General features: G+C 44.1%; 2 protein-coding genes, 1 non-coding gene and 1 pseudogene across 15 annotated transcripts in view; 1 reads left to right on the top strand and 3 right to left on the bottom strand.

The window, feature by feature from the left end:
• Positions 1-25,004: 25,004 nt before the first annotated feature.
• On the bottom strand, positions 25,005-25,642 carry LOC105101945 (nascent polypeptide-associated complex subunit alpha-like; annotated as a pseudogene).
• Positions 25,643-29,968: 4,326 nt separating this feature from the next.
• LOC116151082 (small nucleolar RNA SNORA70) lies at positions 29,969-30,103 on the top strand. Its single transcript, XR_004134866.1, has one exon. It is a non-coding gene; the product is annotated as a small nucleolar RNA SNORA70 (small nucleolar RNA).
• A 15,026-nt stretch (positions 30,104-45,129) lies between these two features.
• Positions 45,130-59,786, bottom strand: USP11 (ubiquitin specific peptidase 11). 5 transcript variants are annotated; one of them, XM_064483232.1, is made up of 21 exons: positions 59,579-59,786; positions 53,166-53,275; positions 52,859-52,989; positions 52,414-52,531; positions 52,136-52,281; positions 51,946-52,004; positions 51,720-51,819; positions 51,199-51,372; positions 50,944-51,102; positions 50,360-50,584; positions 50,136-50,219; positions 49,931-50,025; positions 49,040-49,246; positions 48,219-48,271; positions 47,791-48,033; positions 47,629-47,699; positions 47,306-47,418; positions 46,221-46,370; positions 46,000-46,115; positions 45,732-45,820; positions 45,130-45,651 (listed from the first exon to the last, which is right to left on the bottom strand). In XM_064483232.1, the coding sequence occupies exons 1-21, from the start codon at positions 59,734-59,736 to the stop codon at positions 45,514-45,516; spliced, it is 2,739 nt and encodes a 912-aa protein (XP_064339302.1). In that variant the 5' UTR covers positions 59,737-59,786; the 3' UTR covers positions 45,130-45,513. The 5 variants fall into 5 exon arrangements, with proteins under 5 accessions (XP_064339302.1, XP_064339301.1, XP_064339304.1 ...); XM_064483231.1 differs by having other exon boundaries at positions 47,776-48,033; positions 59,579-59,774; XM_064483234.1 differs by lacking the exon at positions 59,579-59,786 and adding an exon at positions 58,915-59,285.
• A 2,855-nt stretch (positions 59,787-62,641) lies between these two features.
• Positions 62,642-71,278, bottom strand: part of CDK16 (cyclin dependent kinase 16) — an 11,289-nt gene continuing 2,652 nt past the window's right edge. For 2 of the 9 annotated variants that reach the window (XM_064483237.1, XM_064483240.1), the window contains exons 2-16: positions 68,729-68,933; positions 67,983-68,116; positions 67,756-67,881; positions 67,614-67,670; positions 67,401-67,515; positions 66,713-66,807; positions 66,555-66,617; positions 66,178-66,301; positions 65,903-66,023; positions 65,696-65,793; positions 65,505-65,610; positions 65,378-65,420; positions 65,137-65,227; positions 64,005-64,082; positions 62,642-63,618 (exon numbers count right to left, since the gene is read on the bottom strand). In XM_064483237.1, coding sequence (XP_064339307.1) covers positions 63,578-63,618; positions 64,005-64,082; positions 65,137-65,227; positions 65,378-65,420; positions 65,505-65,610; positions 65,696-65,793; positions 65,903-66,023; positions 66,178-66,301; positions 66,555-66,617; positions 66,713-66,807; positions 67,401-67,515; positions 67,614-67,670; positions 67,756-67,881; positions 67,983-68,116; positions 68,729-68,933 — 1,497 coding nt within the window. In that variant the 3' untranslated portion in view covers positions 62,642-63,577. Of the gene's footprint in view, positions 63,914-64,004; positions 64,083-65,136; positions 65,228-65,377; positions 65,442-65,504; positions 65,611-65,695; positions 65,794-65,902; positions 66,024-66,177; positions 66,302-66,554; positions 66,618-66,712; positions 66,808-67,400; positions 67,516-67,613; positions 67,671-67,755; positions 67,882-67,982; positions 68,117-68,728; positions 68,934-69,178; positions 69,410-70,117 lie in introns of those variants that run through there. The other 7 variants (XM_031445352.2, XM_031445349.2, XM_064483238.1 and 4 more) reach the window with 6 other exon arrangements.

The following is a 71,278-nucleotide window of genomic DNA, read 5'->3' on the forward strand; positions in this document are numbered from 1 at the left end:
CATATAAGATTGTGTCCCTAATGGTATATTACGTCAATTTAAACTTACTAAGTTAAAGTAGTGTTATTGCTTCTTCATATAATTTTTATAACTCCATTGCATGTGCAAGGTGTTATCTGGGGGGGGGTTCTTTGTTTGGCGGGGAGGTAATTAGGTTTATTTATTTCAATGAGGTACTGGGGATTGAACCCAAGACATCCTGCATGCTAGGCATGCACTCTACCACTGAGTTATACCCTCCCCCTAAAAGGAATTATTTTTTAAAATGTTTTGGAAGGCTATATTAATAGCCTCTTACAACCAAAAGAAAAATGTCTATGATGAATGCACATCAAGCGTGATATTATCTCTTGAAACGTCACCAGCACTTGACAAGAATTTTTATAAGAAACTCTTATTAGTTGGGGAGAAAAATTTCCATGAAGAAGTATGATTTCCTTCCTGAATCTTGTAATTTTTTTCAAGGTAATTTCAATTATTGGAAATTACAAAGTTAGTTGTCTTAACACTTTTCAGAAGTAGTAAGTTCTAAAAAATTGGCATATTCCTCTCCAAAATGTAAAGAAATGAAACATCTTTCTTCTTCATTTTTTTCACTTACCTTTTTTTCTTCTTTTATCCTTCCCATTTACTCCCTTACCTTTTACCTTTCCTCTGCTTTCTGATACATCCTTATAAGAAAATTTCACATCATGAAAATATTACCAGCAATACAAAGTTTTTTTTTAATTCAGTTTAATTCAAAACCTAAGGAGACAAGTCTGAATTTACCCAGCATAGAAGAAGAATATAGAAGAAATAAACAGGTAATCATATGTTAAAAGAAATTTAGATGTTTGGATAGTCATACTGATTTAAATAGAAGTCTGTAGCAACAGGAAATTGTTTTATTTATACCACTTGAGGATTTGTGAAAAGCGACAATGAATATGCAGGAACTGAACAAAGGATAAATGTCAGAATACATGGAAGCTTAAAGTTTAAATGTATAGGATTATTCTACCCAAAATCATAAAGGCTTTGCCTTACACTTATCTTCTGATCATAATACTGACGCTAAATGTGGAGCCCTTATTTAGCTTTTAATTCTTTTTTTTGGAGGCGGGGATCAGGTATTTATTTTTTTTTTTTAATGGAGGTACTGGGGATTGACCCCAGGACTTTGCACATGCTAATCACCTGCTCTACTACTGAGCTCTACCCTCCCCTCTTAGCTTCTAATTCTGATTTTACATATTTGCTTTTACATTTTTACTGGGAGTATTCCAAAGTTGTAATAATGGCACATGAGTGATACAAAAAGATTTATTGTCATGTGCTAATAGTTTGAACAAAATCTTTTCTATTTGAACCATATGAACTAACATTTAATGAGACAACCTTACAGCTAATAGTACCACTGAAAATTCTCTATTCATCTTTCATGCCTAGACTGTCATTTTGTATAAAATGCAAGTAAGTTTCTAAGCTGCAAGGCCTGAGTGTTCATGTATAAATTGCAGGCAAATGGCTCCAACACGGCGTCCTGGCCACCTTGCTTTTCTCCACATGCGTCACGTAGTCAAGGCTTAACTGCAGTCAGCAGAGCACTGGCAGAACGCCCTGTGATCCTCCCCTGGAACAGGGCAGCCTTGTGAGGAGCTGTCACAGGATGTTTCTCAATCTGCCTTTCTACCTCCCAGCAGTCTTTCTATCTTGCTAGAGGCTCCCACAAAGCCATTTCTCATCCATCATCACCGAATCGGATAAGACATGGGACTTTCTGCTCTAATGCCTCCCCTTAGGGTACAGCTGCAGGCTTCTCTGTAAGTCCTACAACTGCTTGGCTGTAGTTGAGAGGGGGGCTCTCAATGACCGAGTGACCCGCCACACGTGCTTTCTGTCTTCTGGCCCCTCTGGTTCAGTGTCATTCTGTGGGACTAGGCACATGGGCAGTGACACAATACTGACCTGGCTTTTACTGTCTATGTTAATAGTATATCCTTATGGTTCATTGTCTCCTTACCAGCTGAATGTATGGAAATACGACAAGCCAACTTAACCACACTGCTGCTTAGGGACTGCGTAACCACTTGACAAATTGTCACCCAACATGGGGCGGGTAAAGCCATGATGCCTTTTTGGAGAAAAGACACAGGGGCAGTGGAGGTCAAGTTAGGGGTTATAAGGAACCCCTTTGGGATCTGGCAGTGCATGTTCTTTCTTTTTTCAGGGCACTGCCACAGGTAAAAAGCATTCATGGGGCAGACTCCCCTCCCACACACAATTTGTCAGCTGCGGGTGAGTCAAAATTTAGTGCAAGTTCCCCTACCATCTGATGTCCAAAGCTTTCACTATATAGATGATGTCCTGTTGTTCGGCAAAGTCAAAAGCCGTAGTCTCAGCAGCCCTGACCGTGGTGTCATCGCATCTTTACCAGCAGGAATAACTGATCAACCCCAACAACATCCAGAGTCCTGCTTGCCAAGTAAAGTTTCTTGGATCTATGTGGATTGTTTACAACACTCAGTCCCTCTGGAAGCCAAGTTTAAAAACCTACTGTCTTGGGTGGAGGGTATATAGCTCAGTGGTAGAGTGCAGTGCTTAGCATGCACGAGGTCCTGGATTCAACCCCTGGTACCTCCATTTGAAAAAATAATGATAAATAAATAAACCTAATTACCTCCCCACCAAAATTTTTTTTTAAAAAGGCAGGGAGGGTATAGCTCAGTGGTAGAGTGCATGCTTGGCATAAAAAAAGGTCCTGGGTTCAATCCCCAGTACCTCTATTAAAATAAATAAATATACCTAATTTCCTTCCCCCTGAAAATTTAAAAAAAAACCCTACTGTCTGCCAGACTTGTAACTTCTGCAAAGTGTTGTGGTTAAAGAGCCTCCATTACGCTGGGCATTGGCCCCACCTGTTCCTAATAGATGGCTGTCAGACTTGTGACACGCAGGTTATCAGTGGTGCCTCACTAAAGTTGACATTTTTTCAAACTGTGTCATGTTTTACTTGATGGACATACACCCAAGTGGTTGTTATGGATGCTGCTGGAAGTGCCGGAATAACAGATGTTTTAAGTATGCGTAATACTTCTTCTGGTTGTATGTATGAAATATTTCCAGTGGAGAAATGCCACAGTTAAAACAGTAGCAGCGGGATAAGACACAACCAGGAGCCTACCTGGCTTCCCCAGCCCAGCCATATGGTGTCAGTGAAATAACACACGATGGGGGTGGGGAGGCTGATCATCGTATTAAACAAAAAGACTAATAGAGGCGGGAGTGCTTTAAATAAAAATTCAACAGATTGCCATCCCACTCAGGCCAGTCAGGCCCCAATGAGCCTTTTGAACTACAAGTGTCAGTGACTGATAATTACGCAGACTGGAGCCTGTAGGTAAAAGGAGTTGCCACTAGTCCACAGTCCCTGCTGTTGCTTTGCACACGGAACTTGCCTTTGCACATCAAGATTCCTGAGAATAAATGGATTTGATTCACGGACAGATCAGCTAAATCAGAGTCGGATAGGGCACCCTGGGACACTTGCAGCAGGGCAACTACCAAAACAAAACAAAACTGTTGGAAGCTTTGCCTGAAGCATGCAGACCCAGGAAAGGGCTCCGCACCCCTGAGGGGAGCATCAGCACAGAGGGAGCAGGAAGCACTGGGAAACAAGGAAAAGTGCTCTCATCTCCCAATCCCCACATCTTCCACCCCAAATCCACAGGCACCAGACAGGACCAGAAAATTAACATCCACCCCTGGTACCAGCAACCATTGATAGAGTGCTCCAGTGGCACCAGGCAAGCAAAGCAGACCAGAATGACATTGCAAGGTCTCTGAAAACTAAATTGTTATTGGAACCATAGCCCCAAAGGTCAGGACCTGTATGCTAAACCTAAACAGAGTGACTGACTGCTAAAACAGAAGATTTAAATAGGATCCTGAGTCCCCTAACATAATAGACAAAATGTCCAGGATACAATAAAAATCAGAGGTCATTCCAAAAACCAGAAAAACCACAATGTGACTGAAAAGACAATCAATAGAAGCCAATAGCAAGATTAATCGGATGTTGGAATGGTCTGACGAGGATTTTAAAGTAGTCATTATAAAAATGATTTAACAAGGAATTACAAATAAATTTGAAACGAAGAAATAGAAATCCTCATCAAATATAAGATATAAAATAAGGACCAAATGGAAAGATAGAACTGAAAAATATAAGCAAAATTTAAAACTCATGCAAAAGGATCAATGGGAGAATGAATTTGACAGAGGAAAAGTGATCCTGAAGATAAACAATAGTGATCTTGACGTTAAACAATAGAAATTACCCAGTCTGAACAACAGACAGAAAATGTACTGAAAAAAAGGTGAACAGAAGCTCAGGGATCTATAGGGCAACAATGAAGATCTGAGATTCATATCGTTGGACAACCAGAAGTAGAGGAGAAAGAGAATGAGAGGGAAATAAAGACGTTCTTAGATGAAGGAAAACAAAAACAATTTGTTGCTAGTAGATCCACCCTTCAAGCATGGCTAAAGGAGGTTCTCCAAACAAAACTAAAATGACAAAGGCTTGGAACTTCCAGAAAGCAAAACAAACAAACAAACAAACAACAACAACAACAACAACAACAACAAAAAACCAACCCCACGGAATGGGTTAAAATGGAGCAAGTGTCCTTCTGCTCATGAGCTTTTTAAACCATATCTGATAGTTGATGCAAAAATAATAACATCAGATATGGAGCTCAGTGTATGTAGAGGAAATACTTAAGACAATTATGTTTTAAAAGGCAGAAAGTTAAAAGGAACTAAAGAGAAGTAAGTTTTCTCCACTTCAATCAAAGTGGTAAAACATTGCTATCTGTAGGCTGTGATAAGTTACACCTGCAAATTGTAATTCCTAGAGCAACCACCAGAAAAACATAAAAGATAACACTAAAAAAATTATTTAAGTAAAAATGGAATTCTAAAAAATGCTTATGTAGCCAAAGGAAGGCAAGAGGAGAGAAACAGAAGAGTGAGAATTAGAGGGGACAAATAGAAAGCAAATAATAAAATGGCAGACATAAGCCCAAACACATGTCTCTAATTACTACCCCCCCCTTTTAAACATTTTTTATTGATTTATAATCATTTTACAATGTTCTGTTGTCACTAATTACTTTAAATGGTCAAAATATACCAATTAAAAGACAGAGATTGGCAGAGTAAATAGAAAACACAAACTATATGCTATCTACAAGAAATTCACTTCAAGTATAATGACCAATAGGTAGATTGAAAGGAAAAGAAAGGAAAAAGAAAATCAACGCAAACATACAGTTTTTAAAGTAAACTTCAGAGCAGATAAACTTATAAGGACAAAGAGGAACGTTGCATAATGATAAAAGAATCACTCCATCAAGAAGACATAGCAATCCTAAATATGTATGCACTAAACAAAATCACTTCAAGATACATGAAGCAAAAACTGATTGGGCTGAAAGGAGAAACAGATAAATCCACAATTATAATTGAGGACATCAGTGCTTCACATCAGCAATTAACAGAACTGCTGGAGAGAAATTCAGCAATGATAAAGAAAAACTGAACACCACCACTGATCAACAGGATCTAAGTGGTATTTATAGAACATTCAACCCAACAATTACAGAATATACATTCTTTTCACATGTCCATGGAACATTCACCAAGATGGACAATTACCTGAGCCATGAAGCAAATCTCAACAAAATTAGAAGAATTTAAATCATATATGATCTGACTGTGTGGAATCAAACCAGAAATCAGTAACAGAAAGACAAGATGTAAACCTTCAAAACGCTTATTTAAAAACATGCTTCTCAACAACCCATGGGTCAAAATGGAAGTCAAGAGGAAATTTTACAAATGTATAAAACTGAAAGAGAAGAAAAATACAATGTATCAAAATCTGTGCAAGACGCTAAAGCAGTGCTGAGAGGGATATTTGCAGCACAAGATGCTTACATTAGAAAAGAGGAAAGTTCTCAAATCAATAATCAAAGTTCCTACCTCAATAAACTAGAAAAAGAAGAGCAAAATAGACCCAAAGCAAGCAGAAGGAAGGAAATAAAAGAATAAGAGCAAAAATCAGTAAGATTGAGAACAGAAAAATGGTAAAATCAATGAAACATATATTCATTTTCATATAGTTTTCCACCATAAGTTACTACAACATATGATACAATATTATAAACTGACTATATTTCAATTAAAAAATATACATTCAAAAAAGATGAAAAGAACAAAAATCAATGAAACAAAAAGCTAAATCTTGTTTTTTATTGAAGTTGATTTACAATGTTAGTTTCAGGTGCACAGCAAAGTTATACATATATATACATTTTTTTTCAGATTCTTTTCCATTATATGTTATTACAAGAAATTGACTATAGTTCCCTGAGCTATACAGTAAGATCTTGTTGTTTGTTTATTTTATATATTCATGGTGTGTACCTGTTAATCCCAAACTCGTAATTTATGTCCCCTGTTCTTTCCCTTTTGGTAACCAGAGTTTGTTTTCTATGTCCATGAGTCTGTTTTTGGTTTGTAAATAGAATTTGTATCATTTTTTTTTAGATTCCACATATAAGTGATATCACATGATATTTGTCTCCCTCTGTCTGACTTCACTTAATATGATAAGCTCTAGGTCCATCCATGTTGCTGCAAATGGCCTTATTTCGTTCTTTTTAATGGCTAAGTAATATTCCATTATATACATATACATATAATGGAATATGAATATATATATGTATATATATATCACATATATACCACATCTTATTTATCCATTCATAGACATTTAGGTTGCTTCCATGTCTTGGCCATTGTAAACAGTGCTGCTATGAATATTGGGGTGCATATGCCTTTTAGAATTATAATTTTCTCCAGATATAGGCCCAGGAATGGAATTGCTGGATCACATAGTAAGTCTATTTTTAGTTTCTTAAGGAGCCTCCATACTGGCTACACCAATTTACATTCCCTCCATCAGTGTAGGAGGGTTCCTTTTTGTCCACACCCTCTCCAGCATTTATTATTTGTAGACGTTTTAATACTGGCCATTCTAACTGGTGTGAGGTGATAACTCATTAGAGTTTGGATTTGCCTTTCTCTAATAATTAGCAATATTGAGCATGATTTTATGTGCCTGTCGGCAATCTGGACATCTTCCTTGGAGAAATGTCTATTTAGATCTTCTGCCCATTTTTTGATTGGGTTGTTTTTTTTATATTAAGCTGCATGAGCTCTTTGTATATTTTGGAAATTAGTCCCTTGTTGATCATGCCATTTGCAAATATTTTCTCCCATTCTGTAGGTTGTCTTTTCATTTTGTTTATGGTTTCCTTTGCTGTGCAAAAGCTTTTAAATTTGATTAGGTCCCATTTGTATATTTTTGCTTTTATTTCCGTTACTCTAGGAGTTGGTTCAAAAAAATATTGCTGCAATTTATGTCAAAGAGTGTACTCATGTTCTGCCTATGTTTTCCCCTAGGAGTTTTATAGTACCTGGTCTTACATTTAGGTCTTTAATCCATTTTGAGTTTATTTTTGTATATGGTGTTCGAGAGTGCTCTGATTTCATTCTTTTACGTGTAACTGTCCACAGTTTTCCCAGCACCACTCAAGAGACTATCTTTTCTCCGTTGTATATTCTTACTGCCTTTGTCATAGATAAATTGACCATAAGTATGGGGGGTTATTTTTGGCCTTTCTATCCTGTTCCATTGATCTATGTATCTGTTTTTGTGCTGGTACCATACTCTTTTGATTACTATAGTTTTGTATATAGTGTAAAGTCAGGGAGTGTGATTCCTCCAGCTTCGTTCTTCTTTCTCAAGGTTGTTTTGGCTATTTGGGGTCTTTTGTGTACTCATACAAGTTAAAATTTTTTAGTTTCAATTATGTGAAAAATGTTATTTGTAATTTGATAAGGATTGCACTGAATCTGTATATTGCCTTGGGTAGTATAGACATTTTAACACTATTGATTCTTCCAATCCAAGAACACTGTATGTCTTTCCAAATCTGTTTGTGTCATCTTCAATTTCTTTCATCAGCTTCTTATAGTTTTCAGAGTACAGGTCCTTTGCCTCCTTAAGTAGGTTTATTCCTGGATATTTTATCCTTTTTGATGTGATGGTAAATGGGATTGTTTCCTTAATTTCTTTTTCTGATATTTTGTTGTTAGTGTATAGAAACGAAACTGATTTCTGTGTATTAATTTTGTATCCTGCAACTTTAGCAAATCCATTGATGAGCTCTAGTAGTTTTCTGGTAGCCTCTTTAGGGTTTTCTATATATAGTATCATGTCATCTGCAAACAGTGACAGTTTTACTTCTTCTTTTCCAATTTGGATTCCTTTTATTTCTTTTTCTTCTCTGATTGCTGTGGCTAGGACTTTGAAAACTATGTTGAATAAAAGTGGCAAGAGTGGGCATCCTTGTCTTCTTCCTGGTCTTAAGGGAAATGCTTTCAGCTTTTCACCACTGAGTATGATGTTAGCTATGGGTCCGTCTTTATTATGTTGAGGTATGTTCCCTCTGTGCCCACTTTCTGGAGAGTTTTTTTTATTTTAAATCGATGTTAAATTTTATCAAAAGCTTTTTCTGCATCTACTGAAATGATTATATGGTTTTTATTCTTCAGTTTGTTAATGTGGTGTATGATATTGATTGATTTATGGATATTGGAAAATCCTTGCATCCCTGCAATGAATCCTACTTGATCATAGTGTGTGATCCTTTTAATGTATTGTTGACATCGATTTGCTAGTATTTTGTTGAGGATTTTGCACCTATATTCATAAGTGATATTGGCCTATAACTTTCTTTTTTGTGACATCTTTTGTCTGGTTTTGGTATCAGGGTGATGGTGGCTTCATAGAATGAGTTTTGAAGTGTTTCTTCCTCTGCAATTTTTTGGAATGGTTTCAGAAGGGTAAGTGTTAACTTTTCTCTAAATGTTTAGTAGAATTCCCCTGTGAAGCCATCTGGTCCTGGACTTTGTTGGGAGCTTTTAAATTACTAATTCAATTTCAGTGTCAGTAATTGGTCTGTTCACATTGTCTATTTCTTCCTGATTCAGTCTTGGGAGATTGTACCTTTCTGGGAGATTGTCCATTTCTTCTAGGTTGTCCATTTTGTTGGCATATAGTTGCTCAAGTAGCCTCTTATGATCCTTTGTATTTCTATGGTGTTGATTGTAAAAACATCTTTGAAAAGATTAATAAAACTAAAAAACCTCTAGAAAGACTGAGAAAGATTTTAAAAAGATACAAATCACCATTATCAGGAATAAAGCAGGAGATATCTCTACAGATCCTGCAGCTATTAAAAGGATTACAAGTTAATACTATGAACAACTTTAGGGTCATAACTTCAACAACTTATAAGAAATGGACTGAATACTTCAAAACCGCAAACTACCAAACTAATCTAAATAGTCCTATAACCATCAAAGAGAGTGCATTTGTTATTTAGCCCTCAAAAAAAGAAATCTTCAGGCCCACATGTTTTCAGTGAAGAATTCTACCAAACATTTAAAGAGAAATTAACATCAATTTTTATAGACTCTCTTCCAGATAAGAGAACACCTCCCAACTCTTTTTTATTTTATTTTATTTTAATCTTATTTTATTTTATTTGGCTTAAACAACACCAACTCATTTTATGAGGCCAGTTTTATCTTGATACTGAAACCAGAGAAAAAGCACAAAAAGAAAAGAAAACTACAGACTGTTATCTCTCTTGAACTTATCCACAGAGAATCAATAAAATGGGAGCAAATCATACCCAGCTATGTTTAAAAAGCATTACACACCACAAACAAGTGAGATTTATTCCAGATGTAAAAGGCTGGTTTAATATTCAGAAATCAATAAATATCATCCACCATATCAAGAAAAATCATATGAAAATATCAGTTGATGCAAAAAAAAAAAAAAACCCAGAAAACAAACAAACAAAAAATAGCAGTTGACAAATTCTAATAGCCAGACTTCTGGTTCCTGGAGGTGATGAAGTAGACACACTTCTCCCTGTTTATACCACTAAGTACAGCCAAAACCCCTGGATGTTACATGTAAATAAGACTCTGGAAGACTCTGGAGGATGGAGAAAAGACAGCAGACTGGCTAGGGTCTAAAGACTCAAAGAATGACATGCCATTGAGTTCCCTGAATTTTCTTTCTGCATAACACATACAAGATGAGGTTTGGGAGAAACCAATAACCCCAAAGCACTAAGCAGTGCAGACCAAAGAAAAGACCCAGGAAAACTTTTTTTCCCTAGCCAGAGGGGCAGGCGAGAGGCGTCTCGTAAGAGGGAAAGAAGGTGAATGTCAGGACTGATACACATGAAGATACACATGGAAAAGGCTTGGCCACAAACTTTTTACATGTAGCCGTGTTAAGGAAAATCTCAGTTCTCCTATGCTTCTCCTTTACTTTCACACAGGACACTTCATTTCTGATAACTGTGGTGACCAGATGTGTAGAGGTTTTTCTCCCACCAAGCAATTCTCTGTGAAACCAGCTGGGTAGCTTATGATTTAACTCAATTCTGACATACACACATCTACCTGACACACACACATCTACACACATCAGATCCCACAGGTTAAGGGTTCAGTGCCACGAGACTGCCCCCCCCCCACAACCTCAGGTTCTAATCTAAAGGAGTAGGTCTACAACCTCTGTCTGACTCAGCTATAGATTGGAGATTACCAGGACCTCTTCCTTCTTGGATTCACTAGACAGGCTCACAGAACTCAGGGAAACAATTATGTTTATGAGTTTATTAAAGGATCTGATAAAGGATGCAATGAACAGACAGATGAAGAGATACATGGGGTGAGATCAGGGAGGGTCCTGAACACAGGAGCTTTGTGCCCATGGAGTTCAGGTGCATGACCCTCCTGGTATGTGGATGGTTCACCCACCTGGAAGCCCCCCAAACCCCATGCTACTGGGATTTTTATGGGGGCTCCCTCATATAGGTATGACTCCAGCCCCTCTCTGGAGAATGGGGGTGGGGCTGAGAATGCAAAGCTTCTAATCGTGGCTTGGTCTTTCTGGTGATCAGCCTCCATCCAGGAGACCATCTAGAGTCACCTCATTAGAACAAAAGACACTGCTGTCACACAGGAAATTCCAAAGGATTTAGGAGCTCTGTGTCAGGAACTAGGGTGAAAGATCAAATGTGAGAACAAAAGATTCTCCTGTGTTCTTATCGCTTAGGAAATTACAAGGCTTTGGGGAGCTCTGTGCCACAAACTAGGGGTGAAGACCAAATATATATTTCTTATTATAAATCAAAACATCAGAGTAACAAAGACAGAAAAGCTACTTATATTTCTGGCCATGCATGGTCTGTCTAAATATTTCATCCAGGGGAAAAAAATCAAAGAGATTATTTTCATTTGATTAGGAGATATATAAAAGGGGTTCAAAATTTATATGGCTTAGCCATGGAGATATGCATTTGCCTGTGTGCCTGTGACCTAAAAATAACCATAAAATTACTAATGGGAATTATACATTAGAAAGTTTTTAAAATGGAAAATAAATTGATTATCTTTTTCATTGATTTAGTGATAGTAGGAATCTGCCTTTGAGAAGAAACTGAATATATATGCTTTAAGTTATTTTTGTGTTCTCTTAGAGTAGGGACTGGTAAACTATGGCCCGTGACCAAATACTATCTCTTTTTGTAAATAAAGTTTATTGGAACACACACACACACACACACACACACACACACACACACACACACATGCAGGGCATTTCTATATACTAATTATATTAATTAAAAGTAAAAACAATACCATATACAATCACTCCAAAGGAAATTAAATACTTAGGTATATAGTTAACAAAATATGTACGGGGTCTGCAGGCTGAAAATTACAAAATATTGATGAAGGAAATCAGAGGAGCTCTAAATAACTAGAGAGATTATGTTATGAGTTGGAAGACTCAACATGGTAAAAAAAAAAAAAAATGTCAATTCTCCCCAAATGGATCTGTAGGGTTCATGGAATTACTATGAAAATGCCAGCCAAGTTTTTCATAAACATAGACAAGATTTTCCTAAAATGTATATGGAAAAGCAAAGAGTAAAATAGCTAAAACGATTCTGGAAAAAGGAAAAAAAGGAGGAACCCCTCCACCTGATGTTAAGGCTTATTACAGAGATACAGGGATCAAGAGAGTGTGGCACTAGCAGAGGCATAATCGCATAGATCAACGGAGCAGAATGGAGAACCTGGACATAGATCCACACAAATATGCTCAGTTGATTTTGTCAAGGGAGTGAAAGCAAGTCAGTGGAAGAAGAACAGCCCACTCAACAATGGTGCTGGAGCAAGTAGACGTCAATGGGGAAAGAACCAGGAACCTCACACCTCACACAAAATTAACTCAAAATGGATCACGGACTTAAACGTAAAATGTAAAACTTTTAGAACTTTTGAAAGAAACATAGGAGAAAATGTTCAGGACCTCAGGCTAGATAGAGAATTCTTATACACGACACCAAAGAACACAATCCATAAAAGGGGAAATGTGGCTAATTGGGCTTCATCCAAATTCAAATGTTTTGCCCTGGGAGAAACTCTGTTCAGAGAATGAAAAGACAAGCTATAGACTGGGGAAAAATGCTTGCAAAAAATGTATTCAACAAAAGACTTGTATCTAAGATAAAGAACTCTCAAAATGTAGCAGTGAAAAAAAAAAATCCAATTAGAAAATGGGCAGAAGATATGAAGAGACATTTTTACCAAACAGGATATACAGATGGCAAATAATGATGTTAGACGTCAGTAACCATCAGGGAAATACAAATGAAAATCACAGTGAGATATCCCTCCGCAGCTATCGAAATGGCTAAAATTCAAAAAGAGTGACAACACTAAATCCTGCAGAGGATGCAGAGATCACCTACACGTTGCTAGCGGGAATTTAAAATGGTACAGCTACCCTGGACAACAATTTGAATTTGTCAGTTTCTTATAAAACTAAACATGCAACTACCATATGACCCAACGTTGCATTTCTGGGCTTTTATTCCAGAGACATGAGAACTTATATTCACACAAAAACCCATATACAAAGTGGTCTTGACAGTTTTATTCATAATACCTAAAACTGGAATTCGCTGAGATATCCTTCAGTGAAGGAATGGTTAAAGCAACCATGGTAACATCCATATGATGGAGTGTCCTCAGCGATAAAAAGGAATCAACTGGCGATACAGGAAACAATTTAGTTGGATCTCAAAGGAATTATGCTGAGTGAAAAAAAAAACAGTCTCGAAAAGTTTTGTATTGTATGGTTCTATTTATGTAGCATTCTTGAAATAACACAATTATAGAGATGGAGAACAGAATAGTGGTTGCCAAGGGGACAGGGAGTGGGGGTGGGGGACTATAAAGGCACAGCACAGGGCTCTCCTTGTCCTGATGGAACTGTTCTGTGTCTTTTTTTTTTTCATTGAATTATAGTCAATTTACCATGTTGTGTTAATTCCTGGGGTACAGCATAGTGATTCAGTTACACACACACACACACACACACACACACACACACACACACATTCCTTTTCATATTCTTTTCCATTATAGGTTATTACAAGCTACTGAATATAGTTCCCTGGGCTCTACAGTAGGTCCTTGTTGTTTATTTTTACACAGTAGTGTTTATCTACAAATCCCAAACTCCCCATTTATCCCTCCCCACCTCCTATCCCCACTGGTAACCGTAAGATTGTTTCTTATGTCTGTGAGTCTGTCTTCTGTTTTGTAAATAAGATCATTTGTGTCCTTTTTTATTTTATTTTTTCAGTTCTGTGTCTTGACTGCAGTGTTCATTATAGGAATCAACACGTGATAGAACTGCACAGCACTGCACACATGCACACACGACATATAAAGCTGGTGAAATCTGAATAAAGTTGGTGGATTGTACCAATGTCAGTTTCCTCACTTTGATATTATACTATAGTTATGGGATACCTGGGTTAAAGATATATGGAATCTCTTTTTTTTAAATTGAAGTTTAGTTGATTTACAGTGTTGTGTTTGCTTCTGGTGTACAGCATAGTGATTCAGTTATATATATTCTTTACCAATATAGGTTATTACAAGATACCAAATGTAGTTCCCTGTGCTATACATAAGGACCTTGTTGTTTATCTACTTTACATATAGTAGCCTGTATCTGCCAATCCCAAACTCCCAATTTATCCCTCCCCCCTCTTTCCCCTTTGGTAACCGTAAGTTTGTTTTCCATGTCTGTGAGTTTATGTTCTGTAAATAAGTTCATTTGTAAAATTTTTTTTAGATTCCTCATATAAGTGATATCATATGATGTTTGTCTTTCTCTTTCCGACTTAGTTCACTCACTATGATAATCTCTAGGTCCATCCATGTTGCTGCAAATGGCATTATTTCGTTTTTATGGCTGCGTAATACTCCATTGTGTGTGTATAAAGCATCTTTATCCATTTATCTGTTGATGGATATTAGGTTGCTTCCATGTCTTGGCTATTGTAAATACTGCTGCTATTAACATAGGGGTGCATATATCTTTTTGAATTCATGGTTTCTCTGGATATATGCCCAGGAGTGGGATTGCTGGATCATATGGTAGCTCTATTTTTAGTTTTTTAAGGAAACTCCATACTGTTCTCCATAGTAGCTGCACCATTTACATTCCACGAACAGCGTAGGAGGGTTCCCTTTTCTCCACACCCTCTCCAGCATTTATTATTTGTAGATTTTTAATGATAGCCATTCTTTCTTTTTCTTTTTTTTAGTTTTTTCTGGCGGGTGGCAATAATTAGGTTTATTTTAATTTAATTATTGCTATTTATTTAATGGAGGTACTGGGGATTGAACCCAGGACCTCATTCATGCTAAGCGTGTGCTCTGCCCTCCCCACCGTGACCATTCTGACTGGTGTGAGGTGATACCTCATTGTAGTTTGGATTTGCATTTCTCTGATAATTAGTGATATTGAGCATTTTTTCATGTGCCTGTTGATCATTTGTATGTCTTCATTGGAGAAATGTCCATTTAGGTCTTCTGCCCATTTTTGGATTGGGTTGTTTTTTTGTTATTGAGTTGTATGAACTGTTTGTATATTGACATGGAACTCCTTTGTACTGTTTTTCTGTCAAGTTCATGTGAATTATTATTTCCAGATTAAAAGTTTTTTTTTTAAAAAAACTGCATGGATGGGGAGGGTATAACTCAGTGGTAGAGTGCATGCCTGGCATGCACAAGATCCTGGGTTCAATCACCAGTACCTCCATTAAAGATGAATAAATAAAAACCTAACTACCTCTCCCCCAAAAAATTTTTTAAAAAACTGCATGGAGAAGGGAACTGTGCTCAGTGGGCAGAGCTAGAGGCTGTGGAGTTTGCCCTGGACCCGTGGACAGTAGTCTGGCATCAAGACCACTGGTTGATCAGCCTCCATAGGGACAAACATGCGGCAGATCGCCTAAGACCCACAGCCTTATTTGTGACCCATGGGGTGGCGGTTGCCCATAGAATGGGACCCTTTCGGAATCTGCATCAAAGGGTCAACGGGCTGGTTAGCCCCGCGCTGCCCAGGTGAGGATCATGGTGCCTGGGCCCAGTGCTGCACAGGGTACAGTAACCCAGCCACAGTTCTGGACTCGGTCCCAGAACAGGGCCTAGTGATTCCAGCACACAAAGCCAGAGAAGCCTAGTGAATGTTCTGAGACTGTCAGTTACACACACAGTCGGGTGGCAAACAGAGCTTCAGGGCACTGGACCTGGCACATCCTGACGATAGACCCTCTAGGCCCCTTCCCTCCCGCCACTTGAGGTTGGCCGGGCACTGACTGCAGTAGGCGCCTATTTATGGCAGGGCACTGCCACCCCTGTCTGTACAACAGGTTGGGGACATGCCTTCCAAGGACTCCTAGATGGACTGTGCTGCATTTTGGATTCCTCCGGCACATCCAGTCACCACCAAATTGTGCCACCTTTTAGTGAAAATCACCAATGAGAGGCCATACACTGAACATTTCATGGCCTGTATCACCTCCAGGTGCAAATGCCATTAAAAAATAACATGGGCTCTCGAAACAAAAAACTAAAGGAAAAAAAAAAGATAAGTGAGCCAGCAGGGCTCAATTCCGGGTGGAGCACACACTGAAAACAGTCAGGATAGGCTCTCAATGTGACGTACTCCACGAGAGAACCTCCCATTGGGAGAAAATGTTTTCATTATGAAACGGGGGGGGGGGAAGGGGAAGAGGCCCAGAGTGGCTGTAAGAGACCCAAGCCACCCAAATAGTCCTTTTCTCTCTGCTTTTTTCCCCTTCCATGCTGACCTGCCAGGAGCCAGGACTTGGCAAGTGGCCGAGAAGAGATGGGGAAGGTCGGAGCTCCCAACCTGGTGTCTTTCTTCCCACTGGGTTAGGCAGCCAGTCTCAGGGGTTATAGAGACAGATGATGGTGGTCATAGGTATGAGGTGATGACTTCCAAGTTGTGTGGTGCACACGTCCAGGGTGGGAGATGGTCTAGGAGGGCACAAGGTATACAAAGAAGAAACCACAGGGCCATCTTGTGATAAGCCTAGACCCACGATGTGGGGAAGACAGTGGGGCAATTAGAAGAGTGGGTGTACCCATCACATGGCCGTAAAAGGAAAGTGACAACCTGGGCTGGTGAGGAAGGAACACCTTAGACCCGGGGGGTTGGCATGGATTGGGGGCACCATCGGGCTCTCTTGGTTCTTGCCTGCAGGTCTCCTGACCTGTCCTGTCATCTCAGAATGCTGTGGTAACCTTGTCCAAGACCCCAAAGCAACAGAATACTGCTGTTAGGGTTGCTACACATCTGTTAGTGGAATCGAGTTCCAGGTGACCAGGCTGTGGCATGGGGCTGAGCTGGCTGGGCGAGCCTCACCATTCTCTTCAGAAGCCCTTCAGCCTGCTTTGCAGGAGCCCTTTAATTTGACTGCATTTGTCCACCGCAAGGGACACAAAATTGGTTTATTCTTTTTTCTTTTTCTTTTTTGCTATTATCTCTTTATTTTTTTATTTTATTATTTTTTAACGAAGGTACTGGGAATTGAACCCAGGATCTGGTGCATGCTTATCACATGCTCTACCACTGAACTATACCCCACCACCCCACCCCACCCTACCCCTGGTTTATGCTTGTTGTATGAAATGATACTTACCCTTCTGCTCCAGTTTATGGACCCCGTAGGGTACTACTTCCGACATGCACATAAGACCTATTCTTGCCTGCCATACACAAACCAGTCTAAACTCTCTAGCATGACTGGCGATGGACAATCCCATTGCCCTGGGCTTCCTGATGGCCACCAAGACAGGGGGTGTGCCATTGCCAAACCTCTTGCTGCACCTGGATTTGATGTGTATTTCATTGGCTTGGCTCTGGATCAAGAACCTGGCTGTGGTCTGTCCTCTAGGTGGGGGTGATCACTCTATTTGGAACAGTAGTCATGGTCACTCTAGTCTGATTTCACTCAAGACAAATAGTACACCAGAAATGAACACATTATAACTTGACTACACTTCAATTTTTAAACAAATCAATAAATTTAAGGAAATTAGAACCACAGAAGAAAAAAGACAAATAGAAAGGATTTTGTCCAAGCCCCTATCAGTACAATTACTGACGGGGCATCTGATGGGATGGCTTGTGCTTCTAAAAAGAATTCTTTCCCAAAGACAACCTACAGAATGGAAGAAAATATTTGCAAATGACATGACGGGCAAGGGACTAACTTCCAAAATACACAAACAGCTCATACAGCTTAATATCAAGAAATAAACAACCCAATCAAAAAATGAGCAGAAGACCTAAATAGACAGTTCTCCAAAGAAGACATCCAGATGGCCAACAGGCATATGAAGAGATGCTCAATATCACTGATTATTAGAGAAATGCAAATCAAAACTACAATGAGGTATCACCTCACACAGGTCAGAATGGCCATCATTAAAAAATCTACAGTTAATAAATGCCGGAGAGGGTGTGGACAAAAAGGAACCCTCCTACGCTGCTGGTGGGAGTGTAAATTGGTGCAGCCACTGTGGAGGACAGTATGGAGGCTCCTTAAAAAATTAAAAATAGACTTGCCATATGATCCAGCAATCCCACTCCTGGGTATATATCCAAAGAAAATGAAATACTAATTTGAAAAGATACACGTACCCCAATGTTCACAGCAGCACTATTTACAACAGCCAAGACATGGAAACAACCTAAATGTCCATCAACAGATGACTAGATAAAGAAGTTGTGATATAGTTATACAATGGAATATTACTCAGCCATAAAAAAGAATGAAATAAGACCATTTGCAGCAACATGAATGGACCTAGAGATCATCACATTGAATGAAGTAAGTCAGACAGAGAAGGACAAATATATCACTTACATGTGGAATCTTTAAAAAAATACAATTTCTATTTACAAACCAAAAACAGAGTCATAGACATAGAAAACAAACTCTGGTTACCAAAGGGGAAAGAACAGGGGAGGAATAAATTAGAGGTTGGGGATTAACAGACATGCATTACTATATATAAAACAGATAAATAACAAGGACATACTATATAGCACAGGAAACTATATTGAATTTATTGTAATAACATATAATGGAAAAGAATCTGAAAAGAAAAAATACATATGTAGGTATATGTATAACTGAATCATTTTGCTGTACACCTGAAACTAACATTGTAAATTAACTATACTTCAATAAAAAAAAAATTTTTTTTAAAGAATTCTTCACTAGATACATGAAAGTTCGGGCAGTGCAGTTGTAGAAGGGCTGCGCCATGGCAGTGACTTTGCACATCTCCACAGAGGTCACAGAGGTCACACAGGCCAAGGCTTGGATGAAGTCTGACATGAATCGTGGCAGAATGTCCTGTGATTTTTCCCAGGGACGTGCATGAAAAAGACGAGCAGCCCAGTGAGGAGCCACTGGGAGGCAGTTTTCTATCTACCTCCTTGGCTCTGGTATGGCTGGGACTCCCACCTCAGTCACACTTAGGGTACAGCTGCTGGCTTCTGTGTAAAATCTAGAAAACTGCTTGGCTGTGGTTTAGAGCTGGCTCTTCAATGACAGACCCTGTGCTGCCTGTCATCTGGCCCCTCTGGTTCAGCATCCATCTGTGGGACTGGGGACACCACACTGGTCTTACTTTTGCTGTCTCTGTCAGTACTATGGTGTCTGAGTGCATTTTGGTTCACTCTCTCTTTTCTGGCTGAATCCGTGGACATGTGACCAGCCAGCCCCGCAGCTGCCACTTCACGCTGCTTCAGAGCTGTTGCCTGAGTGACATAAATGGGCTGAAATGCGAGGGAGAATAGGCTCTCTCTCACTTGGGCATTTTGATGAAATTTCTTCTCAGTGTCATCTTATCTCCCAATTTCCCACACCAGCTCTCGGAGTCACATTGCCCCAGTGTGCCACCACCTGCGAGGAGTGTAGAACTCTGCGGGACATTAATCATTGTGAACCCCCTGGGAGCTTGGATGTGGAGTATTACTTAAGAGATTCCAAAAGGGAAGACAGGAAACCAGGACCATTTTCCTAGGGAAAAATCCCAGTGAAAGGAAATTAGTTTATCTGTGTAATCGAAGAACATGGATAACAGACGTTTTTACAGTGAAAAGAGTTAATTAGAAATTAATTAGGCTAACAGCAACCAAGTCAAATGGGGATGTATTATTGTACCTGTCGTACAGGTCAGGAAATGGAGACACCCAGCTGTAAGGTGTGCACTGAAAAAATGCACAACCTAAAAGTTGAGAATGATGTTTTATTTGGCAGACTTTCTGAAGACTTCAAGCCCAGGAGACAGCCTCTCAGATAGCTCTAAGGGACTGCTTTGCAGAGGTAAGGGAGGAGCCGGGATATACAGGAGTTTTTACAACAAAGACCAGGCGATCGGAACATCAAAAGATTACTGTTAATTAAAGAAAACCAGACATCTCAAGTTAAGGAATTTAGTGCTTTTATATGTATGGGAAGATGCAAAATTCTGGTTCAAGGTGGCTGCAATGTGATGGCTTGATGGCTGCAACATCCTTTGTTTACTGACAGGGCAGGCAATATTTTTCATTCACAAAAGTGACTTGCCCAAAGTCTCAGGCATAGAGTTGGGACCTAAATGGGAAGAAATGTCACCCTCTTCCCCTGAAAGTTGGGCCCCTTTCACAAGCTATAGTTGCTGGAGCAAACCCCAACAACTACAACAAAAACGTGTTCTTACTCTGAGTCTGCGATAAAGCCAAGAGTTATGTTAAACACAGTCTGAAAGGGGGCAAATGGTGAAGTTTTTCACTCTTATGAAAAATGTATGCCCTACAAAGACGACTGGATGGAGTGCTCTGCAATGTCACCAACACCCATCGATCGCCCTGGCAGTCGCTGTCATGCAATGACTGTATGGACCACCGGCTCCTCCCAGCGCGCATGCGTGAAGGGTCCCATTCGCCTGCAGACTGGTGCCCCCAGCGTTTGGAATGGCTTCTCCTTTGTGCCCTGCTGCCCTCTTGTTCCCAGTCGCTTCTCTGAGTCTGTCACCCCACCCCTGCCTATTAAATTTTCAGATGTATATTTGGTTTTGTGGAGAGGGAGTAGCAAGAGAACCAAAAGCTTACTGTATTTGCAGTATTTTTTTTTAAATTGAGGTATAGTCAGTTACAGTGTGTCAATTTCTGGTGTACAGCATGTTTCAGTCATACACATACATACATATATTCGTTTTCATATTTTTCGTTATTTGTAGTTTTTGATCATACACATTTATCAAACTTAGAATTGCACTATAGTTACATAGAGAAATATAATTAGTTATGGAACACAGTCTCAATATTTGAGTTTGAAGCAAAATACCGGAAAGACCTGGCTTCTTTACCTGGTGTTCCTGTTTGTTTTCTAAGTTCCAGGACGGCTATTTGAAAATCTCCCTACAATAATTTTGAATTTCTTAGTTTAAAGTAGTAATAACATGCTAAATTCTAACGTGTTCCCTTGTGCCCTTTTAAATAAATTTAACTTTATTTAACAATTTGTGTTCTTAAAGGAGAATGTTTATGTGATCACAAAACTTTTTTCTACGTTATTGCTTTCTTCCCCTGTATATACCGGGGTCAGTACAACGAAAACAAAATAGTGTTACTGAATTGTAACTAAATTCTACTGTTTGGTGGAGGCTCTGGGCCTGAGACTTGCCCTTCTGTTGTCAAAAGATGGACTTCTGTTGTCAAAAGTTCCACACTGAGACCAGGGTCTGAAAGAGCCAGGGAAGGGGCCATCTTGCTCACTTGTGACTTTCTGTTATTTAGTGCTGTGTCCGTCATTATCACCAGTGATACGTGCACCCTACACTTAGAACTGAGCATCATTTTACTTACACTTTGAAATGTGCATCAATTTAAAGAAACATACTAGGTAAATAACATTCATTTGGTATGTGGATATGGCAAAAGTCATGATGGTTATACATGAATTACTGAAGCCAGCACTGTCTTATGAATCATATGAATATGTTTTCTATGTATGTATGTCACATATTATATGTGTCATATGTAGCAGATTTAATATGAAATCCAGGGGTGGTATATAGCTCAGTGGTAGAGCATGTGCTTAGCATGCATGAGGTCCTGGTTCAATCCCCAGTACTTCCATTAAAAATAAACAAATAAACATAATTACTGCCAAAAAGTGAAATCTGAACATGTACATATATTTCTATATATATGCTTTGAAATCTCTGGAAATTAGGGAGAAAAGTATCTCAGTCTCTGGATTTTTTTCTTCCAGAGGCTCCAGCTAAAATCTTTATGATGCAGTGAATTGAGGAGAAATCAATAGGAGAATTAGGCTGTCAATGAACACATCACACACCAACTTCAGAGAACGGACTTTGGTAGCCCTTCACCCACTACTCTGTTTGATCACCTCCTGGTTAGTAAGCTGGGACTCAAACGAGTTCTCCTGATTCCAGTGCTTGAGTGGTGTACACTATGCTATGTGCATAGTAACTGGAAAAACCATACGTGATAAGAAAAACATGGTGATGGCAACAGAAATCGATTTATTCTACAGTGTTTACACAACAGAAAAATGTAAAAGGAAGGACTTATTCTGAACACTTTTCCATTGTTACATAATTATACACTGTTAGGGGTGAGTAAAAAGAAGGGCCATTATGGGATATTTCCATTTCTAATATCTCCCTGTAGTGTCAAAAATGGGGCGAGGATGGTGATGGTGGTAGATATTTACTCCACAGAGATGTTTTTTCTTAATTGAACTATAGCCAGTTTACAACGTTGTGTCAATTTCTGGTGTACAGCATAATGTTTCAGTCATACATATACGTACATATATTCATTTTCATATTCTTTTTTATCACAGGTTACTACAAGGTATTGAATATAGTTCCCTGTGCTATACAGAAGAAAGTTGTTGTTTATCTATTTTATATATAGTAGTTAATATCGACAAATCTCAAATTCCCAATTTATCCCCTTCCACCCTCTTTCCTCTTTGGTAACCATAAGTTTATTTTCTATATTCGTGAGTCTGTTCCTGTTTTGTAAATAAGTTCATTTGTGTCATTTTTTTTTTAGATTCCACATATAAGTGATATCATATGGTATTTTTTTCTCTTCTGACTTACTTCACTTAGTATGATGATCTCCAGGTCCATCCATGTTACTGCAGATGGCATTATTTCATTCTTTTTTATGACTGAGTAGTATTCCATTGTACATATATATGCCACAAGTTCTTTATCCAGTCATCTGTTTAGGTTGTTTCCATGTCTTGGCTATTGTAAATAGTGCTGCTATGAACACTGGGGTGCATGTAACTTTTTAAATTAGAGTTCCCTCTGGATATATGCCCAGGAGTGGGATTGCTAGATTACATGGTAAATCTATTTTTAGTCTTTTAAGGAACCTCCATACTGTTTTCCACAATGGCCGCACCAATTTACATTCCCACCAACAGTGTAGGAGGGTTCCCTTTTCTCCACACCCTCTCCAGCATCTATCATTTGTGGACTTTTTAAAGATGGCCGATCTGACTAGTGTGATCTGATACCTCATTATACTTTTGATTTGCATTTCTCTGATAATTAGTGATACTGAGCATCTTTTCATGTGCCTGTTGGCCATCTGTATGTCTTCCACATAGAGATTTAAATACATCAATCCTGTAAATCAAACTATTTTTACATATTCTGTGAAATTCAGATGTTCAAAAGGCCAACCTTAAAATTTATAAAAAATGTTGCAACTGTACTTTAACACTCATTACGTAAATCACATTCACTGAATATTTGCTCCAAGCCCGGCAAACAAGTGCTGTAACCCCCTAGATGGGCCCCTACCTCCTCTCTCACAACACCTCTCAGAGCAGTCGAGTCACTCAATCTCTCTGTGAGGCAGAATAGTCATCAAGAAACAAAAACTATGCTTACAAATTCCTCCAGCTCATCTTTTAGCTTTTTACTTGAAGACAGCAGAAATGCTGCAATTCACATATGTAGACAACTTTGTCAGTATCGCTCAGAGGAAAGGCCTCTCTTGGTCTGGCAGAATTCTACAGAAAGCTCTTGGGGGAGGGTATAGCTCAAATGGTAGAGCGCTTGCTTAGCATGCATGGGGTCCTGGGTTTAATCTCCAGTAGCTCCTCTAAAAATAAATAAACCTAGTTACCTCCCCTCACCAAAATAAAATAATTAAATAATACAAGAATAAACAAAACATAAAAAAATTTCTTTAAGAAACTGAAAAAAAAAAGCTCTTGTAGCCAGTAATGTGGGGAATACAATGAATAAGTAATGAATCAAATGAATAAAACGGTACCCTTCACATCACACTTGGATTATTAATTTTTCAGAGAACTTACATGAAAACTGAATATGATTAAACCTTCATTTCACAATTAAGATAGTACCTCACAGGGCAGGGGGGAGAGTATAATTCGGTGGTAGAGCACATGCTTAGCAGGCACAAGGTCCTGGGTTCAATCCCCAGTACCTTCATTAAAAATAAAGAAAGAAAGAATCCTAATTACCTCCTCCCCGGCAAAAAAAAAATTTTTTTTAAAGAGAAAGTATCTCACAGTTCTGTTGAGCTGCAGATGTCCAGGTTCTATCACTTTGCCAAGAAACAAAGATATCCTTCCTGGATCACATACTGTTCCCTGGCCACTTCGCAATCTTTGTTGGATGCATTAGGACTGTGGGGGTGATAAAAAGACAGTTTTGGCTTTTTAAAATCACGATAGCCTTTAAAAGAGTAGCAAGTCATTGTGCTACACTTGCAAAAAAAAAACTATCTGGGAATAACTATAGAGCAGAAGAAAAGCTGAAAGTTATTTTTAAGGACTAAGGAAAGGAATGCATGGTACGTGCTCCATGTTATCTGTTAAACTAGCCAACCACGGGGAAATATCTTTGGGGAGGAGTAGAGATTTTTATAAATGCAGAAAAAAATGTTACTTCTCTGGGTCTAAGCACAGTAACACGGTCAAGGAAAAAATATATCAGAACGAGCAGAAAAACCGGGTTCTAGACCTTGAGAATCCAAACCTCTTAGTGATTCTAAGAGAATTACTGTGACAAAGAAGGTGAATTTGATAGTGGCATGAAAAGCAGAAAGGGAATGAGAAAAGCAGAAAGCAAACTCGCATAGTCACAGGAGTGGCTTTGACCGTGAGCATGGTGTCAGAATTTCAGGAGTGACAGAAAAAGCAGGTAGACAGATGGCAGAGGTATTTGCTGGACCCATAAGGAAGAGGGCCTTGAATATGTTATAATTGCTTTTTTTTTTTTCATCTAACAAGAAGCCATAACAATAAATGATAGAAACAGTACAAATTTCAAATCAAGCTGCAGTTACTCTTTTGAAACACTCAAAAAAGTCCTCTTTCGGGTGGTTACATTGTTAATTCCATAGTAGCATTTACAATATCATTGCTGTTGTCAGGGCTTGGACTGCCTTTGCTCTCGACAACATTTGCTTGTGACATGACCAATTCTATGTCCTTAACTTCCACACCTATTTCATCAACCTCTTCCTCTTCACTGTCCTCTTGTACAGTTGGGGGTCTGTGTGTTTTCTTGAATGTTTGAGACAGCTTCGCCTTGAACTTAGAATTTCTCAGCAGCTGTTAGCTGTGCTTGCTGAGATAAATCCTCGATCTTGGCTTCCCGCAAAATTATGTAGGTATCTGAAGCTGGGCTCTTGTAGACATCTGGTTTTATGATGATGAAAGAGGATATTCTCAGATTTCCAGATAGTGACTCTAGTAACCCCTGTAACCTGTCAAAGACCCAGTTTGGACATAGCCTTCCATGCCTTCTTTTCCCTCCGGCTCCGTTTTGCTCTACTGACTGGTTCTTCATTGATTTCAGCTGCTGCTGCCGCCAGCTGGGCTTGTCATGGGGTTGTCTGTGTGGAATCCTGTTCCTCAAGCTCCGGTACTGATTCATCACTATCTGATTCTGTCTCAGCCTGGGGCTGTGGCAACTCCGGCTCTGTAGCAGGGACGGTTTCTGTGGCTTCACCCGGCATCTTGTGCGGGGAACATGGAACCAAGACGGTGGCAGAAAGAGAGCAAGCGAGAGCATGACCCACGCCCGTCCATCGCAGGAGGAAGCCTGGCGGAGGGGCGTGTTATAATTGCTTTTGAACATTTCAGTGGCCGTAGCTCTCTGTGAGGAGAGGCTCTGTTAGCCTTTGAGACTGAAGAACTAGTTCTCTTGCTCTGGGAAGCATGGGAGGTTTTAAATGGAAAAGCCTAGGTTTTCTTGATGAAAAGAAATCTGTGATGGGGCATTCAAATGCACAGCATCATTTTTTTTAACTGAAGCATAGTTGGTTTACAATATCGTGTCAGTTTCAGGTTTATGGAAACGTGATTCAGTTATATACATATTGTTCAGATTCTTTTCCATTACGGGTTATTATAAGATACTGAATATAGTTCCCTGTGCTATACAGTAAGTCATTGTTGTTTATCTATTTTGTACACATTAGATTGCATCTGCCAATCCCAAACTCCTAATTTATCCCTATCCCTACTTCCCCCCGGTAACCATAAATTTGTTTTCTATGTTTGTGAGTCTGTTTCTGTTTTGTAAACAAGTTCATTTGTATCATATTTTAGATTCCACGTAGAAGTGATATCATGTAATATTTGTCTTTCTCTGTCTGACTTAGTTCACTTACTATGAGAATCTCTAGGTTTATCCAAGTTGCTGCAAATGGCATTATTTCATTTTTTTATGGGTAAGTAGTCCATTGTATATATATATACCACATTTTCTTAAACCAATCGTCTGTTCATGGGCACTTGGATTGTTTCCATGTCTTGGCAAAGCATCTTTTTTTTTTTTTGAAAATATTTTTGGAGAGCAGCTAATTAGCAGTTTCTTCATAGTTGTTCAGGTGTTACTGGAAAAGAACCTCTAAGAAACCATCACCTTCTATGACAACAGTTCAGGCCACTCAACTATCAGCTCAACCCCTGGTCCTCAGCAACACAAAAGCAAAATAAAACCATGCTTCCTGGGACCAACATGGATCACAGAGAGACTCCTGCCTTCTGTGGATCCTTTTTATAATATGCCTTTTCACAGCAAAGCCGGCAAACTCATCAGCTAGTATTGGGACATTTTTAACACCGTGATGAAAACTAGGAGGCCATGGAGAGAAGTGATTTATCAACTGCAGGTGCCTTGAAGATGTCACAGCCTGAACATATAACTGTTATGACCCTGAGAAACCTTAGGTTCCCGATGTTACATTTTGTTCAGCCATCTGGTTTAATAAGTCTAATGAAGATGTTCTGTAGCAGTCCTTAAATTCTCACGATGAGACGTTAAGCAAATGAGGACCTCAAAGAGTTGTCCCCAACAAGCAGAAGACAACTGAGCATCTCTGCTGTAAAGATTCCCCCAGATTCACTTAAATGCAAAATGCTCTCAAGTCTACACAGCACTTGAAAAGAAGCAAAGCCCCAGGGCGAGTGGGTATAGCTCAGTGGTAGAGCACATGCTTAGCAATAAAAATAAAATAAAATAAAAATAAAATGTTGTTAAAAAAAATGGAAGAAGCCCCAGCCTGACGTGAGTGGTTGAAAGACAAGGTCAATGCAGAAAGGCATTTATACATCACTGGGAAAGGTGTCTGGGGTGGGGGGAAGGGGAAGTAAATACTAAAATCATCTTTTTCTGAAGTAATCACCTGTTTGTTCCAGAAAAGGTTAAAATGAGTCATCTCTCTCCCTGTGTCTCCTCCGCTCACCTCCTCCACAGCTCTTATGATTCCCAATAGCCAATAATCACTGCGGCCAAAAGTAACTGATGGTCACGCATGCACGATCATGAACAGAAAATGATTTATATTCTAAAATACAAATGAACAAAATGAGTAAAATATGCATACGCATCATTACTGAAGGTTACCATAGAGACAGTCGGCCGTACTCTTCCCAGTTTTATTGCTTGTCTTTATTCTGGAATGCATCCACTATAATTATATTCTTCCTAGAAAATTCACACACACACACACACACACACAGACACACACACACATATAGGCTAAACACAGTCAAGCAACGAATTCATACAAAATTTAGGTTATGCTATTATTTCATCTGTGTTCTTGGAACCATAGAGATTCAGAGCAGCAAGAGGTCTCTGTCCAGAGCCTCATTCCAACATACTGTGTTTGCAGCTGTAGCAAATGAGGTCAAAGCCTGAGATGGGAGTTAGGAGCAGGCTTCTAACTGGACTCCGAGTGCGCTCCTTTTCCCTAGAGAAGAGACCCTGGAAAATGCTAACTTCCGGGGAGGGAGTCCCCTTTTGACACTGGGAAATGATGTCCATCATACAGAAAGCACTATTGTGAGGACATTACCAAAGCATCAAGAATTGGTCTTTGCATTTTAATTAATTAATATTAATTATTAGATGATACAATTTGATGCTATGCTACCAGTGAAATTAACAAGTGCCCGCTGCAGTTTTAAAAACTGCATTTCCAAAATAGACACATAACTCCTGATTTCTTGGGTATGTTATCACATAAGGGGCTGGCTTATAAAATTCCAACTTAAAAACAAAACAGGTTTTCCCCAAATGCTACTTGAGGAAAGTGTTGGAGGAAAAGTGAGGGAGGGGATAAGGAGGGGCGTTAGAAGGTTACCATAGGGAAAGGAAGAAACATCACAGCATTGCAATAAGAAATTTAAGATGTCAGAAAAACAACAAGTTTCTACTGTAGAGCACAGAGAACTATATTCAATATCTTGTAGTAACCTGTAATGAAAAAGAATATGAAAACAAATATATGTATGTATATGTATGACTGAACACCAGAAATGCTGTACACCAGAAATTGACACAACATTGTATACTTACCATACTTCAATTTAAAAATGAAAAGAAATTTGAGCTGTCTATCCTTCCTTCAAAAAGATCTCAGAACAAACTGGTGGTTGCCAGAGGGGAAGAGCTGGGGGGACGGATGAAATAGGTGAAGTGGATTAAGAGGTACAAACTTCCAGCTATAAGATATGTCACAGTGAGGAGGGTATATAGCTCAGTGGCAGAACACGTGCCTAGCATGCATGAGGTCCTGAGTTCCATCCCCAGTACCTGCATTTAAATAAATAAATAACCTAATTAATCTCCCCCCAAACCCCCAAAAACATACCAAAAAAAGATATGTCAGGGGTATGTAATGTACATATGGGGAAAAAGTTTCATAATATTGTAGCAGCTTTGCGTGGTGATGGACGGTAACTGGTTTTATTATGGTGATCACTTCATAATGTATAAGAATATCAAATCACTATGTTGTACACCTGAAACTAATGTAATATTATATGTTAATTATAACTCAATTAATAAAACATCTCAGTACGTAACGATTAGGTGTTAACTAAACTTATTGTGATAATTTCACAATATATACATATATCAAGTCATCATGTTGTACACCTAAAACTAATACAATGTTATTTGTCAATTATGTCTCAATAAAACTGGGGAAAAATAAATAAAAAAAATTTTTAAAGATCTCGGAACACACACCACCACACACACCAGCTTGGGTTCAGTACTCACTTTCCCTGCACACTCAGATCTCTTTGCTAAGAGATTTAGGGCTTCCAATGTAGTCAATGACAGGTAATATGTATGCACTTAATATAGTTCCTTGTCATTTAATTCAGTACATTCAATAAAAGTAGCCTATTTGATGTGTCTAACTCTGCCGGGGCTTCCTCTGGTCTATCTCCAGCAAAACAATTTCTTTTGGTGTTTTCTGCTGAGTTTTAACATCAGAAAAGATGTAAGCTTTGGACTGTGATTACTATAAATTCTTTTCATTCTCCCAAAACACAAAATAATCTTTAACTTGTTTTCTCATAAATAAAGTTACTTCCCCTGAACACCACAGCACAATCTGAAGCTCCCGGTATCTCTGGGTCCTATAAAAATGAAGACGCAGCCTTGTGTGGTTCTCTGATGGGAATCCTCAGAACATGCCAAAGATAGGGATGGAGATATGGATAAATTACACTGTAGCAGTCAAAGCAGGTGATGTTCAGTATCTGCTTGGGCACCAAAATAACCACCTCCTCTTTTTTCGATCCTGGATTAAAACAAAGAGCTATCACAAATAGCTGAAAATGGGGAAGGGGGAGGGGAATTCCTTGAGAAAGCCACCTTTGTTAAACTGCTCATTTTCAAACCACATGCCAGAACCGCTAAGAAAGTAGCAATCCCCATGAACCTGAGCTATCCCTCCCGTGCCCACCCTTTTCATCCACCATGGCAGGGTGCAAAGAGATAAAGCTAGGGTACGAGGGGATCTAAAATAATTAACTGTCTGCAGTCAATTAAGCCGACTGTGCTTTTTTCCTCATGGGGCTGAATGTGCAATGGCTGCAAACAGTATTCTCCTCAGTAGTGTATGCAGCCTGTTGCCCATATGGGTTGCCCTAAAGGGACCTTGGAGACAGCCCTTTCCAGTGGACATTCATGTCTGGCACACTGTCCCCAACCTAGGCTCCAGATGGGTATGCACAGTGCCTTTGGGTCCACACTAGCCAAGTCACCATGTCCAACCGCACCAAGCTCCAGAACAAGGAGCATGTGATTGAGGCCCTATACAGGGCCAAGTTCAAGTTCCCTGGCCGCCAGAAGATCCACATCTCGAAGAAGTGGGGATTTACCAAGTTTAATGGAGATGAATTTGAAAACATGGTGGCAGAAAAGTGACTCATCCCAGATGGGTGTGGGGTCAAATATGTCCCTAATCGTGGCCCCTGGACAAATGGCGGCCCCTGCACTCATGAGAACCTTGGCGCCGTCCCCTCCTTACTCACGACCACCAACAAATCCTACTTTCCTGTCAATAAATAAATAAACTGATCTCTAAAGAGTTGGCCCTACGAACATGGCTCATTCCTTCAAACTATAGAAATACATTTTCTATTTTTAATGTTTATTAAAATATAGTTGATTTACAATGTGGTGTTAGTTTCTAGTATATAGCATAGTGATTCCATTATATATATATATATATACACATACACATATATGCACACACACACATACATTCTTTTTCATTATAGGTTATTACAAGCTATTGAATATAGTTCCCTGTGCTGTACAGTAGGACCTTGTTGTTTATTTTATACATAGTAGTTAGTATCTGCAAATGCCAAACTCCCAATTTATCCCTCCCCACCCCCTTTCCCCCAAGTAACCACAAGCTTGTTTTCTATGTCTGTGAGTCTGTTCCTATTTTGCAAATAAGTTCATTTGTGTCATTTTTTCAGATTCTACATATAAGTGATATTGTATGATCTTTGTCTTTCCCTGTATGACTTGCTTAACTTAGCATGAAAATCTCTAGATCCATCCCTGTTGCTGTAAACGGCATTATTTCATTCTTTTTTATGGCTGAGTAGTATTCCATTGCGTGTGTGCGTGTGTGTATAAATATATATATGTATATATACACATCACATCTATCATCTGTCAATGGACTTTTAAGTTGCTTCTCTTTTTTTCCCCAAGCTTACCCATGATCAAATTCATTAGAAGGATTGCTGAAAGTACTTTCTTTTTCTTTCAACAAATAAAATTGCTTTTCAGCACATGTTAGAAGGAATAGAGTAGTAGAAAGAGTGGGGCTTTAAAGAGAAGATCTGGCTGAAAGATACTATTTATTTGCTACCTGACCTTGGGCAAGGGCAAAATGTCTAACCTCCTCAGCAACAGCTCCATCATCTGCAACATGGCAATGATAACACCACATTCCACAGTGTTATCACAGAGAGCAAAAGAGAATGTATCAGGAAGCTTTTTGTCATTTCTGAAGTCGTGTACACATTGTTGGGCTTTTTTTTTTGGAAGTTTACTTATTTGTTTTTTAATGGAGGTCCTGGGGATTGAACCCAGGACTTTGTGCATTCTAGGCATGCACTCTACCACTGAGCTACAGTCTCCCCACCCCCACATTGTTGTTTTGATAACATTTGAACAGTACAGATTTCAATGATTATTAAAGTAGTTTTGTCCCCAGGATAGATGTGAAAATGGATTTTTTTTTTTGACAACACATATTTTACCTTCACAGATACTCAGAGCCCTATTCATATATCACAAAATGAAAGATTTAGCTGAAAGCTGGAGACAGGGACAGATGCTTGGGAAGAGGCAGTAGTGATACAAATGGACATACAATCTGCTGCCTTCAGCTCAGTCTCCTTTTGGAAAGAGGAAAGGTCCTCTCCACCCAGCCCCATGTCCATTTAGGCATAGGAAACCTATTCACTGAGGGAAGGAGAGAGACAAGTCCCTCAGCGAGTGTAACTGCTACAGAAAACCCAAACCAAGGTTTTGTTAGGTTCTAGCATGGAAAGAAACAAGATTCTAGAGACAGGGATCTTCCATGGTCACAGGAAAAAAAAAAAAAAAGGTTGATCCCTTAGAACCCTGGTTTCAGACATTGTTCAATCTTAACAATACCAAAAAGCTATACTCACAATTAAGTTTTCTTCTATAGCGTTTTTACATACTATTTTTTTTTTTTAAATCATTCTATAGAGTAGCTGACACAGGCAGTGGCCAGCTTAATGGGGTGGCTGGTGAATTACTGTGGACCGCGACCAGCCATGCATTGCATTCTCTAGAAACTAACTGAAGAGTTAGAAACAGTGAGGGTTATGTGCCGTTTCTGCAAACCTCATCCCTGCGCTACTCATTTTTCCTACTTTTTGATTCCCTCTTCTCCTGGCTTATCTTCTGCCTTCCATATTTTTTTTTTAACTGCCAGATTGCTCTTTTTCCTGTCTCCTTTCTACGCAGAAAAAACAATGTACAATTTTTAAAGGTACAGTAAGTTTTAAAAATATAGAGATGCCCATATTTATATACATTTTTGTCCACTTATTATAAAGGCAACTTTTGTCAAGATGAGGGCTGTGGTGGCACAAAAATTGTAAGCGTTTCACAAACCTGTTCCTTTCCCCCTCCCTTTCTTGGTAGGGGGCAGGGAACTAGGTTTATATATTTACTTACTTTATGGAGGTACTGGCAATTGAACCCAGCATCTCATGCTTCCTAAGCACATGCTCTACCCCTGAGCTATACCCGCCACCCTATTTATTTTTAATTTAAAGAAGTTAAAGACCTCTACAGTGTTAAAAGTAAGAAAGCCATTTGTGTGGGTTTTTTTTTTTTTTACAATCCATACTTCTGTCTTTTATTATCTAAGATTACAGATATATCAAGGCAAAAAGTTAGAATAATTAATGAGCTAAGCCTCTATCTCGAGAAGTGAGAAAAAGAACAGCTAAATGGTAAATTGTACAAAGTTGACAGAGAGGACTTCTGCTTCCAGCCAAAACGGAGCAACAGGGACAAGACTCACTTTCTTGCCTGAAACAGCAATACAACTAGACAAAATATATGAAACGACAGTTTTCAAAACAATGGACAATGGAAGTGAAGGACAGTGATCCCTGAGAAATAGGAAACAAATGAGGCGAGCCCTGTGAATTCTCCAGCTTACTGCCTGGAGAGATTGTCCAGGTCACTGCTCATGGAGGGGAACCCAGGCAGAGCCTGGCAGAACCCTTGAGTTGAAGAGACATAGCTGAGAGTCCACGGAGACCAGGACAGCTAGAGTCCATAGGCCAGAGTATCAGAAAGGAGACAGCTGAAGAGAGGACCCCCTGGAGACCTGCAGAGGGTCCTACTCAAGCAGTCAGCAGAGGATCAATCAGTGCCTGTGTGTGAGGGAACTGCCCGAGACTGGGACAAGAGCCACCCAAGACGGTTAGAGGGAACGATGCTTGGCACTCACACAGGGTGGGGGACAGTGATCTAACCAGGAAGACTGGAAACACTCACTCATAATTCTCAGGTCATTAGGTAGAGGATTCAGGAAGATCTTGCCTCAGTCATGGGGAATAAATAGCCCTCCATTAAACACTTCTATGGAACTGCCTAACATCATAAAAGCAACACTTGAAAGGAAACTATTTCTAAGAAAATCAGGTGTATCCCAGAACAAAGGTCCAGGAGATTTATAGGAACACAAAAATATCCAGCAACTAGTAAGATAAAATTTACAACGTCCGGGATCCAACCAAAGATTACCAGAAAAGCCTTTGCAGGCAAATATGACCCATAATAAGAATAATCAATCAAACCTCAGAACTGACACAGATGTTAGCAGAAAAGGACCCTAATTTAACAATTATGATTATTATATGCCATTGTAATCAAGCAGGACCCTGTGGGGCCTTCCTGGCACAGACCCCTCCCCCATGTCCTCTGCTGTAGCTCCTCTCTGAAGCACCCAGATAATATCTCATGCATGTTTCCTGAGTTTTTCAGATGCTAAAAACCACCACCAAATGGAAGAAATTAACTACTTGATGATCATGAGCATGTAGCCCCCAGACCTTCTGGAGACTAAAGATTGATAATGTGAACAGCTGCGTTGCCTCAACATCAACCAGTCAGAGAATTGAGCGCAAGCTGATTCCATACTCTGGGACACCCCTCCATCACCTGGCCCTGAATGCTTTACGGAAACCCTCGGAGGAGTGAGAGGGTTTTGGAAGCAGAAGCCACTCGTTCTCCTTGCTTGGCCCTGCCATATACCTTTCTCGGCTCCAAACTCTGATGTTTCCGTTTCTTTGGCCTCACTGTGTGTGGGGCACAAGAACTTGAGTGAATAGCATACAGTAACAAATTTGGCAAAGCCAGCCTAGGAGTCTGTGCCCATGGGCCGCCCCTTCCCTGGGTCTCAACACCTGCCGGAGCTCACTCCGCCCCGAGGAACCTGGAGGGACGCTCCCTGACCTGCACCGGCCACCCCGGCACCAGGCTGTTTGGAGCCGAGAAGCGTCTGGAGCTGCGGTCCACAGTCGGTGTCGCTGAGGGTGAGCGCTCCAGCTCGCACAGGCTGGGACTTCTCTCCATCTGGGCTCATGTCCACTGGGAAGTGAACTGCTCTGGGCTCCTTGCAAGCCATTCTGGGTCCATTTGTTTGGAGGCCTCGGTCTGGGAGTAGAAGTGGCATTTTGAGGCTACCCCTCCTCTGATTGTCTGTCTGTGACCTTAGCTTATTTATTGTTTGTGTTTTTATGTGTATCATTTGGGCAGTGAGCCACGCCAGCTTGTGCAGAATGGAAAATTCTACCTGCTTCACTTGGCCTCCTTCACTTCTAGGAAGGGAGCCATTCTGGGTCCACTCGCTTTCAGGAGCCAGGCCACTCTGGAAGCCTCCGTCTGGGCGTAGAAGTGGCATTTTGGGGCTATACCTTGTCTGATCTTTTGTTTGTGGGACATGTTTGTTGACTGTGTGTGTCTGGATCAGTACTTGAATTAGCTCAGTGAGATGCCTTTGGTGTGTAAGAAGGCTCATGTGTGATGAAACCAGGGTATCTCACCCTAATGCATTGGCTTCACCTGTGGTGGAGCCTTGGCCTTTGATTCAGCTTCATCCCTGATGGGGCATTGGTTGGGGTTCTCCCCTGTTGGACCGATGGGGCATTGGCTGGTAGTCCCCCTTATGGGGGCTAGGGAACTGTGACCCTGAAAGACTGTTCTCTGGCTTGATATTTGATAACACCAGCCATGAATAATTAAGTATGGATGATCAGAGCTCTGTTGCATCTTATAGTCCTCCTAAGGTATATTTTGCAAAATACACCTGGCAGAGCTTCAGCTGTACTCTCCAAAATGAAAGAAAATGGTACTTTTTTTTTTATTGTAACACTGTGAGGGCTCAGTACTCCCCCAAGATCTGGAGAAAAATGGCCCCTAATGGCCCTGTTATTATATCAAAGTGGGCCTTTTGCAACTTGGCTTTTATCTTGGGGGATGTGCATGTGTCTCCGTTCCGGAGTCCAAATCCTGTTCTCTCTTCCTGGTTTTGCTGAAAGTGAGGCATGTGCAAATTTTATATATATATATAATTGTCTATTACTGTTATTTCTTTAAGCTGAAGTGGATATTTGGGAACTGGAAAAAAAAAAATCCTTGAAAATAGCCGAGATGGTTGGGTTTTGTAAAAAGCAGTTAGAGGAGGAAATTTGCATTTCTCTTCCTGTGCCTTTTGAGGTGTAAATAATCTACCTGGGCTCTCAGGAAAAAAGGTTTTTTTAAACTCAAATGGAAAAACTGATCTCTGGCTCTGTATTTACATAAAAGTTAATTTATAAAAGAACTGTAATTTACTTAAATGCAAGCACTTAGGGAAGGACAAATCTGACTCTTTATTAGAGCTGTTTCTTTTACTGTAAACTTTGTATGCTATTGCTGGTTAATCACTAAAGGAATGTTGCCTATAGGCTTAAATTACACTTAAGGGCCCATTTCGGAGAAAACCCTGCCTCCCAGGTAATGAGCATTAAGCTAAAATACCTTTGTTTAGCTCACAGGAAACATCCTGACCAGGCCCACCTGTGAATGGCTGCAGGAAGGAAGAAATTAACACCTCCCCTCTGGAGTCTGGCTGGAACCAAGACTTCACCCCTTACCATTTTAGTATAAAAGGACCCTGAATTCAAACTTGAGGAAGAATGTTCTCTAGAACAGTCCACCACCTTCTCAGTCTGCTGGCTTTCCAAATGAAATCATTATTCCTTGCCCCAATACCTCATCTCCCAATTTATTGGCCTATCGTGTGGTAAGCAGAATGAGTTTGGACTTGGTAATGCTTACAAACAAAATACTTTCTAAGTATAAAAGAAGCTAGACAGAATACATTTCAGGTTCATGTGATCTAGGAAATATTCAACATTAAATTAATTTCTGATATTAAAGCTAGCTTACGCTTGTTATTTATAATCAATACAGACATGTCTTTGACCTTCAGTAAACCTAGGTACAATAAGTTATTTCTGTTGCAGAGTTTGTCAGCAGAAAGGAAAAAAATTAACTTGGCATGATATTCTTGTAGGTAGATCAGATACAAATAAGATGGGAGCTTTTGGGTGAACTCTTTAGGAATATGTTTTAGGAATGTCTACCTAAAAATGATCTCCAAGATAACACATTGTAACAACCTATAATGAAAAAGAATATATGTGTATAACTGAATCACTATGCTATACACCAGAAACTAACACAACATTGTAAATCAACTATATTTCAAAAAAAAGAACAGAATAAAAAAAAAGATCTCTCCAGATATTTGGTAATTTGAAATTTTAAAGTTGTGCAAAATTAAGTTAAATGATGAAAGTTTATTAAATAGCTAGGTCATTCCCAAACGAAATAAGATACTGAAACACTATTTACTGAACACTGGCTTCCCTTTACAGAGAAACTAAAGATGTTTAGGACTATTATTAAATATGTTTGGTGCTACACTGAGAGGTTTTCTATAAAAAGCACATCTTTAAAAATTATTATTAGTATCATTATGTTTGCCAATCTACAGAATGCTAATGAAAAAGACAGTTCGTTATTGCTTGCTTCTTGGTTTTCACTAGAAATTAAGGTTTTTAAGACTTGAGAATTCTAATTTAAATATGTAATTAAAGCTACTGAAAATATAGGAGATATTTCACTATACGGTAGGAAAGGAGGATATGTGTTTTGAGTAAAAGAAGGTATGAGGAAAAGAATTTTGTTAAAAGAAAAAAAATTTTTGTCCTAAAGCTGGTTGTTTCTAGGTGAGAAAAAATAAGGGACAGATTAACATGGATACAGAGAGTTGTGGAAAGTTTGTGGAAAGGGAGCTCTGAGTGGGGGAGTCCCATGCATGGTCAGGCTGAGATACCCGGGTAAATGGGTTTTGTTGTTGAAAGGACGCTGCTGCAGGACCAGTTTTGGTTCCTCTCTGTTAGGAGAACAAGTTACTTAGAATGCTGCTTTACTTTGTGTGTGTGTGTGTGTATATGTGTATATATATATATAAAAAATTTTTTTAGAATGCTGCTTTTGATAACAGGTGTGTAAAACTTCTTGATGTTTTTGACAAGCTTCCCATCAAATTCTAATTAAAGTTCTTTTGACCTTAGCTAACTTTGGGATGCATCAGAGGGCCCCTGAGGCAACTCAGAGAAAAATATTTAACTAGGACTGGTTAGTATGTTACATTACACAGGAAGCATTGTCAAATGAGCGCTAAACCTCCTTACCTCCTCAGCTTATATGGTTCGAATAAATGTTAATATAGATATTCTAGAAATGGTTTCTGACATTTAAAGATGCTACCAGTCATAATTCTGTTATCTTAAAATGTTGTTTGTCACAGTAACTTAATTAAGCTTCTTTGTCAAAAAAGAACAAAAACCCCACTGTAATCAGATCTCTAACCTTGCCTTTACATCTCTTGCCATCCATAGACAGTTAAGCTAATGCTTTGCAAAACTGCTTCAAGAAGATTCATAGAAAGGACTTTTTGACAAGTACATGTTTCTTTAACTCATAACTGCTGAACCGGGTAAGATATTTAAAAAGTCTAATACATTTGGATTTCATAAAGCTGTCAGTAAAGGATTGCAGAGGATTGAGCGAACTAATGAATCATTTTTTGGTTTTGTCTGAAATATTACTGACTTTTAATCTGTTTTCTAATTGGACTGTTTACCAAATGTTGGTCTCCCTATCAATATCGCCCCAAATGTTAGGATAGAATTCTCTAATGGAGTTGTCACAGTGTATGTAACTACTCATGATGGATAACAATGCTTGCTTTTAAGTCTGTTGCTAAAAGCACACCTGCAATGCTTGTGTAACAATTGGGTATAAGTAACAAAATGTATAACCTGTAAAGTGTTTCCTCATTAACATGCAGCTGAGCCTGTTCACCGTATCTGATTAGTTTTTCCCCAACATGGATAATAGGAAATACAAAGGAGGGCTTAGCACCACAAGGACATGATCTAAACCAGGGGCAGGAGCCACCACCCCAGCATCAAGAGACAGACATTATGATCATCAGTGCTTTCTATCAAAAGATTTGCAATCCAAAGGGGAAGTGAAGGAAAAGCCTGCATGTATTGAGGTATCAGGAAGTCATTCTGGTTTATACACAGTTTAACTTTAACTTGACTGACCAAATCGGCCTGTTTTATGGCCTTTTGGACATGCATTGTACGTCTGCCTTGAGGAAGAGGATACATTGTAAGTCTAAACGGAAGAGCTGTGATTCAGACATCCAAGGTAAAACTCGGTGGCCATTGTAGGCGTGATTTCAGACATGTTCCTGTAATATTGAAAACTCAAATTTTCTGAGCTGTGTCATACTCAGGATGCCACCAGCCATTCCCAGAGCAGCGTCTGCTGGCAGGTGGAAGCTGCAACCTTATGGCCTCAAGGTCTCCTCTTGTAACTATTAAATTTTTAGACAATGAAGTTGCTTTAGATCAGATGTTAGAAAAAGGAGATGTGTAGTGGTCAATAGCTCCTGTTACGTATATGTTAATACCACATGGGAAGTTAAAACCTACTTGGATAAAAGACAGCTGGCTACAAGTCTCCCAAGTGCCAGGTCCAGACTGATTTTTTTCAGGCTTATTCTCCTGAATTCCTCAGGCAATGAGATCTAGTTTGCCTATTAAAGTTCAAGTTGTCACTCCTCCAACTACTTCTAATTGGGTCTGTTGCACCAAAAGGATGGATTAAGGGACTGAGATCTTAATCATGTAAGACTTGGATCCAGGACTTGAAACTCAGGAATATTTCCAGTTTGGTGTCCATTCCCCAAATTGAGGCAGGACAGTGCCCCATCTCAGCAGGAAGTAGCCAGCGTGGTCATCACCCTATTCCCTGAAAAATGTGGGAGGGATGAAACAGGACTGGAGACTGAAACTGAGTCCCCTTAAAACCGAGTCCCTCTGCCAAGCTTGGTTAAACTCTGTCCAGAACATTATTCCCTTTCCTGTGCAACACCTCTTCTCCTCAAGGTTGAGGAATATCAAAAGGGGGAAACTGTAAGCGAGCAGGACCCTGTGGGGCCCTCCTCCATATCCTCTGCTTTAGCTCCTCACTGAAGCACCCAGATAATATCTCATGCATGTTTCTGGAGTTTTTCAGATGCTAAAAACTACCACCAAGTGAAGAAATTAACTACTTGATGTTCATGAGCACGAAGCCCCCAGACCTTCTGGCATCTTAAGGATTGATAATGTTAACAGCTGTGTTGCCTTAACATCAAGCAATCAGAATTGAGCACAAGCTGACCCCCATACCCTGGGATGCCCCTCCCTCACCTGGCCTTTTTTTTTTTTTTTTTTCAGAGGGGGGCGGTTAATTAGGTTTATTTATTTACTTATTTATTTTAATGGAGGCACTGAGGATTGAACCCAGGACCTCGTGCATGCTAAGAATGCACTCTACCACTGAGCTATACCCTCCCCCTTCACCTGGCCTTTAAAAATGCTTTACTGAAACCCTTTGAGGAATCAGCGGGGTTTTGGGGCAGAAGCCACTCATTCTCCTTGCTCAGCCCTGCAACACACCTTTCTCTGCTCCAAACTCCGACATTTCCGTTTGTTTGGACTTGCTGTGTGTTGGGCACACCAACTTGTGTTCAGTGACACCATATGTTCAAAAGTTAAGCAGAGACATTGAGAATATTAAAAAGACCCAAACTGGACAACTGCAATGTCCCAGATGAAACATACACTAGATGGAGTTAGCAACACATTAGACATTGCAGAAGAAAATACTGGTCAACTTGAAGGCACACCAATTGAAATGATTGAAAATGAAGTATATAGGGAAAAATTTTTTTAAATGAAAAGAGCATAAGTGAGCTGTGGGACAACTTCAAGCAGCCTAATATATGAGTAGTTGGGAGTCCATGAAGAAAGAGGGGAGCTTCAGAAAAAATCATTTAAAGAAATACTGGCCAAAAATCTTCCAAATTTAATGAACGTTAGCAACCCACAGATTCAAGAAGCTCAAAGAACCCCAAGCACAAGAAACATGAGGGAACTACACCAAGGCAGGAAACTATCAACAAAATGAAAAGGCTGCCTACTGAATGGGAGAAGATATTTGCAAATATTTTATCTGGTAAGGGGTTAATACCCCAAATAAAAAAAGAACCCATACAATTCAACATCAAAAAAACCTGATTAAAAAATGGGCAGAGGACCTGAACAGACATTATTCCAAAGAAGACATACAGGTGGCCAACAGACATACATAAAAGATGCTCACCTTCACTAATCATCATGGAATTGCAAATCAAAACCAGTGACGTACCACTGCACACCTGTCAGAATGCCTATTATCAAAAAGACAACAAATACCAAGTGTTAGAGAAAAGGAACCCTCTGAGAACTGTTGGTGGGAATGGAAATTGCTACAGCCGGTATGGAAAACAGTAGGAAGATTACTCAAAAAAAGAGAACTACCATATGATCTGCAATTCCACTCTTGGGTATTTATCCAAAGAAAATAAAAGCACTAATTCAAAAAGATACATGCACCCCAATGTTCATAGCAGCATTATTTACAATGGCCAAGATACAGAAGCAACCTAAATGCTCATCAATAGATGAATGGATAAAAATGTACATATAAAATAGAATATTACTCAGCCATAAAAAATAAAATCTTGCCATTTGTGACAACATGGATGGAAGTAAAGGATATTATACTAAGTGAAATAAGTCAGAGAAAGACAAATATGGTAGGATTTCATTCATATGTGGAATCTAAAAAACAAAACAAACAAACATAACAAATAGAATCATAGATACAGAGAACAAACAGATAGTTGCCAGAGTGGAAGGCGGTGGGGAGAGGAGAGAAATAAGTGAGGGAGACTGAGGTACAAACTTCCAGATACAAAATAAATGAGTCATGGGTATGAAATATATAGGGTGGGGAATATAGTCAATTATGTAATATCTTTCTAGGGTGAGAGATAGTAACTTGACTTAACGGTGATCATTTTGAAATATACAGAAATAATGGATTACTATGTTGTATACTAGGAACTAACAGTACAGGTGGTCAATTATATTTCAAGAATATACAAGCAGACAGGTCAGATTTGTGGTTCCCAGGGGCAAGCAGTGTGGGGGGAGTAACTGAATGAAGACAGTCAAAAGGTACAAATTTCTGGTTATAACTACAAGGGATGTAATGTACAACAATATATAATTAACACTGCCATATGTTATATATAAAAGTTGTTAATAGTAAATCCTACAGAGTTCTCATCACAAGGAAAAATATTTTTTTCTATTTCTTTAATTTTGTCCCTATGTGAGACGATAATCACTCAACTTATCGTGGTAACCATTTCATGATGCACATAAGTCAAATCACTATGCTGTACACCTTAAACTTACACAGTGCTGTCAATTACATCTCAAAACTGGAAGAAAAAACTACACCAAGGCATATCGTAATTAATTTTTTTCAAAACCAGTGCTAAAGAGAAAACTCTCAAAGCAGTTAGAGGGAAAAAGACTACGTACAGAGGGACAAAGATAAGGATGACAGTGAATTTCTCACAGGAAACAATGCAGAGACGAAGACAGTGGAGGAACACATTTTAAAGTACTGAAAGAAATAGAAACTGTCAATGCAAAACTCTATACCCATGAAACTAAGGTGAAATAGACTTTCTCAGACATACAAAAACAGAACCCATTAGACCTGCACTACAAGAAATGTTGAAGGATGTCCTTCAGGAAGAAGGCAATTGATGTCAGATGTCAATCAGGATCTACACAAAGGAACGAAGAGCACTGGAGGTGGTAAGTACGTGGGTAAACATGTGATTCCTTCTCTTATTATTGAAATCTCTTTGTTTTTATTTTAAGTCAATTACTTCAATGTATTTTGGAATTTATAACATGTTAAAGTAAAATGCATGATGACAGTAGCATAAAGGCTGGGCAGGGAGAAATGGAAGCGCACTATTGTGAAGTCCTTACACTATATGTGAAGTGGTATATATTACTTGCGGGTAGAGTTTATAAGTTAAAGATACGTATTATAACCCCTAAAGCAATCAGTCAAAGAAACCAAGAGCTACAGTTAATAAGCCAGCAAAGGCAATACAGTAGAATCATTTAAAAAAAAAAAAGAAAGAAACAACCTCATTCAAAAAACAACCTCATTCAAAATAAAGTAGAAAAGGAAAAGAGGGAAGAGGACAGGTAGAAATCAAATAGCTAGGTGAGAGACTCAAACTTAACTGTATCAATCACATTAAATGATCTAAGTACCTCAATTAAAACACAGATAATGTTAAGATTAGATTATATAAAAGGATCCAATTGCGTTGCTTCCTAAGTGTGTTAAATTCTTGTAACACACAAGGGGCGTGATGTCAGCAAAATGGCAGCCTAGGCAGCTCTTGTTCCCCAACAAAAACATTAAAGGGGAAGAAAAAAAAAAAAAAGAATTGTCAGAACTAACTGGTGTCAGCGCTCTGGAAAAGTCACAGATTTATAGCAACATAGCAAGTGTCCAGTTAAGAAAAAGCCATCTTCAGAGTCGTAGGAAATCTTTGTGGCATTCTTACTCGCCCTTGCCCCACCCTTTCCCTGGCGCCGATGGCAGCTGTGGTCTTGAAGCTGCAGCCCAGTCCCCAGTTTCCTCCCTTGAACTGGAGGGGACAGAGCAGCCTTTATTTGCAAGCGATGGTGTATGTACTCTATCCATCCACCTTGTCCCATGTTCCTTTCTTCTTGCCTTCCTCTGGAATTCATCATTCTATTGCCCTCCCTCTTCTTTGAAATTTATACTTTTTCAGGGGGTGCGGTGGGTGTAGCTCAGTGGTAGAGCGTATCCTTAGCATGCACAGGGTCCTGAGTTCAATCCCCAGCACCTCCATTTAAAAAAATTTATAGTCTTTCTATTCTCTGGTCTGATAGCTTTCAATTGATCAAAATATAGTATTAGGCTAACTTAGAATCTTCTAGATGAATTCCTTTGGACATTTTAATCTACATCACAAATTCCCTCTTCAGCTATGTCTGACGTGGTATTAAACTCATCCCTTGACTTCTTAAATTTTGTTACCTATCTCAGATCTATCACCCGTTTGGTTCTTTTTCAACTCCGTTTCATTTTGACAAGTTTTAAACTTCTTGTTCATATGTAATCTTTAGTTCCATGACCAGAGCAAGCATAACCGTCTTACGTGGACATCTGCAAACTGTAGTATGAGGCATCTCTGTGTAATGGTGTCTCGTTTATTTCTCCTGATTCTTGGGCATGCTGTCCTTTCAAGATGTCTTTGGTTAAATCAGATAAGTTATTTTGAGTGAATTCATTTTAGGAGGGTTTTTGTCCAGGACTGATTACCCATAGCTAATGAGATCTTCCTGTGCTTAAAACTCATTTTGAACCAGCTCTTTTATGCGTGCTTCTTAATCTGCAAAATGGGGGTAACAGTGCTTAAACCATATGGGCTTCTTGAGGATTAAATGACAGCTTTCAAGTTCCTGGATCCAGTCCTGCCATTAACTAGTACTTCTGTTATTTTTGCTTAAGTCAGTTTGAGCCGAGTTCCTCACAGCACTACCTTGATTCTTGCCTGTGTCAACGGCACGACAGGGAGGTTTGTGGGTGACAAGGCTGGACTGAGTGACCCTCAGAGTGGGTCCTGCTGGGTCCGGTGCAAGGGCAGGGGGCTGGGAGGGGAAAATGAGGCGGCCCTTCCTGTGGGCATGGTCTCTCAGCTGCCCTGATCAGGATTCCCTTCCTCAGTGGCAAGAGCTGGGGTGCTTGCCTATGTCCGGATACCTCCCCTGTCCACTCCACTCTGCCTCATGGTGGTCCCCACAGAAGCCGTTTCTGAGGTGATGGCGCCTGTGGGAAGGGTCAGGCGGGAGCTGTTGAGCGCTTAGAGGGCAGCTTATGCTCAGGCTGTGCTGCACCCACACTGTGGGAGGTGCTCCCACCTCACTCCTCAGGGGGCTGAGGCTGGAGGGGCCCTGCCTGGTGGGGAAGCTGCAGTCACAGTGGGATGGGGGAAGGGGTGGGACTAGACCATGGGGTGACACAGATACAGGATGCCTGCAGGGACCCTCCTCCAGACACTACTGGGGGCCTATGAAGTGATCTGGTTACTATCTTTATGTCCAGAAACCACACATTTGCCCGCATGGATGCCTGTCTGTTCCCGGTGCACCTTTCCCGCATCAGCTGTAGCCCAGATCATGTCCATAAAGATTTCCATCTTGGGTCCAGAGGTCAAACGGCCCCTCCAGGGACTACCTGTAGTGTAACTGATAATGGTGTACTGACCTCCGGGCATAACTTGAGCAATTACTTGACCTCTGTATCTGTTTCCCCATCTGAGATTGGCAGTGACAGCTCCCGCAGGAGACTGCCGTGAGGATTCTGAGTCAGTGTCAGTAAAAACGCTTTGGAAAACGTCGGGCATGCAGATGGTGCTTCAAAAGCACTTGGAGTGGTACCTGGCACACCGACGGCGCTCAGTAAGCACTCAGAGCAGCACCCCTCCCACACCTGGCATTTAATAAGCACACAGGCATAAAACGGGGGCTTAGGAAAAAAACCCACACTGCCAAGGAACACACTGGCACTTTTATATATACACAGCGCAAGGTACAGGGTCTCAATAAGAAAATACACTCTGTGTTGAGGTGCACCCCACCACCACCCCCTCAGAACACCCCAGGTTGAGGACAAGAGGGAAGGGGACAACCATAAATAGAGAATAGAAGGGAAGGGAATGCTCTAAGGGGCAAACACAGGCGGGGAACACAGTGCTGGGAGGAGACACGACCTCTTCTTCCCCAGGAGAGAGCAACATAGCAGCACAGGAGAACAGTAGCCACGACTAAGCCTGTGACGCCCGGAATGGGGCACCTAACACGGGTAAGAGGACAGGGGTGGGTTCGGGAAGGAAGAGAGCAGAGATGGCTTCCTTCCCTGTGGCAGGGCCCAGGCCCCTCAGTTAACATCCATGGATTCAGAGCTGGGTGGGGTACCGCAGGCAGGGGACGCTGAGGGCTCAGATAAGCCGGGCTGGGGTTGCAGGCGACGGGCCACGTCCTGGCGTTGGTAGAAGAGGACGTAGGCTGCCTTGGACTGCGAGGAGAGGACAGGAGTCAGTGTGGATCGGGCAGGGGGTGTTGGGAGAAGGGGAGAAGGGAGGGCGGAAATCACACCTCAATCTGGTTCTCAGTCACAGGCGAGACGCTGTTGTCGTCAAAGTAGTGCCACTGGCCGCTGTCCTTGTTGCAGGCAAATGTTGTGTCTGGAAAAAGAGGGGAAGCTGTCCTCGCCCACCGCCTGCCGCTAAGGGGTGTCCAGGTTAGCTCTCACTCCTCCGACCCCTCCCACCCCGACGACCTAGCCACTGGGCAGCATATCTAGCTCCCGCTGGGGACACCCTGACCCCCCCAGGGCGCGCCCCTGCTGCAGCCCAGCGCATACAGTGTCCATCTCGCAGGCCCCCGTAATGGTTGGAAACCGCGATGAGGTCGTATTTGTACAGCTCCGGGGCCGACTCGTTCTGCGGCTTGATGACAAACTCGGAGAAGTCCAGGTCCCTGTGGGTGGGGAGACGGTTAATACCAGTAATACTGGTGGCGCTCCGTCCTCCCTTCCCTGCCTTCCCCCCAGCTGGCCCCCCCACCCCCTCCCCCCACCCAGACCGGATAGGAAACTCCACAAGGGTGTCCAGCTTCTCGCGGGAGAACTTGGTGTAGGAAAAGCGCTTCAGGTGGATGATGAGCGTCTCGGGCAGCATCCACAGGTCCAGCTTCTTGGTGGCCAGCTGGTGCTGCTTGCAGGTGGGGCAGTACCTACAGAAGGAGCCCGAGTCAGTCCGCAGGCACTTCCTCGGCACCTGCTGTGTGCTTTTTGTGCCGTGTAGCCTTCACGGGCCACGTCTGGTCCAGAGATGCTGCTCTTCCTCCTGGCCCGCCTGGTACAATACTTTGTTCTCTTGACACGTTAAAATCCTGCCATCCACTCACCAAGTACTTAGATCGCCCGTTGTATACGCTTTTGTACTGGCGTGTGTTTCTGTCTGGTTTCTGGTCTGTGAGACACTAGTCTTATTTTAGAGCCTGCCTCTGTCCCTCCGGTTTCTCTCTCCTGTTTTACTCACTCACCCGCTTGCCAGGTATTTACTGATGGCCTACTGTTGAACCCTTTGGCACTACTTTGTGTTTCTGGTCCCTTCCTGCTCTGTGGAGATGCTGCTCTGATTTTTGAGGCTGGATTTATCTTTTTGGTTCTCTCTTTGTGTTTGGTTTATTCTGCCAAGATCTAATGAGTGGTGTACTGCGCAGCCCGCACTGTTATAATGAGGAGACAGACAGTGAACTTGAAAATCTTCATCCTCAAGGGATTCACTCTAACAGAAGGCAAAACATGCAACAAGGGATCTGGAATGTGACATGAAGTGGTACCCCGGAGTTAGAAAGAAATACTATGGAGGGAGGTGATGCCTGGGGGAGGAGGGTCTCTCTCTGATAAGGTGACAGTTGATGAGAGACCTGAACAAAACAAAGGTGGCCAAGTCCTGTAAGTAACGGGAGAAAGAATGTTCCTGGAAGAAGGAACAGCCAGGCACGGCTCTGAGGTGGGAACGCGCGCGGGGTGTTGGTGGCCAGGGTGGCAGGAAGCACTGGAGTGACGGGGAGGGGTAAGGAGGTGTATTCAGTGGTAACAGGGAGCCGGGGATGTGCTCCCTCCCAGCTGTACCCCCAGAGGCCCCGTTCTGGTCCCTCACCAGGGGTTTTCCTTCTCTAGGGTCTCAACAGTGGTGAAGAGCTCAATGCACTCCTGCAGCCGCACCGGAGCCTTCTTCAGTACGTAGCTGACGCAGTCATGCTTCACGTAGCCCTAGGTCGGGGGAGACGGCCAGGTATGAGGGTGGGAGGATAAAAGGGAGTGCGGGCGGAGGACGCACGCCGAGTGGTTAAGAGCATGGACTTTGAAGCCAGGCGTCCAAGGCCCTGGGAGCCCTGCGGTCACGGGTCATGGCTTGGCGGGGGAGGGGGCTGTGGCGCAACCTGAAAGCGCCCCCCTCCCCATCCCTGGGATCTCATTTACCTCAGCCTCCACCTCGTCATAGTAACGCTTCTTCATCTCTGGTTCCCAGTCGATGGCAATGTATGGCTGGGCTGGGGGCAAGGGGAGGCGGTCATGGGCCCTGCTGCCAAGGAAACCCCACCTCCCACCTCCCCAACCCTGGCTCACAGCTGAAGGAGACACCATGGGTATCCTCGTTGAAGGTCGAGCGGTCGCTGGTCCCGTTGGAATTCACTGTCTGCAGGGTGAACAGGTGCTTGCGCCGTGCCCGCTGGGGCCAGTGAGATGGTCCAGGGGAGTTGTCCACGGGGGCCCGGCTCCCGCTTGCGACTCCAGAGCTGGGTCCAGCCTGCTCCTGCCCAGGGTCTTGGGAGCTGCCCCCAGCCATTTGGCCAGGCTTAGGGATGGCGTCCTTGTCCTCCAGGTCTGCCAAGGGCAGGCAGGGGAGATCAGGGGTGGGACTGCGTGAGCCCAGGGGGCTGAGGTGCACATCCAGGTGGACCCTGTGTAGGACAGACCTACCCCACATACTCCCCGCCACTGACCCTCTCTCTGGAGGCGGGACTGCTCGTACAGACCCTCATCCTTGCCAATCCTCTCTCCTTCCTCACCTTTTTCATCCCCATCATCCTCATCATCCGAGCTGGGTCTGGTCACATAGCGCCTGCCGACAGAGCAGAGGAGTCTCTCAAGGAGGAACACGAGGGCAGGGAGGGCAGAGCCCGGAGTTCTACGTTGCTTATGATGGGAAGCCACCGTGTTAGTGATGAGCCCAGAAAGCTTCAGGAGATGCCAGGGGAAGGAGGAAAGAGGTAGCCTGGCAACGCAGGATCTCGAGTGCCACAGTTAAGGAGTGTGGCTCGTAAGTACAAGCCACTGGTAAACAGGCACATAATATGCAGTAGATAACCATCAGGAAAGGCCCCCAAGGAGCACTTGTAAGGACAAGAGGGAGAGGAGAAGCCAAACAGTGCGTTGCTGTTTGCCTTGGTAAGGACTCTGGATTTTAAGCTCAATGTAAATCTGTCCGTAAAGAGGGGAGGGCATAGCTCAGTGGTAGAGCACATGCTTAACATGCATGAGGTCTTGAGTTCAATCCCCAGTACCTCCATTAAAAAAATTTTTTTTCAAAGAATCTATCAGTAAAAACACAAATAACCAAGCCTCTCAGAGGAAGAGACAATTAAGCACAGGATGAAGTTGTCTGTAATTTGCCTGTTTTGTTCACCTCTATATCCCCAGCACCTAGGAGAGGTGGTGGCAAAGCCAGAAATTTAGACAGGAAAAAAAAAAAATCACTGCAAGTTCCTCTCTGGCCATGTGAAGTTTGAGCTGTCTCCTGGATATGGGAGGGAGGCGGCAACTAAGCAGCTAGACACTTGGATCTGAGTTGTGACCCCCACCTCCCCCTGACCCTGAAGGGCGGACTCACGAGAGGCGGTACAGCAGGATGTGATACAGAGCATCCCAGGAGAGCCGGTCCCGGGGCACCGACACCAGGAGCGGGTGCCCAAAGAGCATCAGGCCGTAGTAGGAGTTGTTGTAGTCCCGGGCTGGGGTGCGCTCCCGCAGGTAGATGGGGAGCACAACGTCCTCTCTGGAGTTCTCGCCGATAGCAGCCCTGCCTGACACCTCGTATCTGTGGGGGATGGACATCAGGTCACGCCTGATCAGGACACCCAAGAGGGATTCGCAGACTCTGCCCCAGTTGTTCCAGCCACTCAACCACTCAGAGTCTGAAAGTATTTTTTTAAGAGTCGAGAGTCACCCAGAGTTTTGTGTTTTACAAACTGTTGGGTGAGTTACACAGTTTTATGTGATGTTTAATAAAGTACTTTGGTGTTACCAGCACTGAGGGAGTTAAAAACTTTTTGTGATACAGGAATCTAAAGTCCTTTTCTTTTTGGAAAACCATTTGGTTTACAAAGAACCTTTCTACTCATAAAGTACTCTCTATTTTAGTTAGCCAAATTTGTTCTGAATGCTCTTATGTTCAGAAAGCTTCTTAGTGTTCCCTGCTTCGAAAATCACTTGGTTTTGGAGGACTGAAACATGAGTAAGGAGTAGAGGTCAGCATCCGGTACATAAGAGGTCCAAGGTAAGTACTGAATAAAATAAAGAAACAAGGGCCTCCCTCACATAACAAGGAAGAACACATCCAAGGACGCCCTGTAGGAAGATTTGTCACCCAACTCACTGACAGCCCCAAGCCCCCTGCCGAGCAGGGCAGGTGCCAGTGAATCACAGGAGGGGAGAGGGAAGGTGGTTAAACAGAGGAGGTTCCCGAGGACCCCCCTCCATCTGCCCCAGTCCTCTCACTCACATGAAGATATCATCTCGGTCCAAGATGCTGCTCAGGGACTCCTCGAGCTGGTAGATCTTATAGAAGCGGTGACTGAAGACATCCGCCACCATCATCTGGGAATGGAATACGAAGAGGGAACAGGTTGTCAGTCCCTAATATCTCCCCAGGCCCTTCTGCCTCCCTGTTCCTGAATCCCACCCTCCCTCCGACTGCAGAGCCTCACCCTTTCTGGTGAGATGCCAGTGTGTTTGGCCAGAGCCACACACAGATCCGAAATCTTGCCCTTCTTGGGGACCACGAGCCGGTGCTGAGGGAGAAACAGTAGCCATAAGAGAGAAGCCAGGCGGCGAGTTAGTGCAGGGAACCCTGAGGCGCAGCAGAGCACTCAGACTCTGAGCGCATGTGCTTCATTACATCTGTCCCCGTGTCCCCACCCACCCCCCATACCTGCTCTGGCTTGCGGCGGGGGTCCATGGAGACAAAGAAGACCTCCATGACCCTCTTGTGGCTGACAGGCAGTGGGACACTGAGGTAGCAGAAGGGGTCAAAGGTCACAGACACGTTGCCACAATCAGGGCACACCAGCGTGGACTTGAAGAGGCCGTGGAAAGTGTCCACGATCACAGAATCGTTCCGCCGTTTGTGGTTCTGCCAGGCCTCCTGAGCAACCTCCTGTGAACAGCGTCACGTTAGGCGGGGTGAGGCTTGCCCGGGGGCCGGGGGAGACCACGGTTTGCAGTGCATTCCCATGGGATGAAAGTTACGGTGGGGGCCACTGGTCAAGCCCAGAGGCAACTGGGGACCGTGTTCACTGTCAGGGCTGGAGGTTATTTTGGACAGAAGACTGGGTGGGGGTTAACTCTGGGTTGGGTGTGGGGGCAGATGTGGTGTTGGGACTGAGGTCGGGGAAGAGGAGCTTAACAGAAAATGGTGGGGTGTGGGATGCCCCAGGGAGGCCAGAAAATCCCTGAGGTGAGACCCTAGTGGCTTTAACGAGGCGCTCAGGATGGAGGCCTTTCAGGAGCACTCACCTGGTCCGGCCTCCCAGCGGCATCGCACAGCTCCACGTATTCCTTCTTCTTGACGCGATTGAGGTCCTCGTGCAGCCCGTCCAGGAGGAACGACAGCAGTTCCTGAGAGTCATGCTGCTGGTAGCCCAGAAACTGGGACGCAAAGTGGCCGACCTTGGTCTGAAAAGATGGGCAGTGTGGGCCGTCAGAGCGGGAGGGAGCTAGGGGGCTCAAGAGGAGCGGGGCGGAGGGGAGCAGCCCAGGGCTGAGCCCCACCTTGAACACATGGGGCACAATGGAGCGGTGGTGGCCGGACCACGCCTGCTTCACCAGGTCCGCGTAGGCCTCTGCGATCTCACCCTTCATGCCCAGCGGGTTGCAGAAGTTGAGCTCCTCCAGGTAGCGGTTTTTGAGGAAGTACTCGGTGAGCTGTGGCACGTTGCTGAGGCACTGCAGGAGGCAGGGGCCCGGTGAACGCGGAGGAGAGGTCACCGAGGTGGGGACGGAGGAAAGGAAGCAAGGAGGAAGGGGAAAAGGGGAAGACGAAAAAGGGGAGGAGTGGGGGAGAGAAGAGAGCAGCATTTCAGGGGAAGGAAGAACATGGTGACGAGGGAGAGAAGACAAGGGAACGCGGGCCATGGTGGCCAAAGGCGCTGACATTTCAGGAAGGGACGTGGGCACGTCAAGCCAGACTGTGGGGCCTTGGCTTCCAACCTGACCCCTTGCCCTGCAGTCCCCAACCCCTAACGCTCGAATCCACCCCTGCGCTGTGCCAGACCTCGCCCTAATGGCCCAACCTGCAGGGCCGAGTTCATGAAGCACGTGTTGCCCAGATTGGTGAGACCACAGATGCCTGGCTGGCCCTGGAAGTCCGCATCCTCCTCCGACGTGCTGCTCCTGGGGTGGATGAAAAAAACTCTCATCAGCTGAGGGCCTAGGACACGCGGGTGACATATGCCCTCGGGCTCGGTCGTTCTGCCTGCTGTGGGACCCCGCTCTGGAGTGGGAAGCCCAAGGGCTCACATGGCGTGTGGTGCGCTGGGCCAAGTGCCGTCCTTGTTTCGGGTCTCCATGACAACCACCTGGGTTGGGGGAAGAGGAATAAAAGCAGGAAAGGCATTCGTGAAGGGCCCACAGGCACCGAGCCCTCACTTCCCCCAACCTGAGCACTGCTGGTGGCCAAAAAGGCACCCCCCCCCCCGCCCGCCCTTACCTGCCCAGTCTTGAGAGCGGCGTCAAGCACTGTGACACGTGTGTTGCACAGCCTCTCAAAAGAGCCCTCCGCGTTCTTGACCCAGAGCCGTGTCTCTTCCTGGGGGCTCACCAGAAACTGCTCCCGAGCGGTGCGCACAACTAGGTCTGTGGAGGGTGATGGATTCAGGGTCTTTCTGGGACCCTGAAGGATCCACGCATCTTGGCATCAGACTCCTGAGGTCACCGAGCTGTGACTGTGGCTGGGGATGCCAACTCCTTCCTGCCCCTTAGACTCACCAATGGAATCTGTGTGGCTGAATTGAGCAGTGTGAGGTGTGTCCATATCACTGTGCTGGACCAGCAGCAGTTCTACTGGGTACACTTCGACCGTCTGGATGCCGGACAGCTCCACGACCTGGAAGGAGGGCAGGGCACATACAGAGGTGTACCCACCCAGCACGCGCGACACAGGCGTGACGACCTGTGAGATCAGAGGAGCACACGCAGGCAAACACGCGTGGCAGAGACACACTTGCGAGGGGAGCACGCAGAGGCGAGCAAAGACGGGGGACACACCAAGATACCGTGTAGGGACCTGGGAGGGGAGGCGAGTGCAGACACAGGTGTGTCTCCACAGCGTACGTGAACACACAGGTCTGGACCCATCCTGGGCCTCTAAGGCCTGCCTTCTGCCCTCCCCACCACAGAAGCCACCCCCCAGCACCCTCCCCACCCACTCTACCTTGCGTTCAATGGCAGGCTGGCCATGCTCTAAACCATACCAGTCGACCAGGTAATGCCAAGCAGCCGCTGGGAGCAGCACATAGTCCTCACCTTCCACCAGTCCCTTCTTGAGGTGCCAGTTTACCTGGTCTGCAGGAGAGCGGGGGGAGGTGGCAGAGGAACAATCAGGGAATGAAAGAGATGAGTCCCTCTGGCCATCTCACCAATGACCTAGCACAGAGAAGGGGCTTATGATCATCTGTTGGGACAGAGGGGACAAGAACTCCAGGGCTAGGCTGAGGGGGGAGGCAGAGGAGGCCTGGTACCTTCAAAGAGCTCAGCATTGTTGATACAGCCAGGGAAGGGGCTGGAGTCCTGGTCTCCTCCCTGCACGTACACTTCCCAGTACTTGTACCAGTGCTGCCCCACGAGGAACCTGGAGCAGACAGGTAACAGGGGTGTCACATGGTTACCTGGGGGTTAGTGGTATCACTTCCCACAGTTATTAGACTGAAAGTACCAACATGTTACAAGTCAAGATGACAAGTTTCGTGTACACCTAAAACTAACAGTGCTATGTTGATTATATTTCAATTAAAAAAAAATCTTCCCAGAATTCAACACTTAAAGAAACTTTCAGTATCATATAAAAACAGATTAGAAGCAAAATTTATTTGGTGCAACCCAGATTTGGATGGAATGCTTTACTTCTTAGGGTATTAAGAGAGATTTGATTAAAAATAAACAAAAAAATGTGTTCAATAAGGCAAAAAAATAAACCGCGCATCCATAGTGCCGGGAAACACAAGATTTTATTATAAACAATAAGTCACTTGTATTAGCCTGTGGGGTAACACAGTTAAATTAGGTTCAAAATGACTGTTATTTGCAGCCAATAAGACTTTAGCCATTTAAGTGTGCAGTGCTTGTAAAGGATACAGAATTGGAGGCAAAAACGTTCAGCTAAGAAATGGATCGTTAAATTCTGAAAATCTGCCCAGAAACTGTAAAGAATTTAAGATGCTAAAAGAATCATAAGGGTTTCCTTCAAAGGCATCATTTTCTTCAAATGGCATATTGCCATTTTAAAATCATTTTTGTGTTTAGGATTTATTTTGGCTTTATAATAAATTTCTGAGCTTACGGTGACCAGCTCGCAGTGGAAAACATGGAACATGAAATTTACCATCAGAACCATTTTTAAGTGCACTTTAATCAGCTCTTTTAAAGGAGAAGCTTTTATATGCACTACTAGGATAAACATTTAGGACTGTTGAAAGCTGCCTTTGTAAAATGTCATGAGAAATTCTTAAGTCCGCAAAACATTTGACATACAGTGCTAAGTGAACATTAGCTGTTAACCGTTCCCGCTCCAGGGCTTGGACATAAAAGTTCATGTATACATAAAGCCTGTCTTCCTCCCCACAAACCCGTTACGCTATGGAATTTTTGACACATCAAAGGCTGTCCCAAGTACTTAAGAGCCTCACTCAAATGCACACTTTTTAAAAAACCGCAAAACTGTTGAAAAATATGTTACATTGTATTGGTTAGTTTTCCAGCATTTTATAAACTAGATTCTTTCAAATGGCAGCTTTTGTTTATGAAAGGATCGGAGAGGTGGGGGGATGGAGGTATAGAAAAACCTTGGTCAGGTCACCTGAATAGGCAAACATTTCTGTGGGTTGTTTTTTATTCGTTTATTTATTTTGGGGGTTATAGTGACCCCCATATACCCTGCATTTCACTCATGCCGGCGACACCAACCTCCCCATCCCGGTGGCTCATGCCACAGACACTTCCCATCACTTAGAAGACCCCATCACCGACCTCACCCCTCACCCCTACATGGTTTTAACTGCCTCCATTGACGATCTGTGACGTTAATTTACTCAGTAAAGCTAATTTATTGTTAATGAGACCTTCGATGCAAAGGGAGGCACAGCTCAACAGTTTTTTTTTTTAAAGCAGTTTTAGGAAAATTAACATTAAAATCACTCTTTAAGGTGGTAAGCAAAACCCCCAGACCAGGCCACAACCTGAATTTCTAAAGGCTTCATAGAAGGCTGAAGTTTTGCACAAATTTTCACAAAATATTGCCACATTTTTCCAATTCAAAGACATGTTAAACAATTTTAACATCTTTGAATTGGGATGTCTCATAATCTGTCAGCTTGGATGGCCATCACTGTAACTGAAAAGCACCCATTTTGCTACATTTACGCCTACGTACTCCATTTTTTTGGCTGCTACTGTAAACGGTATCTTTGCAATTTTAATTTTCAAATTTCTTATTGCTAGTATATAGAAATAAAAATGGATCTTGTTAACATTACTTATGGTTGTATTTCCTCAAATTTGTTAAATCATATGAAATACGTGCTTATGGAAAAAAATTACTAAACAGTATTTTCTGCCCTCTAATTTTCTCTTGTGTCTGGAGAAAATATTGGTTGTTTTGGTTAATAATTGCACTAGGAATAATGATTATAGAGAACTAGAAATACGGATATAAATTTAGAGAGATTATTTCCTACTTGTTTATTAAAAGGTTGTTAGCTTATCAGATGGTAAATGTACCATTATATTGTTCTAAATTTATGATTTATATATCTGTATAAACCTAAACACATAAATAAAAAGGCACATAATTCAATCCTTTCTGTAAAGTGTTACATGAATAATGTACCAAAGGAGAACAATTAGAATTTGGGCCTCTTTCTGTGAAATGACTACATTAATTTATGCCCAGGTTGGAAGTTCCTTTTTTGTCACCAAATTACCAGTAACTCTTGGAGCTTTCTGACATCCTATTAACTCGGTTTGTAAAAAGAATTCTTGCTGTCAAAAAAAAGTTAAGCTCCTAATAATCTTTGTTGTTTATCAGTGTGTTCTACAAGGTTGACTATAAATATTTCTTGTCTTTACTTCAACTTACTTGACTCGTTTAAAAAAAAAACAACTCTTCTTGCTTTTTTCCCAAGTTCATAACAATAACACCATTAAAATGTTCTTTTATGCCTAAACTATCTCTGTGAGATACCACAAAGATCTGCTCCTTTGCCCTCCAAAACGAATGACAATAGGCACCCTCAGGTTTATCTAAAATTCCCCCAACTTTAATTAACATTTTTATAAAAGAGCTTTCATTTTTCAAACCGAATGCTTTTAAAAATGACAAACCAAAAAGTTTATCCTCCTAGGCTAATTATAATTAATTATATATAATTAGATATGCTAATATAAATTTCAATAATTGCATACTTTTCAGGCTAAAAAGCATACTCACGTTCAAGCAACAAAGACTAGTACAATAACTGCCTACCACAAGATTCCTCCCCACCCCCAGGACTCTAGACTCACAAACCCTTCCGTTTTTCGTTCACAAAAAGATCCAACTCAATTACAAGGGAATTGTCAGCAGCCTCTTGTTTATTTCTGTCATTAGATCCCAGTAGCCAGGCATATTTACCTGGTATAGGAGCTACAGCAGCAACGGCCAAAGGGGTGAAAATTTCAGTTGCTTTAGTTTTAGGGTCTTCATTAAAGCTGATGGTTCCCTGTGCTGTGCAGGCTTCTCCATTGACAGAAAACCCTCAGCATTTCCAGGCTGATCTCTTAAGCTCCACTGAGATGTTGCTTTCCCTGCAAACTCACTATTGATTCTGCAACACTCAACTCAGCCATCCACCTTCCCTACCTGAACAAAGAGAACCCATGCTCGCTTACCTCTGTTAGGAAATTATCCGCACCCTGCACAGACCTAGAGGGCATAGATTTGAATTTTCTCTTAAAATTTAAGCGTCTCTTAGAAATTAAATCAGTTCAGACGGCCAAATTAATTAATTGTCCTCACCCAGTCCGTCAGATGATGAACAACGGAAGGTGCAAATATTAATACTGATATTAGGTACATGATCTGGGATTATTCCATGATTTTGAAATGCTTTATCAACACAAATTTCCTGATGACTGTAGCAAACCCCTATAAAAAGGACAGCAAATTAACGAATCTTGAGATGCTATGCTCTAGATAAGCAAATGGAGTTAAGGAAAAATGCTGCATGATATTATCCACATTAGCAGAGATAAACTGGCTTCAATACTGAACCAACATTGGTGGCATAATTTTTTTATTGACAGATCATAATTTTAAAAATTCACATAACATAAAATTAACCATTTTAAAAGTGAACAATTCAGTGGCATTTAGTACATTCACAGTGTTGTGCAACCACCACCTCTACCTACTTCCAAACCAATTTCAACACCCCAAAAGGAAACCTGGTATGGGTGGGCTAATTTTAAAGGGTATTGGGCTGTAAAGGTAGGATGGGGCAGAAACCAAAGCCCCCAGGCCCTTCTGAACACCTCCAAGTGGGCTAAAAAAAAGTTCCAGTTATTGTTTATTCTCAGGATGAAGTGACGTTTTGCCTGGCTGGAGAGCTATAGTGTAATGGTGAAATAAATTGCTTGGTTTCATACTCAAAGTTTGGGTAATCTCAACTTGTCTTATCAGTAACAGAAATATATATTTGTTATATATGGTTCTTCTGCTTAAAGAAATCTGTAAAATGAGCAAACCTCACTCCTAAAGGCTCTCAGGTGAGAGCACGCTTGATGCATTGGAGGAACAGCAAGAGTTCAATATGGCCGGATGGAGAAAGTGAGGGGGAGGGTAATCAGAGGAGAGATAGAAAAAAAATCAGAGCCGGGGACCAGCCTCACAATGGTAAAGCCTTGCAAGTCACTGTAAGAATTTTAGCATTTACACTGCAAGAGACAGGAAGACCGTTAAAACGTTTTTGAGGAATGGATGGACATAAATTTTTTTTTTTGAGAATTACTGCGTACAGAAAGAGGAAAACAGTACCTTTACAGGGGAGAAATCAAGCAGATACCACCTTCACCAAGTGATCAAGACTAACGTCACCAATGACGTCATGTGGATACCGAGTACCCACCTGATGAGATGCGAAGGCACACGGTATGCATCATCCAGTATAATTTCATACGTATCCTCCATAAAATGAAAGCTTAGACCACAAATACTACTTAGGGATGCACACAATGGTGGAAAAAGCGGTAACGAAATTTAAATATTCAGGATAACAGTTTCCCGTGGCACAGGGAGGGGGATTTGCAGCTGGGAGGGGCACAGAAGGATTTCTTAAGGTAATTGTCTGAATCTTAACCTAGGTGGTGAACTCATAATTTTTTTTATTATTCTTTAAATTTTTTTCTTACTATGAAATAGACTCAGAAAAATTGCAAAAAATAGTAACAAAGAATTGTATGCTCTTCATTCAGATTCTCCAAATGTAACATTTTATCCCTTTGCTCTGTAATTGTTTCCTTAGATGTATCCTTTTATATGCTATTATTTCAACCATTTAAGAGTAAGCTGCTTACGCGATGGTTCTTTACCCCTAAGTATTTCGACGTGTAGTTCCTAAAAACCAAGATATTCTTTTTCATAAGCAAAATACAATTATCAAAATCAAGAAATTAGCAGTACCAAAATCTAATCTACAGACCTTGGTAAAATTTTTACCAATTTTCCCATTCATATCTTTTACAGTGAAAGTGAGAAAATTAACTTTCTGAGAAAAAACTGATTTTTAAATGATTTATTTTTTCTGCTCCGGGATCCAATCCAGGATCACACGTTGCATTTGTTACCAAGACTCGTTAAATCCCATTAATTTCTTCAATCTGGAACAGTTCTTCATCCTTTGTCTTTCACGACCTTGAAATTTTTGAAGCGCACAGGCCGTTTATTTTTTATAGAATGTCCATCAACCTGTGCTATGCAAACGTTTCATGTAATCTTTTCAGGTCTTACGTATTTCACAATTTAAAAAACGAGATGCAACTCGGCGAGAAATAAAATGAACCCAGGAACAGTACATTTCAAACACTGGTTAGCAAAGAAATCAGTTAAACAAGAGCCGATTTATCAAGATACGCATTGACATTTTCAAAATTAGCTATTTTTTTTCCCGATTACAAAAACACGACAGTCCTAAAACAGAAAGCAAATGTAACATTGAAGGCCCCGCCCGTGCCAATCACCTGCACTTTCTCCCGTCCTGGGAAGAAGGCCCCGGCCAGAGGCAAAAACCTCGCCGCGTCACAAACTTTGCTCATTCGCAGGCGCCATTTTCTGCTTCACAGGCACCACCTCCCCGCTGCGGTCTTTCCTCGGCCTCACGACACGCCCCTCGGCCTACGTCACAAGCCTCGTTCCCAGGCCCAGCTCCCTCCACCACGCAGGCTCCGACTCCCTCCCCTCGGCCCCCGGCCCTTCGGCTCAGATTCCTCTCCTCTGCCTGACGTCACCCGCCTCGCTGCCAAGTTCTCAGGCGCGGCGGAGCAAGATGCTACGGTACGCCGCGCACACCACGCTCCCCAGCTGTGTGGCCGGGACTGCCTCCTTCCCAGGTTCCAAACTGAACCATTGCAGGCCCGCCCCGGCCCGGCCGCCGCCGCAGTTTCTCCTCGTGCACCGCCCCGTCCCGCCCCGCGCCGCTGCACAGCAAACCGCATCCAGTTCTCAGGCTTTAGGCTCCACCACACAGGCCCCGCCCCTTTCCCAGCCGAGGCACTTTCCCCGCCCCTCTCACCCTCCGTCCCACAGGCCACTCCCCCCGCCCCCACGACAGCTCTTCTGCGGACCTCGGCTGCCACGTTCCCCACCGTCCCCCGAGCCAAGGCTCCGCTTGCCGCTGTGCCTCACCAGCTTTCGCCCGCCCGCAGTGGACGCCCTCGCCCATTCTCGCCGTTCTCGATTTGGAGCCGCTGGCTCTCCAGGCCCGGCACCGTTTCGTGCTGTGGCTCTCGGTCCTCGGCCGCAGCCGCCCCCGCCGGACTCGCCGCGACCGCCGCCATAGCCATTTGCTCTCCTCTCACAGTCACCGCAGCTGGCTATAGGAAGAGGCCCCTCAACAGCAGCTTCCGGATTCTGGTCCCGGAAACGGAAGCAGAGCCCCCCAAATAGCCGGGGGGCTCCTGCAGTCTTGAAAGGGGACCCCACGCTGGGACGCACCGAAGGGCTAGGCGGGCATTGGACCGTGGGCGGTGATCTCTGCGACCAATCAATAGGCGGGGTAAAACCTCCAGTTGAGAACTAAGAAGGACAAAGGTGCTTGGTGGGATTCTAACGCCATGTTGTTAGGGCAAACGGTTGTGTGGCAGGTGGAGGTAGAGGTCCCCGAGGTGGAGTACTGGGGAGTGCTCGGGGGGCACACAGAGGTTCCAGGTCTTCTCGGTCCCATCCTCTGCTGGGGACCGCGGGCCCCCATCCTGGTAGCGGCATTTTTGTTAGCCTGACCAGCATACCCTTCCTTCATTCCACTACCCTTGTCCTCCATCAAAACCTAATGCAAAAGAGGTCACCACTTTCTGAGCGCCACCCAGGCCTGCGGGCCTTTTCCCTGCCTGAACTGGTTTTATTCTCCCGGCCAGCCCAGAGTGTTGAAGGCAAGTCAGCCCCAGGCCCTGTGGATTTGTTGGAGTTACAGCAATGATAATAAGTTAGCTCTGTTGGTTTATTGCATGTAAATCGTAGCCTTAGGCAGCAGATTGCCTATGGGCAACAATGGGGCTAGCTGAGGACCAGAAACTTTAATTCACTTTGCTCCATCTAGTTAAGTGGTGGAGTTATGGTTCGAACTTAGGAATTCCAGTTCCAGGGCTTGTGACCGTAAAACACTAGGCTAGAGAGTCTCAAACTGTGGTCCTAGGCTACCAGTTCATGAGACCCTTTCAGGGGGTTCACAAATTCCTGACTATTCACAGTATTTTTTTGTGGTCATTCTCTCTTGCACATATGGTGGAAGTTCCAGAGGCTGCATGACATAAGCAGAAGCTCTTGGGGTGTCCTGAGGCCAAAAGTTTGAGAACTAGTCCACTAGGCCAGGATTTTTCAACCTAGGCACTATTGACATTTCTCTGCTGTAGGAAGCACTGCAGGATGTTTAGCTTTATCCCCAGGCTCTACCCACTAGATACCAGCAGCATCCCCCAGTTGGGACAACCAAAAGTGTCTCCAGACACTGTCAAATGCCCTCTGGGGGTGGGGAAGAGCATCTCCCGCTGACAACCAGTGCAGTAGGCTATGCTATCCATTTCTTTGCTAGGGCTCCCAGCCCCTACATGTTGGTGATAACTAGTATTTCCCTTTTTGGCTCCCAGCATCCACCTGCCTATTGGCTTTCCCCACCTGACCATCTCACAGACTCCCCAAGAGAGGCTCATGATTCTAGGTCTGTTCCAGTGACTTCCCTCACTATCACCACCTATTCCCACAGGCAAAAATACCTTGCCTTGTCACACCTCTAGGCCCATGCATACACAGGTCCCTGGGCCTGGGGTGTCGAGAATACCCTTTCCCTGCACAATTTCAAATCTCACCACCACCTGTACACTCTGAGGGAGGACAGGAGCAGCCCTCTCACCTGGGGATCCCCAAAGTAACATTCAAGTTGGGTCTGGCACATGGCAGACAGCTGCTCTACAAGCCCAACTGAAGCATGTCAGATTCTCTGGACTGACTCTCATTGCCCCTCTGCAGACTCTCCTCCCCACTTAGCTGATCGTCTGTCCTTCCTACAATCCAACAAGAGGTCCTCCTCCCTAGGCCTAGACTCAGTTTCTCCACCTTCCAGAGGCCAGCCTCTGCCCACACCAATGACCCTACCACTTCCCAGAGCAGCTGGGTGAATTCGAGTCCTTCTGAGTCTGGCCTGGCAATCTTGTCTCCTTTCACAAGGTCTTCATTTCCCCTGCCTCCCTTCCTGCCAGAGGCAGCCATATCATCTGCTTCTAGCCAAAGGATGGCACAAGAAGTTTGCTGAGGAGCTTATGGAAGTTTCAGCCTGCTACAAGGCAAGAGTCAGGTAGGGAGGATGTTTTCCCCGCTTGCTTTCCCATCTTTGGGGACGTGGCAGCCACCATGGAACCACAAAAAGCTGTAAGCTATCACCAAAGTGCTGAGAGGAACACAGCAGAGGCCTATGGGCCACTGCCGCCACTGGACTTCAGTAACCAGCCACTTAGGTTTGCTATTACCTGTAGCATTTGCCTGGCCCTGCCTGCCTCACTTCTGCCCGTAAGGCTATCCTAGGCTTTACCCAAGATGGTGGACTGGGGCTAGAACTCCCAGGACAAAGGAAATCAAATTCTTGACTTGAGGCCAAGTCCCAGGTTGTCCTTTGACCTCTGGCCTCTCACAAACCATTGCATCCTCCCCAGGGTCATCTCACACATGCCCACTGTTTCCATTACTTCCTAGACACCAATAATCCAAACTTCCAATTCCATCAGGAAAGGACCTCATTCCTGAATTTGATCGATGTACTAAAGGATTCCCCTATCTACTCAGTGGTTCAAAATCTACCCTCCTCTCATATTCCCTCTCCAACTGGCCTGCCTCAAGGTCCCAGGTAGATATGTCATGGTCATACTGGTTTCATTGGGCCTTCCAAGTGTCCTTCAAACGAACAGCCTGTCTGCACTCACCAGTCTCTACCCTGTCTGGCTTCCTGATATTCTTGGGTAAACCTGACTCCTCTCCCTGCTAGATTCTTAGCCCGTCCTCTGTACAGCCTGCCCTAGCCGCTTCAACTTGATGTTCCATGGTTGTGTGTGCAACCACTCAGATGTCTTTTTCATAGTCCTGACGTGTTCCTGGCCCACTCCCAGTGCTCTCCTAGATGGGGACCAGGTATGAATTCTCCAAGGTCACAGGACTCACTCTAGGTTGAGCCTACTCCCACCCCCACAGGGATTTGCAATCAGGTTTTTCACTTTAGACTTTTTAATATTTCATACAGCGATTATGGTGCATTCAGGAACCCAACCCCCCAAACCCCCCTAGGAGGGCCCTGCCCCTGCCCTCCCACCCCATTTGAGGGCCCCAGGGTTTAGAGTGGAGGAAGGGGAGGTAACCACCCATCTGAGGACTAACCCCAGAAACTGTCCCTGCCCTGCCTCACCTTCCCCGGGGGTTAGGGGGTAACGCCTGGGCACAACCCCCTATGTGCCCCTCTGTCCCTGCTTGTGCGCATACACACACTATGGCTCCTTGCTGTGTCGGTCAGTTCCTGGCAGGGCCCCTACTCAGCAGCACCGAGTGGGATGGGGGCAGGAGGGCTGGGCTAGGGAGACCCTGAGAAGGAGGCCCCAGCTATGGGACTCCAGGAGGGAAAGAGTGGGGGCCCCCCACCTCATCCATCTCCCAGAGAGTCTCCAGTAGTCCCCAAGTCCCCCTGCAGCTGGGGATGGCAGGTGGGGGTCAGAAGGCGAGTGGTCAAGGCATGCTTTCCCTTAGCTGACCCCAGGGTCTGGTGATGGTCAGGGTTCTGAATAGGGGCTGTGTCCCTGCCATGGAAAGGCTGGGAGCGGGGCTTCATTGCACAAAATACTGTGGGAGGGCCACACGAAGTGGGTGGGGCCCAGCCAGTCTGTATACAGAGATATTGCATTTAAAAAATGAAAACCTCATTTAAAATTAATTAAAAAAAAAACAATGAATGAAACAAACAAAAAAAAGGCCCACACAACATGAGGCAGGTGGGGCAGGGCAGGAAAACAGGCAGGGGAGCCTCAGACCCAAGGCATCACCATGTCTTGTCTGAGTCTGAGATCCCCAGCCTGGGCTAGCTCCGGACCCCTGGCTGGCCGTGGTGTAGTGGTCCTGGGGGAGGGTATGATGGGGAGGGGTATAGGCCTGGCCTCAGCGTGGGAGGCTGGCACGGCCATGCTGTCCGCCGGCAACTACCGAGACAGAGACACAGAGATAGAGAGAGACAGACAGACAGACAGACGAGGCGAGGGAGCGATGAGAGCTTTGTTAGCACCCAGCAGACAGGCCAATGGGTGGGTATTCGGACAGGCAGCAGGGGACATGTGGGCAGGCGAGCATGAGTCAGGCAGGTAGGCAGGCAGCAAGCAGGGAGGATGCAGTTGGGGGCTGCCCTGTGAGGGGTGTGGCATCCCTCCAGCTGCTGCCTGCTGGGGCCTCAGTCTGTGGCTTAGAACTCGGTGTCCACCACTCGGAAAGCTGGCCTGCCTGCGGGCGAAAGCAGAGCGGATGGCTGTTGGTGGGCAAGCAGGTAGGTGAACAGGACAGGGGAGAGGGCAAGGACCACACCTATACCTACCTGAGTCAGGCATTGACGAAGACCGAAGGCTGGCCTCCTTTTGTAGCTGGATCTCCTTTAGTGCAAATATGGAAGTAGCTGTGGATGGAGGAGAGAGAGAAGTGGGGCATGACCCATCAGGTCATCCAGGACCACCTCCCATGTGAGCCCATCGGGGAAATGAGAAAAAAATGCCTTTTCTTTGAGAGCCCTGACTTTTACCCATCAAATAATCCCCCACACAAACCAGCTTCAAGCAGGGGAAATGCAATATGGACTATTACACGACACCAAGAAATCATTCATTTTGTCAAGGATGATAGTGGCATTGCAATTACCCCATGTTAAGTCTAGATGATGGATGGTATTTGGGATTTGACTGAGACTAATCCAATGGACCAGTATTTTTTAGTGTGATAATGGTATTATTGTTACGTTTTTAAAATATTTTAGAGATACATACTGAAATTACTTATAGATGAATGATGTATCTGGGGCTTGATTCAAAATAAAGAGGTAATATAGATAAAACCAGATTGGCCATGAGTTGACTTGTTGGAGTACTTGGGGACTTAGCATATTATATGGTCTAATGTTTAAATATATCAAATTTTAAAATGTCCATATTAAAACGTTCTTAAAAGTCAGATACAAAAAGAAAACACCACATGTGACTCCAATTCTGGAGGGTACAAAGACGGGGAAAACTTATCTATGCTGTTAGAAGTCAAACTAGTGGTAACCCTTGGAGGGGATGCCAGGAGTAACTGAAGGAGGCAGGAGGGCACTTTGGGGGAGCTTTTCATGTCCCATTTCTTGGCCTGTATGCCGGTTACATAGGTGTTTAGTTTGTGAAAATTCATTGCGCTGTATACTTACGATCTGTGCATTTCTCAGAATCTATTTTACCACGTTTACTTTTTTAAAAAGGTAAAGTGATGTTGCACCGGTTTTTAAAGTATGTTTGAAAATTTCCATGAAAGGTGAGAGGAATTGAAAGCTAAGAAACTTTTTTTTGTAATCACCAACACATCACACACGTGAACAAGGGCACACCCGCACCGCCCACCCCCAGACGACCTGCCCAGCTGTCTGCGGCAGTCCTGTTCCCAAGGGCCCCCCACTGGCTGGCCCATTCCCCAGTTCTACTCACTGTCAGGAAGTTTGTGGATCCGCTCCCCCAGACTGAGGAAGAATGGATGTTTCATGGCGTCGTCTGCGGAGATCCGATTGCGACCTTCAAACTGAGCGTGTGTCGGGGTGGGGGAGTATTGACAGTTTCAACGAGTAGGCATCTCTTCCTCCCCGCCCCAGACCCTGCCTCTGTAGCTCCCTGTCTCCCCACACCTAGAATCCACTGGCTCCCCAAGGCTGGCCCAGGAAGGTGGTCTCACCTGCAGCAGCTTGGTGAGGAGGTCAGCCCCGTCGCTGTCAAGTCTACCGCAAGGACAAGGGGACCTGTTTTAAATTGAGTTTGGGTACTATGGACGACCCTCACACCCACCCACCCACCAGCCTCACCGGGGTGCATGGCTCAAAAGGGCCTCGGCTCGGTACTTGGGGTAGTTGTATGTCTTGAACTCTTCATTGGACAGGATGCCTGGCCACGTCTCCTCAGTTGGGGTTCCTGGCAGGGAAGCAGTTACCCTAAGCATCTCACAGGGCCTCCCTGCATGAGGTCCCCGCAGCTCCTAGGGCTCGTGCCTCCTCACCCAAGATGCGGAAGATGAAGTGCAGCTGTTCCTCCACCGTGGAGCCCGGGAAGAGGGGCCGGCCTGTGGCCATCTCATAGAAGATGCAGCCCACACCCCTGGGCAGGGAGGGCACAGTGAAGAGGGAGATGGTTGGCTGGTTGGCCACTGTGACCAAGCCACCCCTCTTCACCACATGGCCTCTGCCACACTTCCACCTGTCCTCACCACATGTCAATCTGAGTGGAGTAGTCCGTGGACCCGAGCAGGATGTCGGGGGGCCGGTACCATAGCGTTACCACCTCATTGGAGTAGGTCTTCGTTGGAATTGACTTGGCCCGGGCCAGGCCTGGTAGGTGGAGAGAAGGGGCAGCTGAAATTGAGGAGTCCTGGACAGTCTCGGGGAGAATGCATCTGGGACTGAGGGCGTCCTAAGCCAAGCCTGGAGAGGCTGAAGGGGACTGAGGCTAGGTGGTCACGGGGAAGGGGAAAGCCAGGAGTACCGAAGTCGGCCAGCTTGAGCTCTCCTCTCTCGTTGATGAGCAGGTTCTGGGGCTTGAGGTCTCGGTGTAGCACCTTCTGCCGGTGGCAGTAGGCCAGGCCACGGAGCAGCTGGAACAGGAACAGCTGGGGACCCAGGAACGGCAGGCAGAGGTCAAAGAGTATTCAGCAGCCTGACCCCCAACAGGCACTGTTCCCCCTCCCAAACACCGGCACTGAGCCCAGAGCCTTGTCTCACAAAAGAGGACAGGGTCCCAATGCCCTCCAGGGGCTCCCAGCAAAAAAGCCAAACGGGAGAAGTCTGTTTCTGGGAGATTTGTGGGGTGCAGTGGGCGAGCAGGGGGCCCCCTTGTGCCCCTGCTTCTTGCCCCACACCCACTTTCACATTGTGCATGTTGATGACGTTCCCACAGTCATCCAGGTACTGCTTCAGGTCCTTGTCCTGAAAGAAGAGCAGGTAGAGGAAAGGGGGTCACATCCTGTGGCTCCTGGCCATCTCCCCACCTACCTCCCAGGACCCAAACCACCCAACCTTACCAGGTACTCAAAGACAAGGGTGAGCGACTTCTCTGTGTGGATAATGTCGTGTAGCGTGACGATGTTGGCGTGTTTGAGGTCCTTGAGCAGGGACACTGCAGGAAGCATGGGGGTGGGACGAGAAAGAGTCAAGGCCCACCTTCAGGATAGAGGTGAGGAAGAGGACCAGACAGGGATTAGCCCGGGTCTCCTTCTTTCCCCGTGCAGTTTGGGGTGGTGGCTCACAGCCACCGGCCCTAACACACCTGAGATCAGGAAGAAGGTGTGTACCCAAGTTCCAGATGTGGAAACTAAGGCTCAGAGAAGATTATAGAGCAAGAACCTGGATTACTGCCTCAGGCTTATGTGATACTAGACTTTCACAACCAGCTTTTGGTTTCTGCAAAGGGGCTTTGCTCCAACCCTCAGTACATAGGCCTGCAGCTTCTTGTGAAAATGAGTTTGCACAGTGAATTTCTATGCAATTCAGATTCATTCCGTTGTGTCAAGTAAAGTGGTGAGCATTCTCAGGGGCATTCTCAGAACCAAAGCAAACACCCTGCTTTCCAATTCATCTACCTCTTCTCCACACAGGAAGGTTCCTGGTTACCCTGATTTATTATCTGGATATGTGGGTAATGGGCACTTTCTCATGAAGCCCAGAGCAACAGCAGGGCAGAAGCCTGGGGCAGATGGGGTGAAGCTGTACCTTCCCGGATGGCGGTGCAGGGCGCCCCCTCTTCGTGTTCCAGTCTGATCTCCTTGAGCGCCACAAGGTTGTCTGTGAGCTTGCTTTTGCCTTTGTAGACGGTGGCATAGGTACCCTGGGACATGAGGAAGAGTGACAAGAGAGCAGCTATGGGGCTGCAGAAAGTTTCCACTGACCCCCGTCTCTACCATGGGCTCCCTGGCTGTCTCTCACCTCTCCCAGCTTGTCCAGCTTGATGTAGGTCTCCAGTTTCCCAAAGCCGATCTCAGACTGTGGGGTAAAGGAGGCAGATTGAAGCACGCTTAGCGGAAAGGACTTGGGGGCGGGGGAGGAGACAGGAACAGAAGATGCTCACCAGGCTGACCCGGCGGAGGCGGCGGCTGAGGGGCTTGTCGAAGATGGGGCTATTGAGGGTCAACTTCTCAAGGTAGCCCTCGGGCAGCCGGATGTCGGCTGGTAATGACAGGCGCTTGTTGATATCCTAGCAGGTAAGATGGGGGACAAACAGGACCATGAGCTCCAACTCCCCAGGCCTGACCCTCTTTTCCAGCCCCGCCACTGCTGGGACAGGGGGTTAAGCACCTCAGTGGAGATCTTGCGCGGGGGGTGGTTGCGCATGCGCACCCTCACTGGTGACTGCACCTCATCCGAGGACGTGGCTGAAGCCTGGTCACTTTCCCCGTCTGACCCCATCTTCAAGTCCTCGTGTACAATCTCTGGTAGTGGGGACAGGGGGACGGCAGGCCAGGTGGGTTCAGGAGCCCAGGACAACCCCCCCCACCCCCACGTAACACATTCCCTCATCACACACGTGTGCACACGGCCCCCAGAGCAGCCTGGAATCCCTCAGGGAGAGGGTGGGAAGGCCCAGGGAGGTTCACACGGGTCAAGACAGGTTGAATTGTTGGGGGGGGGGCGGCAATAGTCACCTAGTGGAGCACCCCGTTTCAGCGGCGAGCTGAGACTGCAGCTGGCCCAAGGCCAGTGAGCAGGCAGCGGCAGAGGTAGCCAAATGCCCTGGGAAGGCAGGCCCAGGGCAGGCAGGCGCCAGGAGGCCTGAGGGGCCTGTCACAGAGCGCAGGAGAAGGGCAGAGGGAGGCTTGGGGCAGCTGCGGCAGGTGGGGCACCCTTCCTCCCAGAGGCCTGGGCACAATGCCAAGGAAAGGGGCACAGATGGACAACAGAGAGAAGGTGTTGGGAGAGGACAGCAGAGATAGGGGAGAAAACGGAGAAAGGAAAATGAAAATAACGCAAGTCTAAGAAAAACTCAGCTGGAAGGCAGCACACCTAGGGACCAGTCTGGGAGCGGGAACGGTCAGTGGACCCACCTGGTGCAGAGCTGAGTGGACCCCGCCCAGAGCGAGGTTCCCCAGGGGCAGCACGTGTGGGGGCCTCTCCAAGGTCACTGCCGCCGCCGCCACTCTCATCCAGGCCTATCTGTTCAGGGGCACCATTGGTCTTGTCTACACCTCGGCCCCCTCGGAGTGTCATTGACAGCTGCCGTTTGATCTTCTTCATCCGATCCATGGCGACCTGAGCAGGGGAGATGGATGGGAATGGGTCCCACATTAGCATTTGCCTGACCACCACGGGCCCCCTAAAACCTATGACAGCCCAGTGAGGCGCACAGCCATGAACATGTGTCAGTATCTGCCCAACCACCGTGGAGCGCTGGAACCACTCAGGATTCCTGGAAACCTGCCATGGATGAGGACCTTTGTCAGTGCCCGCCACCTATGACAGCCAGCCCCTGGGGACCCTGCTCCTAAGTGGCTCACCTGGGTACTGAGGCTTGGGTGGCTGGCTGAGGGAAAGGGCCAAACTGACGGAGTGCTGGCCTCTATGGGAGCAGCCTCACTGTGGGAGCAGAGGGCTTCACAGCAGGCATTCTCGACTGCACTGGCACTGATGGACCCAGCCACCTGTCGGGCACGGGGCTTGCCCAGGACCTCAGGACCACTGACACGACCCCGGCCACGTCCAAAGGATGACATGTTTCTCTGGCACCAGCCCCACATCACCCCCAACTACCAAGGCAGAACCCTCCCTGTGGCCACAAGAACTCTCCTGCTTCCCCCAGCAACCATCGTCAAGGTAACCAGTGTACTATCCCACTGGTTACTCAGGTGAGGGGGGGTTGGGGGCTGCCTAGACCCAACCACTGGGTGGGGTCATGGGGGGGATCTTGATGCATACCAGCTATGCTGAGAACTGCTGGAAAGGTTCAATCAGGTTGGGACCATAGGGTCCGACCCAGATTTTTACAAGCCAAGTCACATTTCTCCTCTATTTGGGAATATATCACATCTCCCTTATCATCCCAAATAAACATCTCAGTCTTTAATATGGCCCACAAGGTCTTACCGCATTCACCCCATTACCTCTCTGGTCTCACCTCCCCCTTGATCATTGCTAGTTGGTATTTTGCAACCACCCCAAAAGTTCCACCACAGGGCCTTTGCACTGGCTGTTCCCGATACCTAGAATACCCTTCCCCCATATTTCAAAATAGCTCGTCCCCTCCCTCACCCACTTCAGGCCATTGCTCAAATATAACCTTTTCCATAGATTACCCTCCATGAATAACCCTATTTAAAATCTCAATCATCCTAAGCTCCCTCACCTTGCCAATTATCCCCCCCCAGCACTTATCACCTCCTCAGAAATGACACCATCTACTTATTGGTTTCTTTATTCTTTACTGTCTGTCTCCTCACCGCCATAACTAGAAGATCAGCTCCGCCAGGGTAGATTTCTGTCTGTTTAGGTCACGGCTATATCCTGAGGACCTGGAACAGTGACTGACACAAAGTAGATGCTCAAAAAGTGCTTATGGCAGAAATTAATGAATGGGGTAGGGGGGCAAAGGAGGGCCTAGAAACCAACCTCTGTCAGGGTGAGGAGGGTGAGTCCCTGCTACTCATGAACAACCCCAGACAAAGTGGCCCAGGGACACTGGCATTGGCAAGATGACCTAGATGGGGCTGCTGGAGGGAATGGGGCCACCAAAAAGCTGAGGCCGGCCTTCTTCTGCTTCCTCCTGGGCTCTGGGCCAACAAGGAGGGGGAAAGACCTGGCCCAGGAACCATCTGGACTCACAGCAGGGCCTAAGATGGCCCTGGGCCCAAGGGAAGTGGAGCTAGATAGGAGGTTGAGGATGAGGCTGGGGGTGGATTCGAGGAGAGAAGTGGGTCATCTGTCACCTTGAAATCAGGTGCTTACCCCAGTGGCTTCCAAACCCCGCTTCTGCCTGCCTGAACTCATTACCCCCAGGATGGGCAGAGGGGCCAGCCTAGCAGGAAGACCTCAGTAAAGAGGATGAAGTCTATCCAAAGAACCCAGGATAACATTAACGAAAAAAATCCTGACCCAGGAGGCTGAACACTGAACATGAAGCTGAGGAAGGTGAAGTGTGGCCAGGCCCCAAAGACTGTCTTGTATCCGTATGGCGCAGATATCCAGTCGCTTTGCCTGCTGGGGCAGGGAATGGGGGATCTGAGGCGGGGAGGAGGGTGACTGTAAGTAGGGCTAGATGGAGGATGAGGAGGGAGCCAGAAGGAATCATGAGTCTATGACCCCTAACTGGAAACCCCAAGGGTTTGGCATGTTCCAGAGTTCATTTTGGGGGGAATTTTAGGAAGATGGGGTACAAAATCTGTGTATCATACAACACCCCCAGCAGGGGGACCCTGTGAACAGAGACATTTGAACATCAATATGCAGTAAAACTTGTAAATATCATTTCAGTTTTCTGAGATTTTTAGACTTTCAGAATAGTGAAGGAGGGAGCAAGAAACTGGATACACAACCCCTCTCAAAAAAGGGCACATGTCCTTCTTGACACCCCCCACCCAGAGGACACACCCATCCTCAGAATA

Source organism: Camelus dromedarius, chromosome X (assembly GCF_036321535.1).
Source record: "Camelus dromedarius isolate mCamDro1 chromosome X, mCamDro1.pat, whole genome shotgun sequence".
NCBI lineage: Eukaryota > Metazoa > Chordata > Mammalia > Artiodactyla > Camelidae > Camelus > Camelus dromedarius.

Bases quoted from the DNA above. Each gene is read 5' to 3' on its own strand.
- USP11 (XM_064483231.1), bottom strand. From the start codon at position 59,736: ATGGCTATGGCGGCGGTCGCGGCGAGTCCGGCGGGGGCGGCTGCGGCC. The intron at 51,103-51,198 runs GTGGGGCTCAGC...CCATCTTTTCAG, and splicing joins TTGTGCCCCATGTGTTCAAG to ACCAAGGTCGGCCACTTTGC. The intron at 45,652-45,731 runs GTGTGATTTCCG...CTCTCCTCGCAG, and splicing joins TGACTGAGAACCAGATTGAG to TCCAAGGCAGCCTACGTCCT.